The following is a 65018-nucleotide window of genomic DNA, read 5'->3' on the forward strand; positions in this document are numbered from 1 at the left end:
CTACACTTTTCCGATTTCTAAGGCATGGTTTGGAGCAACGTTTTTTTTTTTTGGAAAAATGGTATCAAACAAGAGACCATTTTCTGAAGCACCGCTTTTTCTGTGTGACGTCTACGTGGCACTATTTTTTAGAAAACAACATCAATGCCAAACACCACCATACTGCAAAACCCACTGTTGAAGGCGTTTGATTCAAAACAAATAACAATAAAAGCAAAAAAAAAAGAAAATGAAGAGGCGAGATAGTGGTTAGAATCGTTTTTCTATCACAAAAAAAATAGAAAAAATAATGGCTGGAAATGAAACCTGATTGTACCGTTGCAAGTGATGAAAAGTGAGAATGCAGATGAAACAAGAGGAAGATTGGGGCGTAGATTTTAGATTTGACAGGGGAAATCTGGATATTTAGAAAAGTTTAGATGGACAAAACTGGGACATGAAAAATGAAGAAGAGCTTCTTATTGAAGACACAAGAAGCAATAAGGCAGTTTTTTCAAATGGGCTTTTTGCCTTTTTCGGTGGAAAAAGCCCGTTTACTAAGCAAATTTTGAAGTGCTTTTGGTTTTTAAGGCTGTGTTTGATTGCAATTCATATTTATTTGCACTAGCATAAATGTATGGGAGTGTAAATATAAAAAATGCAAATTTTTGTTTAATTTTATTTTGGATTTTACTTTATTCTGCTTTATGTCTTAATTTACTTCATTTGTACTGCAATCAAACAAAATAAGCTAAAATTTAAAACAAAAATAAGTTAGAATTTACACTCAAATAATTTGCATTGCCATAATTTTGCATCTGTCCAAATTTATTTGCATTGGAATCAAACACAGCCTAAAACTCAATAAGCACTAAAAGCACTTATTTTAAGCCGCACCAAACATACATGTAATCAACTTCAAAATCAACCTAAAAAATGGGGTGTTTTGAATCTTTATATATATATATATATATATATATTTTTTTTTTTTTTTTAATTTCTTGCATACATAAAAAAATTTCCCTTTAATATTGAGTATTTGACTAAAGAAAGAAAACAAAGAAAGACATCAGAAAATTTTCTGCAACGTCACCTATGCTTTCAAAACCTGAGGCCATGTTTCTCTTTTTTTTTTTTTTTTCCTCTTACAATATTCTTTACTACATCTTGAAAAAGAACAAGAAAATAATTCAATTCAACTCAACTCAGCATCCCATCTTTTTGGGGTCGGTCAAGAGGATCCTCTCCCATCTACTAATTTTTTCCTCTTTCTTTCACATTCATCAATCATCATTGAATTCTTTATATATATATATATATATATATATATATATATTTCGTTAATTTTTTCATAATTTTCATGGAAACGGAAAGGAAGGTAATTGGCTTCATAAACTTAAATTAAACTAAACTGATAGCTTAATGTGGCCTTGAATTCCGAACTGATGGATGGATTTCTCAAGCCGCCCAACGAGGAATTTGGGTACAAATGACGTCAACAGCTATTATTTAATTAATGTATACATGAAATTTGTTCTGAAAGCTATCTCTCATTCTCACCTGCATTAAGCTATGTTTGGTTTGACTGAGAAGAAGAGAAACAAAATTGAGGGAAATTAAAGTTGTCAAAAGATTTTGTAAAATTTCATACACTGCCTAAACGTCTAACAATTTCATAAAATCTGGGAAGGGAGAAGAACCAAACCTCACCTTTGCTGGCTGCATTGATTAATTTCATGCTTATATGTAGAATGTAGGATGAGAGGTCCATGAGGATGTGCTTACATTATATAATATATCATCTTTCCTTTTTAATTGGGTTAATTTGTCTTGTATTGATCAACCATCTGAGTTCAAAAGCTCATGATCAGATACTGAAATTTTGACCAGTGTGAGAACACAGTTTTAAGCTTCAAAAAGAGCCAAAGGTTAGGTCCATTTTCAGTCTATCACTCTCAAGACCCAGGTGGTTGCAATTGATACGTTCCTTGTTAGTTTTCACCTCTCTAGATGGGTTTTTATTCAATGCAAATTGTTTACCCCAAAACAAATCAAAGTCATCTGGTTTGAAAAGAAATTGTTTTTTTTTACCCCAAAATTTACTCTGTTGGGTCTTATTAATAGTATGAAAATAATGTATACCTATGACTCTATGAACTTGTTTGTAGCAGTGGCCTCTGCTATGAGGTTTGTAGCAGAATATGGAAGGCCGAAAAGAACTTGTTTCTGTTGTTTCTGATTAATCAACCACCTCCACTGGGGCCTGGATTCAGTTTAAAGAAACCTGCTGGTACCGGGTTCATATTGGACAATCTGAATTCTTATGGATATGGGCTGATAGATTGAAATCCCAACCATTATTCAGATATAGATACAATCTTGAAGTAAGGATTGATCTCTTGTAGCCATCTTTCAAATATGAAAATATTTGTTTGGAATAGAAAAATTGTCCTTCCATCCTTCTTCTGCACCACTCCTTCCAAATATCCCAAGGTATGAAACATGACACACCATACCCATTGGCTTAATTTGCAGGTTAGAGCTCATATTGTATTATTATCTGCCTTAATTTGGTCAAGCATTGCATTTTCTTAAAGTAATTCCTTCTAAATGTCATTCACCATTGTTGTCCAACACATCTCTAATTTGGAGATCTGTATTCACCTCACCGAGGTCTAAATCCAAATCTACCAGAGGCCCACAATCCAACCAGAAGTTAGCCATTCCTTTCCCTATCAACCATTTGGATCCCTTGACCAGATCTTCTACAAGTTGGAAAATTAGCTCTCTAAATTCGGGATGCTGATGGGAGACAAGTAGTAGATATGTAAAAATTAATATTGATTGGATCGGTGCACAAAGCTCTCTATAAGGTTTTCAGACTAAGAGATTGGTGTATTTCATGAAGGCTTCTAACCTCTAATCCGCCCTCCTCATAAGTCAAGGTAACCTTATTCCAAGTAACCCAAACATGTCTTTTTTCCTGTTTACCATTCGACTACAAAAAGTTAGAGAAAATCTTTTCTTGTCTTCTTAAAACACTTTTGGGAATTGCAACCGCCGTTAGAGTATGTATGGGAATACTTGTAAGAACATGTCTAATAAGGATTAATTTCCCTATTGGAGTCAACTTTTAACACAAGATCTTCAAAATGCTTTGCTTTTAGTCTACCATTAGTTATTGGTGATGTTGTGCAATCTGGTCACTCCCTGTTGGCGGATAGCTCAGATGACGGGCTGGTGAGGTCGTATGGTCGAGCTGTAAAGAAATAGTCAATGTACCCAGGTTGCTTTATTCAGGGTGGGCATTCCGATGCTTAAGTTAGTGAAGAGAGTCTGTAAGCTAGAAAGTGAGAATTAGTGTGCTTGAGAGATAAATCGCACGTACCTTTTCTGAGGAATTGAATGCCTTTGTATAGGTGAAACTTGCCGTGGGCTTCATGTAGCGTGTCTGAGATCACCAACCTGTCTGGTTCGGAGGTGGTTTCACGCATAGAGGCAGACTCCATGTAAAACGATAGCGCTTATCCAGTTGCCTCCCAAGCGAGCAGGACAGGAGTCAGTTCTGTCGACATAGCGACGTGAGCCTAGAGGAGTCGGAGATGATATCCCTCTTATGAAGTAAATCATCTGCCACGTCGTGCAGGTCACTAACTAGGCCTCAGTCAGGTCAGTAGAGGCAGGTTGCCTCTTATACCCACCTAACACTTTTCGAGGCATCCGCAAGTCAGCCTGCTAAGGTGGAGTCAAGGAGCTCAAGATGGGTGTGATGTGTCTAAAGTGCTCCCGAAGTCGATGATTACATGGTGCTTAGGTGTCGTATGATGGTTCAATGGTACCACGTGTTGCAATGTCATTGGAGGGCCAAATCACCCTTCGTCAATTGCCCCCCACTCCCGAGTCGAGGCCGGTTCGGCAAAGGGATTAGCTTTCGTGGATCCTTGGCCCAGAATAACTGATTTGGATGGTCTACTATCAACTCAGTTTGAGTAGCGGGCTAGCACGCATGATATATTTGAATTTCAAATCGAGTGTGCAAATTTAAAATTTGAATTTGCACTTGGAAGTTGAAATTGTCCGCTTCTCTGTGGTCCATTGGATGAAGTGCACTCGTCCGTCGATTGTTCATGTCCCTTCGCTATAAATAGGGGCCCCTCAATGGGTCCCATTTGCACTGTGTTGGAGTTTTCTACAGGACTCTAGAGTGAGAGGTCGAAGATCTCGAGAAGAGACAAGTGAGGTCGGTCATTCTTTAGGCAAGGTTGGTCTTCCTTTTCCATCCTTCGGTGAATCCCTTCCTTTGTGTTTAAGTTATGTCTACTAGTGGGTCAGAGATGAGGTGGGGACCTCAGCTCAAGAGCAACAAGGGTCCCAGAGAGGGACCTCGACCTCTCAACAACACCCTAGGACCATGTCGGAGTTTGGGCTCAACAAACTGAATGGGGAAGAAATCATTTCCTTAGCGACGTCCTTCCAAATTCTCAACTCTTATGGTTATATCTAGCCCAGTGAGGATCAGTACCCCTATTGCCATGGGCAAATAGAAGCTTGCGTCTTTGAGGAGACGCTCATCGCCAGACTTCGCTTCCCACTTCACCCTTTTATTGGCGAGGTGCTTTCATATTATGACATCTCTTTAGGACAACTTCACCCAAACTCTATCCGAACCATTGTGGGGATGATCTCCTTCTATCACCACCTCGGTTTTGAACTAAATATAGATATTTTTGTGGGGCTCTATCAAATAAAGAAAATGCCCTGAGAACCGTACTACTTTTACCCGAGCTATCGGCCTGTTACAAGCTCCTAGGCGGCTTCCCTTCGAAGGTGGTGAACTTGAAGTTGAGGTCTTCTTCCTATCCTAGGAGAATGGCTAGGCGATGGATACCACTTATAGAACCAAACCGAGGAAGGTCCTGGAGATTGAGTTCGATGAGGCACCGATGGATGAGGTCAAGTTCCTCGTAGCTCGGTAATACCTGAAGACAAAGTTTTTGCTGAACTGATGCTCGTTCAGGTCGGTCTGAGTCCCATAGGTAGGTTGCCCTTATCGCACTTTGTTTTGTCGATCTAATTCATTTACTTGATTTAATTAAGTCTTCCTTATGCTTCTAGACAGATATGTCGAATATGACTTTCATTTTGACTATAGAGAGGAGGGCTCCCAAGAAGAAGAGAGGAGCTTCTGAGTCTATGCACACATCAGAGATAGAGCAAGATATGGCAGAGAGGAGGCCAACGACAAGGGAGCACAATGTGGTGGACATCAACAATGAGAGCATCGATCTAGTTTTCGTCAACCCCGCTTTTTATTCCATGTCGGACCAGTTCGCTCCGCTAGGGTCATTTTACATACCCCCTAAGTTTGTCCCTAAGGGCTCTGGTTTGTGTGGCCCCATCTACATCCTGAACTAGAATGTCACCACTATAGACCAGGTCTGGGATCTTTGCATCACGCTTGAAGTAAGCGGTGATATCCTATTAGGATACTGCTGACCTTGGTGTGATGATGATCCGACACGCGCTATTGGTAAGTTCTTTCATGCTTTGCAAGCTCACTTGTGTGTTTATTTCTTTCTAATTGTCTTTTCTTGTAATCAAATTGCATGGGCCAGGCTCTATACAATCGCGCCATCACTTTGGAGCAAAACACCGTAAGGATGAGGGCCAATATTGAGTCCCTAAAGTCCCAGTTGGAGAGTTCTCGGCTTGAGGCTTAAGAAGATCATCATTGGTTCCATGACGCATCAACTGGATAAGGCCAAGAGCAGCATCACTATCCTAACAACCGAGGTGGAGGAGCAAGCTTAGTAGCTTGAGGAGAGGTGAAGCAAGTACACTGAGGACATCCAACGGGTGAAGCAAGTCAGAATCAAGGAGTTTCGGTGCTCAATGGAGTATGAACGTGAGAAGGATGAAGCTGCTTTGTCGAGCCTCAAGAAGGAATTCAGGTTGTGTTGCCGTTACCTCTGGTCTCTTCATCCTAACTTCAATTTTGGTCACATATCAATCAGGTCAGTTCAAGATGACGTAGGCGACCAGATCAACGCTGAGCTAGACACCTTGGATGAGATAGGGGAAGATGGCAAAGATGAGGCCGAGGAAAGAGTTGGAGAGCGTGATGCGAGAGATGAGATGTAACTGCCTCTTTTCTTGGACTTCCTTATACATACTATGTATACTGAGCATCTGAGCTCAATCTTTTCATGCCTCTTTTTTTTAGTGTTTTATTTCAATCAATGAAATTATCTTTCTTCAATATGTTGTGCCACCTTTGTACCATTTTATTTTCCAACTTTGAAAATCAACCAAGTCTAAAACATAAGCCGAGGTGATGGGGTATATGTAGGCCGAGGTGATAGAAGTGAAATGACCTCTTAAAATTTTGGCTAAGTCAAAATGTTTGTCAAGTTGTATCCTCTTAGAATTTTTCCCAAGTCAAAATGTTGCCGAGCTGTTGGTCGTTCACTGCCAACGTGTTTTGAGGTCGACTTAAGGGTGCCTTGGAGCTAAAAGCATTTTGGCTTCCCTTCTAGTATTTTAGTTGAAGTGCTCATAGCATAGGTCGACCTTACTAGGTTGCCGAAGTGGGCAGTCTAGTTTTAAGACTTGTTTCGAGGTAGTATTCTATACTTAGAATTTTGAACTTAGGTGTATGCAAGTCAAAACTTAGGTAGTCACATGTAGTACCTCTTCAAATTGTCAGCGTTCCTCACACAGGGTACCTTCCTCCTCTCCAAGGTTTCGAGCTCGTACCTTCCTTCACTGATCACCCTGTATACTCTGTAGGGGCATTCTTAGTTCGGACCCAGCTTTCCCGAGCCAGGATCTAGTACCATAACCTTCTTGAGTGCTAGATCAATAACTCAGAATTGGTATCTCTTAATTCGGGAATTATAATACCAAGCTATACATTGCTGGTATGTTGTTGTCCAGATGTATGCCAAGCAAAGAACCTCCTCTACCAAGTCCAAGTTAGTTTGCAACTCACCGTCATTCACCTCCTCTTCGTATGCCTTTAACCACAAGGTCAATACCTTGGTCTCAGTAGGAATAGCGACCTTGATCCCATATGTTAAGTTGAAGGGGGTCTCACCTGTCGCCATCTTGATCGTTGTTCGGTAAGCCCATAGAACACTAGGCAGCTCGTCCACCCACAAACCTTTAGCTCAAGAGAGCTAAGCTTTAAGTCCTCGTAGGATCGCTCTATTGGTCACCTTTGCTTGGCCATTCACTTGAGGGTGAGGTATTGCGGTGAAGTTTTGTTGAATTCCCATCTCGGCATACCAATTTTAGAACTTGATGTCTTCAAACCACTTCCCGTTGTCTGAAATTAGCATGTGTAGGAGTCCAAAGTGGCAAATGATGTTCATCCAAAAGAAATTCTACATGTTTTGAGTTGTGATGGAGACCAGCACCTCGTTTTCTACCAATTTAGTAAAGTAATCCACCATAATCACTAAGAACCTTCTCTACTAAGCTTTTGGTGGGAAGGGACCAAGTATATCTATCCCCCACTTTGTAAACGGCCACAGGCTGGTCAAGTACCTCAGGTCAGCAGTGGGCTAGTGTGTTACATTGGCATGCCACTGACACTTATCACACTTTTACATGATCTGGACTACGTCTGCCTTCATTGTGGGCCAATAATGCCCTTGTCGTAGGGCTTTTTGAGCTAATGCCCTGCTCCCCAACTGTCTTCCACAAAGACCTTCATGGATCTCCTGTATTACTTGGTCGACTTTGGTAGGCCGTAAGCAGCACAGGTTGGAGAGTGTGAATGACCTATAGTACAGATACTCTTCAATAATTACATAGCGAGTGGGCTGCCACTTTACCCTTTGTTCCACATTGCAGTTTGTGGGTAGGGTCTTGTAGCGTAGATAGTTAACGAGTGGGTTTATCCAGCTTGGCTCTATTGCCATTACGGAAGTGACCTCTTCTTCCACCCTCTCAATACTCGATTGTGGCAGGTCTTTAATCTAGATAGTTCTTCGAGTAGTGTTCATCGCACTGGCCAACTTGGAGAGCGTGTAGGCCTCGACGTTCTCGAACATTGGAATTTGCTAGATGTACTAAGAGTGGAAGTACAAGAGGAGCTCTCTAGCCTTGGCTAGAAAAGCCAACATGGCGGGCTCCCAAGCCTCGTATTGCCCATTCACTTGGTTGATCACCAGTTGCGAGTCACTGCATATGACAAGGAGCTTCATGCCGACCTCCTTGGCTAGTGACAACATGCCTATAAGCTCTTCATACTCTATTGCGTTGTTCAATGCTCGAAATGCAAATCAGAGGGCATACTTCAATTTGACCTCACATGGTCCATAGAGGATCAGTTTGGCTCTACTTCCTCTCTAGCTAGATGAACTACCCACATGGAGTATCTAGGGCTCTTCATCCCAAGTCAAGATAGGTGTCGCACTGGTCGAAGCCTTCGAGGTGGTGATAGGTTCTCCAACTTCAGGGGTTGGCATGCTGAACATGCACTCGGTGACGAAACCATCCTAGACTTGGGATTTTATTGTAGGGGTGCGGCTCAAACTGGATATTGTATTCGCTAAACTCAATCGCTCACTTTGTCAATCTCCTTGACACCATGGGCTTCTACAAAACTTGCCTCAGAGGTTTGTTGGTAAATACAATGACCGTGTAGGCCTAAAAGTAAGGGCATAGCTTGTGAGCTACTAATACCAACGAGAAGGCCAGCATTTTGATATTAGTGTATCTAGTTTCGGCTGTGCACAAGACTTTACTCCCATAATAGACAGGTCATTGCACTCTGTCTACCTCTCGGATTAGCACCAACTTGACCACCTCGCCACTCATCGAGTGCAAGATAACACTCCTCAATCCACTGAAAGTCTTGGCATTTTTGTTTGCTTTAAAGAAAGAAAGGCTTCACCCAGCTGACTTGGACATGAATCCATTCAGGGCACTATCTGACTTGCTAATCTTTCGACTTCCTTGATGGATTTGAGAGGTTGCATATCTAAAATGGCATGGACTTTTTCAGGATTGGCTTCGATGCCATGTCAGTTCACTATGTAGCTAAGAAATTTTCCCAACGTGACGCCGAAAACACATTTATTCGGGTTGAGCTTCATGTTATATTTCCTTAGTACGTTAAAAACGCTATTTAGGTTGATAATTAGAGTTTTGAAAAATTTAGTTTTTACAACCATATCATCTACATAAACTTTAACTTTATTACCAATAAGTTCAAAAAACACTTTGTTTACAAGCCACTGGTAAGTCACCCCAGCGTTTTTCAAGACAAAAGGCATAACCTTATAATAATATAAGCATGTTTTAGTTATAAATGCAGTCTTCTCCTAGTCGGTAGGATCCATTTGAATCTGGTTGTAACCAAAATAGGAACCCATGAAGCTCAATAGATCGAATCCTAAGGTCACATCTACCAGGTGATTTATTTTGGGAAGTAGGAAGTTGTACTTTGAGCAAGCTCTTATGAGGCCAGTGTAGTTAATGCACATGCACCACTTATCATTGGCCTTCTTCATAAAAACTGGGTTCACAGTCTAGCTCAAAAATTTGACATCTTTAATGAAGTCTGTTGTGAGGAGTTTCCCGACTTCCTCTTTTATTATCCTCCACTGCCCATGGGCGAAGTTCCTTTTCCTTTGTCAAACTAGTCTGACTAAAAGGTCAACGTTAAGTTTGTGAGTTATGATAAAGGGGTCTATGTCGGGCATATCGGCAGTCAACCAAGTGAAAACATCTAAATTACTAAGTAAAAAACTTACCAATTCCAATCGTAGAGGTTATTGGAGGCATGCACTGATCTGCACTATCTTCTGGGGGTCAGTGTCTGAGACTGGCAACAAGACGGTGTCTCCTATAGGGCAAGCTCTTTCCTCACTGTTCTCTAGGGATGACTCCAAGTCGATGTCGACATCTTGCTTCCCTTGCCTTTCAATGCCGCTACATAGCACTTGCGCAACTCTAACTGGTCTTTGTGAACCACTCCTACTCCATGGTCGATTGGGAATTTCATAGCTAAGTAATAGGTAGACGCTATGGCTCTAAGGGTGTGCAACATAGGTCAGCCCAGGATCGCATTGTACAGTGAAGCAGTCACCAACACCAAGAAATCATGATTGAAGCAGACTTTCTTTGATGCAGAGCCCGCTATACCTGATAAGTTAATTTTGTCGAGAGGCCACACCACCTCTCCACTAAAACCTACGAAAGGGACGTTTGCTGGGAGTAGGTCCTTTCTTTCCAACTCCATTTGTTCGAAGGTGCCTAGGAACAGAAAGTCTGATGAGCTATTGGAGTCCACTAGAATCCGCTTTACCTCAAAGTCATGTATCACGAGTTTGACCATAAGGATGTCATCGTGTGGATACTAAATTACACATGTGCAATTCTTTGTAAAATAGATGACCTCTTCTACACGTGGCACTTCCATGGGTTCTCTTCTTCATGAAGTAGTTCCCGAATTAAATTCTTGTTGGCTGAGGTGTTGTAGCCTGCAACTATGGGCCCACCCGTGATTAGGGGTGTAAACGGATTGAATTCAAATCAGATAAGGAAATATCTGAATTTGAATATGATTAAATATTTGAATATTTGATTCGATTCGAGTTTGATTAATTAATTATTTTAGGTAATTAATAAGTATATAAAATAAATTTTTTATTTGTATAAAGTATATAAATATTTAAATTATTCATATAATTTAATTATTATATATATAAATTATATAAGACATTTAAATATTTTATATATATTATTTATAAGAATTAAATAATTGGTCGAATTCAGATATTTATCAAATCGAGTTAGGTCATACTCGAATTCGAATCTGATTATCTATTTGGTATGAATAGGATATCTGAATTCAACCGATTAGATATTCGAATTATCCGAATCTGATTTGATTATGTCAAATCTCAATTTCAAAATCGGATTTTTGAATAACATTGACACCCCTATCCGTGATCATATTGATGACATCTTGGACCAGGTGGTCTTCCTGCGGTGGGTCGTGTGGGGGCCGATCTCTCCTTGGCGGTGGATCAGTTATCCTTGCCTACTCAACGAGGTGGTCACAATCATCTTATTTGATGAACTTTTTCAAGTAACCTCTTTTGATCAGCTCCTCGATTCCATCCTTAAGGTTATGGTAGTTCTCGGTGTTGTATCCTAAGTTCCTATGGAAGTGGCAATACTTGTCCCTATTACGGTTGGTTGGGTCTCCCTTCCGGCAAGGTAGCCACTTCATGTATTCGACTGACTTTATTTCCATCAGGATCTCCCCTCTCCTTGCATTAAGGAGTGTGTAGTTCTTGGTCTTGATGGGCAGAGTCTGGAAATGTCAGCCCGATGACCTATTGTTCCTATGTGGAGACCTACTCCTACGGTAGGGCAGTCTGCTACATTTGAGAGGTGACCTGCTCTTCTTTCTTTCTTTGCTCGTACCCTGGTTGTCCTTTGACCTCTTCTACTTCCCGCTCAACTCTATCTGGAATCCAAGTGCTTTCTCAACCTTTATTAACTTGGTTACTTAATCAAGGAACTCCTCCATGGTATTAGGAGGGTTCAACTTGACCTCCCAACACAAGTCAAGGTGTTAGACACCATTGATTGTTGCAGTGAGTTGAACGATGGGGTCGAGGTTGGGATCTGTAGCCGCTCCAGGTTTAATCTCTTGATGTAGTCCCTGAGCTTCTCATCATGCCATTAGACTATGTTTAGAAGGTTGGTCGCTGACTTTGGACACTGCTTGCTTGTCGCAAAACGGGTCATGAACAAGTTTGTGAATTGCTTCCAAGTCTTTATAGAGCCCACGGCCAGCCTTGAGTACCACATCTGAACTATGCCTTAGAAAGTGGTAAGGAAGGCCAAGCATAGGCTCCCACCCGAGGCCCCGTAAAGCTGCATTAAGGCTTAGAAACTGTCGAGGTGGTCAACTAGGTTGGCTATGTCATCATAAGACTCAAGGCTGGGGGCCTTGAAGTCCTTAGGCCGGTTATAACAACTAGATATTCGGTTTCTTTATGTGATCGCTCCAACCATTAGATTCTGATCCTTGTTTGATCATTGTGACCACCTACTCTCTTGAATCCTGTACCACGCTACCATTGTAACAAAGGTATTTCATCATTTGTTGTATAGGAACTTGTGGAGAACTTCATTTGAAGGAGACATATTTCATTCTAGGTTGTAACAACTAGATATTTGCTTTCTTTATGTGATTGTTCCAACCATTAGATTTTGATGCTTGTTTGATCATTGTGGCCACCTATTCTCTTGAATTTTGTACCATGCTACCAATTGTAACAAAGGTATTTCATCATTTGTTGTATAGGAACCTGTGGAGCACTTCATTTAAAGGAGACAATTCATTCCAAGTATAATGATGAGATCTAGTCATTTCTACAGAACATGTTGTCATGTTGAGTTAGAGCTTCACCACCTGACACATTTGTATTGCTTCATTAGCAGCAGGCCCTCGCAGACCTTTAATGGTCTGGGGTCTCTAGGCCTAGAGCTTTGTAGACTTTCGGGTCCAAGGTCTCTTGGGTTTAGGGATTAGCTTGCATAGAGCCTTCACTAAAGAACCACAGCATGTGGAGATTCATCAACAGTAAGCCCTTGTAGACCTTCAATAGTCAAAGGTCCCTAGGTCTAGAGCTTCATAGACTTACGAGTTTGAGGTCTCTTGGATTTAGGAATTAGCTTGCATAGAACTTCTTCACCAGAGTCACAACATGTAGAGCTTCATCAGTAGTAGGCCCTCACAGACCTTCAATGGTTTGGGGTCCCTAGGTCTAGAGCTTCGTAGACTTTCGAGTCCGAGTTCTCTTGGATTTAGGGATTAACTTGCATAAATTTTCTTCACCAGAGAGTAGCACAAGTATCTTGCTTCTTCTCTTTAAGGTTAAATATTTTATAGGATGTTGATAGTCTTATTTTGTTTATGCAAGTAATGGCTTCCTCTGGTTCACCTGGTCACGATGTCCCTTCATCATCTCCTACACTTTCTCTTCCAAGGAGTTTTCCTCAAGAAAGGTTGGTGATGGAGCATGAGGATCCCGCTTTGAAGGGGTAGTTCCTTTGCTTTCCTAGCATGCTGGTAAAGAACCATGGGTGAAGGAGTTCTCATCACATTGAGCTCGTGCTTGCTGTTGATGAACCCATGGCAGGTCCTTCTGGTCAACGTGGAGTTGAGCCAAAACTGCTTCTGAGGATGACAAAGATCAGCCGGTACCCTGAGATCCATGAGATGCCCCAAGGAGATCATATTACTACACCTAGGCAGCCATGCTTGAAACATCCCTTCCACCATACTATTACAAATAGTCGTCCATTTCCCTATATTGCAGAGAAGATACAACAAGGGTTTGCGAAATGATGTTTTAGCTTGAGTCCAAGAGGGGAGATTTAGTATCTTAGTGGATTTCGGGATTGGGGTTATGATTTGTGAAGTATACAACCGTCTTCAAGACACAGGGAACATGAAAGAACTGAGTCAAGTAGTCCATGCAACTACTCGTGTGTATAGTCGACCTAACAACATTTATAGAGTTCTTTGTGAGGTTTAGTGCCCTAAACCTTTGTGACTAGTCGAGGTGAGATCGAAATATCTCTTTGAGACATCCGACAGATCTCATGCCTTTCCATTGGTGGAGAATATTATGAAGAAGTGATCCCAGGTTAGAGGAGCTAATATCTTCTAGTCTAGATGGTTTGCCTCGTTCATGCCAATATCTATTCAAAGCATATGCTCAACTTGCCTTTGAAAAAGTATTTGACTGAGTTAACCATGCAGATTGGCTCGAGTTGTGGTACACAACAAATTAAAGGATTATGAATCCTCACTTTCTCCAGGATTACAAAGAAGCCAAGTTTGGACATGATTTTAACAAGAAGACCAAGGAACATTATGCAATTAAGAAAATTAATAGGCCTTTGCAAATGAGAGAAAAGCAAGTTAGCTCTAAGATGTGCAAAGAAAATCCATTTGTTAGGCTGGGTTTTCCTAGGGATCAAGTGGTTGAGAATGAAGCCTAGGTAGCAACCTACTTAGCCTTGTGGTTATCTCACTTTGTCTTGCCCTCAAATGACCTAAGCATTCTTCATCCTAGAGCGTTCAAGGCAGCACCACAAATGGATCATGGCATTACATATAGCTTGGTTCCTCCTGTACTAATAAGCATTTATCATGGTCTTTCGAATGCCTACATGCAAGTAAAGGGGACATCTAAATTCCTTAGGGCATCGACGTTTGCATTTCTTGGACATTACTTGTATGCTTGAGTTGGACTATACTTTGCTAGAGGTGTCTTCGTTGATGTTCTGTCGACTTATGGGCAACCTCTCATTGAGATGTTTCAAGGGCTCTTGAATGCCTACTTCTACAATGAGGTAGAAGCCAAGTTAGCTCGAGACCTCCTTCGTGGAGCCATGTCAAAGAAGGATCTTAATTGGAGAACTAGAAAATCGCAATATAATGTTTAGAATCCTGAAAATCATTTAGATGATGATTCTCGCTCCACAAAGTCTAGAGAATTTATGTTCAACATTTGCCCTAGCTATGTGATGTTGTGTCAATGGTCTCAATGTTTCTTGGAAATGTATAGCCCACACAGGTTTGCTCATTGATAAGGTTTCCATCAAAGACTTCCGGGGTCTCCAAAGCACACATTTTATAAGGTTGGTCCCTCTCAGCTTTATAGCTTGTGGTTATCCCTTACTCAAGTGAATACTAGTGCTACATTTTATATTCTAGGACTTGTTGGATATATTGATCACCAGTGTGACCCTAGTTATTTGAGATGGTGGATGCAAGGTGTAGGGAAAGAATTAGAGGACATTATTGTGAAAACTTTATAGTTGAGTGAATTATGCGGGACAACAAAACAAGGTAGAGTTGTACAGGTGCCTAAAAAGATTCAAGGGGAAAGGAAATATAGTGAATCCAAGCAAATAACCTCCAAGTCCACCTTTAAAGAGAGGGTATGATGATGACCCTATAGTCGCTTCCCTTTCTAACAATGAGCATCCTTGTCGGAGGTTAGTGAAGATACATGGACCTATGGCACCAATCTCACGGTCTTGAGATGTAGTTCAATTGGATGATGATTCCAGAGAGGTACCAACTACAAGAACATCCCAACAAAATATAGTTATGGATGTTGATGCCTGTCAAAATCTAAGAAGTAGAGAAGATCTTCCTCTACTAGGGACCTATGACAAGGAGACTGATGAAGCTATTGAATGATCCTATCAACAATCTAAGTCATTAGAGCATGCTCTTCCTAATGTTCTTGAGAGAGCCCAAGAGAAGGGTAAAGAGCCTATTGATGTAGTAACTAACCAGTCATAAGGGATCAATCTGCCCTCTATAATTTTGGCTCCTCACTTAAATCTATCACCCCATACCATTGCTATTGTCTTAGTTTTCTCACTAATGTAACCTCTCTTTCTTGCAACCTTTTTGCCTATACCAAAGAATCATCACTTGGAGCCATTTCTAGAGATACCTCATAACGGCACTACCGGCATAGATGTCATAGAGAATATAGTTGATGCACTGGGAGATAACATTGACGACTTCTCTCTTCTTGATGATAAGGCACCTGCGCATGTATCTTCTGATATGTAAGGTAGAGATCACATTGAGGAAGTATGGTCCATTCCATCCCACCATTCTCATAGTGTCACCTCTTCTAACTCTCATAGTTCACCCTGTCCTTGTTCAAGAGGTTCTTTCATAGATCAAGTAATGCTAGAGTTTTTTAGTTGTTCCAAGAGGTCCACTAGTCCTATTGGAGATTGTGCAACACGTGCACGCTTCCTTAACATGGAAGGAATAAGAAACTTCCTAAAGGATGAGTTGGAGCCTTTTAGCAAGAAAGGTTTCAATTATATGAAAGGTTGGCAGACAACCAAGTTTCCTTCGATTTTAGAAGTCCTTGAGGACGTCTTGCACCTTGATGCTTCTCCCTTGATCCAAGAAGTGGATCCATTGTTATCATGCGTAAAGGGGTACCTTACTCAGAGATAAAATTAAGAATACTCCAATAAAAAGTAAAAAGAGAAGGAATTGTCATTTTTATCCATGAGGGTGGTTGCACATGAGTTGAATACATCTTCCATCAGTAATCAAAGAGATCAAGTCAAAGCAGACATTGCCATTTTCGAAGATGCATGATGTCAACTTGAGGAAAAGTTATAAGCACTTGAGAATGAGAGGTGAAAATTGGAGGAGAAACATTCTTCCTTAATGTCTCGAGATAAATTTCCTGGGCAAAAAAACCAACAAGAGGCTGAATTGGCACTTGCAGGTGAAAAAGCTCGATATGATGAGCTGAACCTACTGAGGGTTGCAAGCAAAGAATAAGTGCAAGGCATAGACAAGATAAGAGTTGAACTTCTAGACGCATTCAAGGCTCTCACCAAAGCATATTGGGTTCACCAAGTTCCCAAGCAATAGAATATTTAAGAGAAACCATTTTTTATTTTTTTTGCATTGTAAATGATGCACTTGATAAATAAAGTTAGAGTTCCCTTTTTTTATCTTTGAAAAGTGAAAAATAGACATTTATGTTTGACATTTATTTTAAGTCATTCACAGTTTAGGCTCATGCGTGCCAGGAGCATTACAATGCAAAAAGACTTTCTGTTTGTTTTTTTGTTCACAATTTAGGCTCATGCAAGCCAAGAGAATTACAATGCAAAAGATTTTTTTTGTTTGTTTTTTCATTCAAGTTTAGGCTCATGTGGGCAAAGAGCATTGCAATGCAAAATACCTTTTTCTTTTGTTTTGTCATTCATAGTTTAGGCTTATGCAAGTAAGGAGCATTATAATGCAAAAGACTAGGGGTAGTACCTCTTAAAGTATTTTCCATTAATGGACCCAAGACGGGAAACCTCTAGTGTGACAAGGAGATAGGCACCATTAGTGTAAACTTTTTCTACCACGTGAGGCCCATCCCATTTAGGGTCAAATTTCCTCCTTGAATGGTATGAGAGAATAATAGGTCGTCAAATAGTAAGGACTAGATCTCCTTTCTGAAAGGAGTAAAGACGAACCTTCTTGTTGAATGCACGAGCCAAACGACCTTGGTAGCACTCTTTTCTTTGTTGAGCTTTTAACCTCTTCTCATACACTTCGAGCTCATCTAGTCATAGCTTTGTGTTCTCATCTTTTATAATCCTCTCTTGGATAGTCATTCTTAGGGAGTTCATTTGTCTCTCTATAGGAAGTACGATTTCTACATTATATACTAAAGCAAAAGGAGTTACATTTGTAGCGGTGAGGTAATGTGTGTCCAAAGAAAGTTAACATCTTCTTTCTTTACTTCTCAAAGAGGAACTACTTCAACCCATTTTGGAAAAGTAATCTATTGCTGCTAGGATAAAGAGGTATTGATGAGAAGACTTAGGTAAAGTAATATGTTGACTTTTCATTATCTGTGATTATGTAATGTGGAACATCATAGTGGTAGACAATGTGAGTCCGGAGGAAGTTGGCAACATATTTTTTCTTTACTTCTCAAAGAGGAACTGCTTCAACCCATTTGGAAAAGTAATATGTTGCTTCTAAGATGAATAGGTGTTGGCAAGAAGACTTAGGTAAAGAACTAACCACATCAAATCCCCATGCATCAAGTGGCCAAAATGCAACTATATGATGTAAAGGTTCTGGTGGTTAGCGAATAAAATCCCCATGAAATTGACATGCTTGAAATCTTTTGGCATATTGTATCGAGTCCTGCACCATTGTTGGCCAATAGAATCCTATTTGCTTAAGTCGATCGTGGAGTATAGGTCCTTACTAGTGAGCACCACAAACTCTAGAGTGTGCTTGGTCAAGTGTGCCTTGAATTTCAACTCTGTGGATACATCTCATGTAGACATCATTAAAGGAGTATCTGTAGAGGTTTCCAATATAGTATAAGAAGGGGTGTTTGATGCCATATATCAGTTTTACACTTGGGATCTTTAAGCAACTTCCCATGCTGTAAATAGTCAATGAAATGTTGTCTCCAATTCTCAACTTTAATAGTAAATACAAAAATTATGTCAGTTTTCTGCTCTGCTTCTTCTTGAGGTGACTTAGGGGTAAAACCCATTTTGCACAAATGAGTATTCTTGTTGCTTCATCACCCGTAAGTGCTAAGACTACCACTAGACTGGCAAGGGCATCAGCTTGTTTGTTTTCACTTCTAAGTATATGCTTGATGGTAGCATGCTCGAATTCCTTCAATAATTGTATTGCATAATGGTGGTAGGGAACTAGGTCATCCTTGTACACTTCATACTCTGTCTTCAACTAGTTAATCATCAATTTTGAATCCCCATACCCTGTGATGTAATGAATTTCTAGATCAAGGGTCATTTCTAAGCCGATGATTAAAGCTTGGTATTCTGTCATGTTGTTGAAGCAAGGATCAGTTAAGACAAATGAGTAGGGGAGGACTTCTCTTTGTGGCGAGACAAATACAACGCCGGCACCTACACCATTCTTACGTGTTGCTCGATGAAAGAACATCATCCATGCTGGTAAGATGTCTATGTAGAAAACCTCTTCATCAGGAAGGTCTTTAGAGAGTTCCTAATTTGCCAGAAATTGGTGATCTGCAAGGTGTGAGTGAGGTGGTTAGGCTACGTACAGGAGTCTTGAAGGACAAAGGAAAGTCAAGAGCAGGATATAGGCTAAAGGCTAGGGTAAGTCGAGTGATAGAATGATGATCTCGTTATGAGTTGGACCCCTATTTATAGGGAGAGATCTCGATGTCTCGAAAGGAACCAAAAGCGTTTGATTCCCACCAGGAAAGGGAATTTTGGATTTGATGACAGTTGTTAGGGAACACTGCTAGGGTTTCGCCATGTGTCTTATGAGATATCTCAATGATGAAATTTCCTTCTGTCTAAGGATTCTCATAATACACGTGTGCTACTTCCTTTCATGATCCATTTAAACTAATGTGGAATGGTGATGTCACTATTTAGCTTACGCATCCTTGTTAGGCCCACACGAAGTCCCCTCATGCACATTATTAATGATGCACATTCACCTTTTATTTGCTTTCGTTCTGTGATGAGTTTGCGTTCATCACAGTTCTGCGATAGCTTTAAACTCATTGCAAGTTCACACAGGTTTAAAGCTCATCACAACCTATTTCGGGTCATGAGTTCATCACAAATATGTGTTTGGTTATGAACTCATCGAGAGCATTTGTGCTGTATAGGTTTAGCACCTTTTGTGCTCTGATGGTCTAAGTGACCACCATGTACCTACACAAGGAAGTCTGATAGTGCCTGTCCTTTTACAGCTTTTTGTAGAATGTAGATGATGTCAAATTTTTATAGGAGGAAAGCCCACTTAGTTAGTCTCCCTAGTAGTACAGGTCATATCATGATGTACTTGAGGGGGTCTACCCTTCAAATGAGGTGGATAGTATGTGCTAACATATAGTGGTAACTTCTTTGTGGCAAAGATGAGAGAAAGACAAGTCTTCTCTATGGGTGGATAGTTCAACTCAGCTCCTATTAATGTTCAATTGAGATGGTAAAGTGCATTCTCTTTCCCTTCCTCATTGACTTGTGCCAACAAAGCATCCAATGACTATTTTTATGTTGTAGTGTACATAGGATGAACGACTTCCCAAGAATTGGTGTGACAAGTACTTGGTGTTTGAAGAGGTATTACTTTATGCTCTCTAAGGCATTTTTGTAGGCTTCACCTAACTCAAATGGGACGTCCTTCTTCATTAGCTTGTTAAATGGTTGACAGTGTCCTATAAGGTTGGAGATGACCCACCAAATATAAGCCAATCGTCCTTAAAGGCTCTTCAATTCTTATAAATTATGTGATTCTACCATGTTTTGAATGAAGTCAATATTTGACTGATCAATTTCAATTCTTCGATGGAGAACAATGAACCCAAGGAACTTTCTTGAAGTGATTCCAAATGCATAGTTGAGAGGGTTCATCTTTAGTTGATATCTTCTTAGCCTGTTGAAAATGCTACACAAGTCATCGTGGTGGTTTTCTATTTTCCTAGACTTGACAACCAAGTCATCGACATAACACTTGACCTTCTTGTGAAGAATGTCATAAAAAATCCACTACATCACATGTTGATACGTAGCACCAGCATTCTTAAGCCAAAAAGGCATCACTTTATAACAGTAGATCCCCTTTGGTGTTCGGAAGGCCGTGAGTTCTTCATCCTTAGGTGCTATGTGGATTTGATTGTATCCAGATGAACCGTCCATGAAGGATAACACCTCATGTTCTGTAGTTGCATCTACCATGAGCTTAGTGATGGGCAAGGAAAGTCATCCTTTGGGTGGTGGACAACAACCTTCGGGTCTAACCCATGCTTTTCCTTGTATGTCCAAGCAATGATGTCCTTGTACTCTTGGAGTAGTTTGAAATATTTGGCCTCTTCGTCTAGACTTAGGAGTGCACTGACGTAGACTAGTCTAGGCTCTTCATCAGTACCAAGGTTCAATTCCTTCAAGTCATCAATTGTTGCTTGGCCTCCCTCTTCAAATGTAGGTGGAGTAGGCTATAAAGTTCTTCATTTGAAGAAGAATTTGACAAATCTTCATCTTCCTCCTCAGGGTGATGTGATTAACTGAGATAATGTTTTCATCCTCAGTTATCCCTTCACTTTGCACTTTCATGCCTTGTTTTGGGAGAAAGTTGAACTTTGATTGAGAAGATGATGGAGACGTAATGACAATAGTCTGTTGTCTAATTTTTAAGGTCTTGTTAGAGAAACTTCCAAGTTTGCCACCCTCTTTATCCGAGACGGAACAATACTCCGAGGATCTGATTTTTTCTTTGTAGCAACGGTGCACTGTAGACTTTGGCTTTGCTGCGGGCCTTTTTTTCTTCATATTGGCACCCTTAGGCCCTATGCGAGAGAGTGCTAAAGTCCTTTGTGGTTGAGCAGATGACGTTGGAGTTGCATCTTATCCTCCGAGCCTATGGAACACTAGTTTCCTTTCTCTTGGTTCTCCTAGTCAGTCAAAGAATGAACTTCATTGTTTATGCTTCTTTTCCTTCTTGTAAACCACTTCTATAGTAATGTAATTGAACAACACCTTCCTCCGTGAAATTTGAGTTGTGGATTCCGATGGTATCCTAAGACAATATTTTTCTAAGAGATGTGGGAGCCTCTACTTTGTAAAGTTCTTGGCATCTTTGTCAGGTCATAGGCTTGTCCACTTGTAAGGATTGGCTCAAGGTCCCATAGCCAACGATTTTCACATTCTCCATAACCTGCCTTCTTGAGGAGCTTTTTAGCGTTGGAGTCAAACAATCATTCTTTTTTTGCCTTGGTTTATTGGTTGATGAATCTCTAACAAATCGCTTTAGCGGTGGTTTAGAGACCAATGACTTAGATGCTATAGAGATTGGAAGAACAAGATCCTTTTCAAGAATTTAAATATCACTCATTGATATTGGTGTAGCGCTTGATGTAGCCATTACCTCAAAAGTTAGTTGCCCTTCCCTTCTCTTTAACTTTGGTGTGTAATGAAGCATATGTACCAATTGGTTATTAGGAGAGGATGCCAAAAGTGGAGTTGATAGCAAATTAGCATATGCATGTTGGTTTTGTAGAGGGTTCCTATCACAACTTGAAGATGGATTTTCTTCTTTGTGCACTATCTTCCTTTTTCTTCCAAACTTTCATTATGGAAGACTTCAGCAAAGAGACCGGAAGAGCTTCTGATATGACCAATTTAGTTTTACATGCATAAAAGGTGCAACAAAGATGTCTTAAGAAGGTTACAACCATCGAATTTAATCCAAAGAATAAGTGTGTGATATTGAGATATGTATAACTGAAATAGATCTTGCACTAGTATCAATATTATGAAACAAACAAGATTTCTATAAGAATACATACTATTATATTGTAAGCCACATTACAAGTGCTATGCATAATAGAGCTTTAACCACTAGCATTCAATGTTTTGTCCTTTCCTATGTGAGGTACAACTTTTAACATGATGTCACATTCCTTAATCTCCCTTGGTCGGATGAGTTTTTTATATTGTGTTACCATTTGTTGTTTATATTTTATTTGTCTTAGCAAACTTTGCTCTAATCTTTCATTGGTTCTTGGGTTGGCGCTGAATTTTTTTGTAATTGAGCCTTCAACCCTAATAGGTTCGGCCATGAAAAAACTGAGTTTCAGCCCATTCAACTGTGGTATCAAAGAATTAGTTTTAGATTTTACATTTGACTTAAGTACATTTGAACCAAGAGTTAAATTGACCAAAACTAGTCTAGCCAATTTGACTTGGAAACTATCTGCATTAAAAATTCGATTCTCGGATTGGGCCAATGATTTGAATTAGGGTTGTTCATAACAAGACCCAAATTGACCAAACCGACCAACCCGGTCTGATCCAACTCAAGTCGGCTGGTTTTTCTTTAGCACCAATCGGTTTCGGGTTACAAAAAAAAATATAAACCGATGGTTCGGTTTGATTTGTTTCATATATATATAATAATATTTCAGCTTTATTTCGGAAATATACATATTATATATAAAATTTTTGCTTTAATTCATCAAATCATTTTTAATTTCCAAGAATCCAGCCTTCACTTATTAGACTTGAATCCTTTACCATTCACATGGAGAGAATCATTCACAAAACTGAACAGGTCAGTTTTACTTAGTACAGGGTTGGTTTCGATTTCATTTCTAGGTAAACCGACCAGGTCAAGTCGTTTGGAAAAATGCCAGTAAACTGATCCAACCCGACCCGTGAATAGCCCTAATCTGAATATTTAATATTTTTATTTTTTCTATTATTTAGAATAATTTTGTTGTAAAATCTTGAATTTTTGGGCTAGCTGAGTGTGGTGGAGATTAAATTCTTTTATGTTATAAAGAATGATTCACACCATCCGATTTCAATTTTAATATACAATTTGTAATTAATTTTCTTTTTATTTTTCTTAGACCAATTGTATTGGGATTTTTTTTATGTAAGTACTGGGAAGTTACAGTTTTTCTTAGCTAATTTACGTTGGAGGATTAGTTGGAGATCGACATTAGAGGAGTTCAAGACGGATGTGTATGGAAGGGTCTAATGCAATTTTCCAATTTGTCTGGATCGGATTTGGACCACCACACTCCCTAGCCACATTTATTTTATTTTGAATATGTTATTTTGTTTGTTTCTACTATTTTGATTAAGAATCATAGCTGGAAGTATTCAAATCATAAAACCTTAATTTGGTGCATTTCTTGGACACTAAACCCAAAGTTGGTACATGAACCAATTTGGCCCATTCTTGTAAAACCTAAAATAAGTTAAATTAAAGCAAGACTAATCCATTTGGTTTAGAATAGTATATGGACTGAATTGCTTTTTGCAATTGGTCCCATATGCAAAGTCAAATTTAGTTGATAAATAGATTCATTAATGGGATGATAGTGTATTAATCTAAATGGCCTAGGTTTTACAAGTTTTAAATTAGATTTATTTGATTACATATAATGTTTTGTGCTATGTGAATGTGATTTGCATATGGGCCATAAGTTCTTGGCCTATGTTAAGACTTTAGTGGCTCTCTACTCCATGGTTAAAAGTATTGATACACCTCTATGTATCGATAGAGGTGTATCAATACAAAAAGGTGTATTGGTACTAAAAACCATGCACTTTTATATTTTTTTATTTTTTTTTCAAAAAATGGTTTTTTTGGTACTTTTTATATTCTCTTTATTAAAAAGAATGAAACCCAAAAGATACACTAGATACGTTGATATGGGGTGTATTGTTTCAAAACTGTGATCCTTGTTCTACGCCCATCATAGCTGAATTCACATCATTGCCATGATCTTTTATAGATCATTGAATGATCTCCTTACCTATGGGCCCCTCACTTGCTTCCTCTTCAAAAAAGGGAACCCCACTGAAACCCTAGACCATGGAGACCCATACAAATCTAACTTTATTAGAGTTCGTAAGAGCCACTCTAGTAAGACCTAAAATTGAACTATGGAGTATTAATATAGTTATCTCATGAATAATGTAAGTGAATAATGATAGGGATTAACGTAAGATGACATCTCTAAGGCCTTCCATCATTGGCATGTGTTAGCACTCCATAACTTAGAAACACAACCAAATTAACTTGAGACTTTCCAAAATGTGAAATACCCTTCTTTGATACAATCCACAAGACAAATAAGAACGTTGAGATCAATATCAATGTTCGATCAGACATTATCCCTAGACTTGGAAAACTACAACTTAATTACACATTAGTTTTCATAACTAAACTGCAAAGATCCACCATTCATCATGCCAACTTCCTTTCTAATGGCCCCGATCTATGCGATATTCAAATTCCAACTCCTCCAAAATTAAATCCAACATATCCATTACCTCAAGACCACTAGGGAACAATCAACTAATGAATCCCAACACAAATCTACAACAAACCTTAAAAACATCAAGATCTCATTTAGATGGATCTAAACGATTACCAAGATTGACCATGTCTTTCTTATATCAGAACCATCCACTTGACTCCTCACCCTAATACATGCCTACCTACCAAATTATAACTCAAAAGCCCCTCATTTAGCCCCCCATCAAGCCTAAATCCCATTTCAGCAAACCTCATTAATTAGAGCTTACCATCCGTCATCCCAACTTCATGACCAATCAGACCATACCATTGTGTTTGGAGACCCAAAATACCCCAGCACATCAAATTTCATGACCAAACACCTGCATTTAACTATTGAGAAAATAAGATTCCATTTTGGGCCCTCTCGTTGATTGAAAAACTATAAGCTAAGACCAAGATTTTAACTAAATCAATCAATCAACACCTCTGATCAAAGATCTATTACTCCATTAGATTCAAGACATTCAAAAGTGCCAACCCACCAAATTTCATCCCAAAATTTCATCGTTTGACCATTCATCAAACAAATATTCTATTTTAGTGGATCTCATTGATCGAAACTTATCAGCCATAAATCTCAATCATCCAGACCCTATTTGACCAATCAAACATCACCACTATGTTTAGAGACCCAAAAAACCCTAGTACGTCAAATTTCGCATCCTAATTCATCTGTTTGATTGCTAAACTAGAAAGATACAATTTCGACATGTCAAATTGAATCGTCATATTAGCAGTTTCAACCAAGGATTAAAGTATGGGTATCGAGTATCGTATTGGATTTAACTCGGATATGGATACGCTTTGGAAACGCATGGATACGGACAAAATAACATAAAAACACTTGGATATGCTAGGAAAATGAAGTTAATTCCATAAATATATTACTAACAATAGTTTTAATGTCAAAATAGATACAAATAATGTATGAATATATAAGAATTGTATATTTTGACAGTATATATGAAGAAATATATTACAATTAAAATAGTAGAATGTGTAGATATCAAACAATTTTATTGATATGCATTAATCAAGATTCCAAAAAAACATATTATATAGATTTTTACAAATTAATACATGCACAAAGCTATTATTATCTTATTTTATATTAAAGTCCAAGGCACAAAACATACACAACTATTATATTTCAATTATTATATCATTTTTCTATTTTACTACTTATAACTTTTAACATTAACAAAAATGTTAACTAAAAATTAATTCTCAAAATTTTGGTAAACAATATTTTCATTTTTGTAAACAATAAATATGTTATTATAAAAAGCAAATCAAAATTAACTGATAATTTATAAAAATATATAATCCTAACTTAAAATATATCAAATCTATTTAAATTTCAAAGATATATTATATGAAAATTAACAAATTTTAATTACTACAATAATTATTTCATCATTAATATTTTTATTTTTATAAATTTCTAAAACAAAAAATAATTTTTTAATATAAATGTAGATTAATGGATTTTATAGGTTCAATTTATATTACATTTTTAAATATTTTATAAATAATATTTTTGTTTTTTTAAATAATAAATACATGGTTATTTAATGTAAATTAAAATATTAATTAATAATTTATAAAAAAATTGAGATATATATCATGTGTAAATTAGTAAATTTTAAGTATTAAAATAATTATTCTATTATTAATATTTTAAAATTTATTTAAATTAAAAATCAACTTTTTGATATAAATGTAGATTTGGTAGATAAGTGTATGTTGGTTGTTGAGATTTTATGTAAATATTAATTAATAAAAGTTAATTTATTCCAGTTCTTGACATAAAATAAATGTTGTCTTAGTGGCTACAGAGGGTAAGGACCACAAGAGGGTAGGGACTGATGCCAACCACTTAACTGACCCATTAGAACACCTGGACTAATGAAATTTAATCTAATAGATCCAAAAAACCAAAAAACCCAAAGGTACCCACTTAAAGCTAAGAAAAGACAATTGCATTTAGAAGTTCATCAAATTTACATTTTTTGCCACTAACAACCCGAAATACAAGATTGCCAGGACAGGCACGCCCCAAGCTCCCATTGGATGCACAAAACCCATGAAAACCATCCCCAACTAACAAAAAATGAAATATAAATATTAATAATAAATAGTTCAGCTTTTAGGTTCAATGTGTTATTTTTTAATGTCATAAATAAATAATAAAAATTAATAAAATATAAAAAAACAAAATTGAAAAGAATACATAAATTTTGCAAAACAAAAACATTCAAGCACATGTATAATATCATATATTTATCATATTAAACAAAATGTTAGTGAACATATCAGAATTATTTTTGTACACAAAAATACAAAAAATTATAGAAAAAATTAAACACATCTATAATTCTATATTTACACTACTATTAAAATTATGAATAAGAATATGGAACTTTCTTTAGACTAAAATCAAGGTTTTAAAAACTGACCTAGAAACGAAACTGCTTTGGCTTCTAGTTTTTGGGTTAGCGGTTCAACTATCTAGTTTAAGTGGGTTAAATCGGTATGTTGTAAAATATAATGTAACTTATCATTTTGACCATTAGATTAGGATTAGGTTCAAGTCCACCGTATGTATACATTAGAGGAGAGTATGAGACTTTGAGAAGGAGGTGGTTGGTTAGAGAAAAGAAGTGAGAAAGAAGAAGAAGAAGAAGGAGAAGAAGAAGAAGAAGAAGAAGAAGAAGAGAAGGAAGCACTTGTCGGAGGTGGTTGTCACCATGTTCATTGTTCGTTGTTGCAAAGCCATTTGCCTTAAGAAGAAGAAGAAGAAGAAGAATAAGTCATTGCCGATGACTATCTCTATGTTCATCATCACTGCCGCTATAGCACTGTTTGCCCTCTTCTTACATCTCTTTCATCTCTCTAAATCTCTCTCAAATCCTAGATTGTTTGCTTTGCTAGTGCATTTTAGATTTCTAATATAAGAGTGGTGTTTAATCTCTCATTTCTTGTATTGATTTTTCGATTTTTTTCATTAGAGTTGCATTTTTTTTTTGTTGTTACAAGTTAAAAAGAATCATTGAAACAAGAAAACTCAAAATCAAAATGGAAAAGCTAAAAACCCTAACTAATTTTGGCCATTGTGAATAATTGAGCAAGATTATGAGATATGAAGTTTCTTTTTTCATTTTTATTTTTAAATTTTATTTTAAAAATAAATAAAAAATGGAATTAGTTTGAAAGCAACTCGAGAACTGTTAACCAGGTTGAACATTTTAAAAGTTAAAACGTCCATGTTAGTGGTTCTCCAACCATTTCAATGGTTTTTTTTTTCTTGTAAAGTAGCAGTGCAAGGCTAAAATGGAACTAGTGACCTGACTAGTTCCCGGGCCAAATGGTTTGACCATCCGATCTAGTCCGGTTTTTAAAACAATGGATAAAATACACATTTTTGAATTTATTCCCTATTTAATTGTAAGATTTAAATTGTAAATTGAAATACTACTTTTTATTTTCATTCAATTCTCTCTATTTAATCTTACATTTTTTTTTATAAATGAATAAAGGAAAAAAGATACACCAAAAGATAAAACACTATAAAAAGAAGAGCTTAGCCAAGCAGGTAGGCCTGTCAATGATACTTGAAATTTCACAATTCAATATAATTATCACACATTTGGTTGAGATGTTTATGTAATCAGATTTAGATTTGTGATCTACATCTAATTAATAATAAAAAAACAGAAAAATATAAAAAGTAAAAATAAAAAATACATAAAGTTTATTGAAAAATTTGGATATATTATTACTATAATTATCATCATCTAAAATTGCTACATGCAAAGAACACACACTTATTACTACTAAAAATAATCAAATTTAGGGGGGGGGGGTGTCAAAGGAGATGGCAAGGTTTTTAAAACCGACTCGGACAACAAACTGATCAGGGGTCCGATTCCCAGGTCGAACGGTCCGACCAAACCGTTGAATGACTCGAATGGTTCAACCACCCAGATCAGCGATTTGCTAACTAAACCAATGGTTTTGAGGTAAATAACGGTTATGGGGTAAAACAGAACTGGTTATGACCGGTTCTCGATTTTTCCAGTCCGACCGTCCAGTCTGGTCCGGCTTTGAAAACCATGGGAGATGGAGATAGGAAGGGAAAAAAATTTTTAATTGTTTTTTTTTCTTGTGGGAAGTGATTAATGTTTTGTATTTTTTCATTTTTTTTATTTAATACTTTTTTTATTAAAAATCGATTACTTAATTTGTTCTGGATACATTTTCGAATACTTGATAGTCTTTTCCAATACGAATAATTTTTGTATAGGATTCAAAATTTTTAATTGAATTCAGATACCCCAACCCAATTTCAATTTGATCCATTTGCATTCATAATTCAAATAAACTACGAGTAGATTCGAGTCGAGTTGAGTCAAATATTTGGCTATTCAAGCTCAAGTCTCTACGTCCAAAAAACTTGAAAATTCAAACTTGGCTTGACTCAAACTCGATTATGAATTAAATGTTTTATAAAAATAAAAAAAATAATATAATTAAATTTTATTTAACATGTAAAAATTTAATAATTAAAAATAATAATAATTACTATTATTATTATATATATAAATTAAAATTTTATATATAAATATATTAATATATACATATATTGCTCGAAGCACAATTCAGACCGAACAGAACCGAGCCGAGACTTCCGGAAGTATTCAATAAATCCCAACTCTTTCTTGTTTCGCAAGTCAAAACTCTCTCTCTCCATTTATAAATAAGGATAATCATCTCCTCGTTTGTTTCCTCCAAAGCCAAGACCTCGTTTTCTCTCGCTGTATCCACATCTCTTAAGGTAAAGTAAATGGAAGCGATTATCTAAAACCCTAATTCTTCCAATTTGATGAATCCCTGTTTCCATATTTTATGATCTACTATTACTTTTCTTCCCTTCGAAACGCTTGATTTCTTTCTTCTTCTTCTTCTTTTAATTTCAGTGCCTCATTCTTCATCCATGGATCCACAACCTGAACCAGTTAGCTACATCTGTGGGGGTAAGATTATTCTCTCTCTCTCTCTCTCTCTCTCTCCAGGTCCTGAGATTCTCGCCTATTGATTGCTTGTGTGAAGTTTTGACGGCTTATTGATATTTTCGGTGTCTAGATTGCGGGATGGAGAACACCCTGAAGCCGGGTGATGTGATTCAATGCCGAGAATGCGGTTATCGCATCTTGTACAAGAAGCGAACCCGGAGAAGTAAGCCACCTTGCTGATAGTTTATTTTAGTTACTTATCTCGTTTTAAGCTAAAACAAACGAACTTCATAGAGTTGAATGGAGTTAACTGAGTTGCTGTTTATTAGTCATTTAACTGAGTTTTTAAAAGAATTTATCTTATTGCGATGTCACTAATCCTATTTCAATTACCGCTTGTTGTGCTCTGCTAAATGTGTTTGGATGGATAATGGAATTGTAGATGGGTAGATGTTGGAGCGTACTATTTGTATTATTTTGAATTGGAGATGGGGCTTGCAAACAGCCTCTCTATATACATCTGTCCCTCCCCAGACCCCGCATTGGTGGGAGACTCTTGCATCGGGTTGCCTTTTTTTGAATTGGAGCTGGGGCGTGTTCTATATTCAGGGCTTTGCTAGCTTTTCATGGGGTCAAAAGATTTAGCAAGAATCAAAGAAGAAGAAAAAAAAACAACAAAACTGAAACACCAAACTTATTGGTTGTACATAGTCAGAGTCATGCTTCCATACGCACTAAATTTGTTCTTGGAGCTGAAAACTGAACAAGGTTCTCTGTAGGATCTAATCATTAGTGGCAATTATATTTTTTTGCCACTAGCAAGTGTTCCATTGTTATTTTTGCAATCTGATAACTTGCTATAGGCAAATAGAGAATTCTATTGCACTGTAGGATTTTATTTATGCTGTGTAAATTGGGGGGAAAGAAAACAATCCAGGTGTTTAATGTGTTTGACATACATGTGGTGTGCATGTTTATATAAGAAGCAAGTGTTTCAGTATTTTCTTTTGCAATCTTATGACTTTCTTTAGGAAAATACAGAACTGTAATGTACTAGGCTTTTATTAGTGCCATGTAATTGGGGGAAGAAGACAATTCAGAAGCATTTGGTGTATTTGACATACTGTGTGTGGGTGTCTGTCTACGTGTGTTCATAAACACATAAATTTGATAGACAAAGTATACCTTGTGTACTTAATGCATAACTGATATTGCCCATGAGATGGACAACTTAAAGTTTCCTGTATCAGACTTTTATATCGTATATGAAATAAACGTGAGCCCCCATCTATCTCCTGCCCATAATTTTTGTTGGACATTGAGGAACTAACCCTTCCCTGTGATAGATGACTGAAATCAGTGCTCCAACCCGCAAGAGAAAAGGAAGAAGATGGATTGAGACACATGTCCACAGAAGCTAAATACAACTAGGGACTGTTTTATCCGAATTGGGCAGTTCTCAAGGGGTTCTTCACCCTTCCCAAAAGCGTCTGTTTCTATATCTATCTTTATTTGACAACTCAGGCTGTCTATATGTAGGTCTGATCCCAACGTTTCAGTCCAGGTTTTCAGGAAAAGGGGAAACAGATTTGCACATTGGGTCTTTGGCACCATAACAGACTGAGTGAAGTCCCTTTGGATGAGACAAGTGTCTCATATGATCAAGTTTTTATTCTCTTGATCACCTAACTTACACTAGGCCAAACAGTTTTTCCATTCTTTTGATAAATGCCAAACAACTCTTACCATTGACACAGTAAGAGTTGGAGGGAGTCCCATACAATCCAATGTAATCCAATAATGATGGCATCTCTGTGCATAAAAATTCAATTAGAGGACAGATAAAATGTCAGATGTCAGCAGTTGAGATGGATATTAGCTCAGCTCATTCATCAAATTTGGCACCACTGTAGAGGTGACATATTTGATGGAAGAGTGGCCATATGCCCTTTCTTAATCCTCAACATGTTGGAAAAATCCAATGGCCATGTGGTAAGTGAAATGTTGATAGAAGATTGGTTAACTCTAGGTTATTATTATTATTATTTATTTTCTTTGGTTGTTTACTCTCTTTTAATATAAATAAATAAATCAGTTTTTATTGATTTGAAAAAGAAAAAAAAAATCTTTCCTTTTTCAATTTTCTAGACAGGTTTCAGGCTTTATACGAGGGCTGAGCTCAGGCTCAAGGCCTAGACCCGATGGTCAGGCTGGACTCAGGTTCAGGCCTGAATGTGTTTGGTTAATATAAAGCATGACCTGGCCGGTAACAGGTCTATTTGTTGACATCTTTAGTTCTTACGGAAATACATTCTATTTAAAAAGGTTTAAAAAGTAAATAAAAGAGGATTAATCTTGGAGGTTGGAGCTAGCATGGGAGTGCCTATACAGGAATTCAGAGTACTCTAGGGCCTTATATTAGTAGTGGGATTCTCTGCAAGCAAAAACTCTAGACACTGAAAGCATGGGAATCCAGCTGCACATTGGCAATATCTGCCCATGAATTTAACATGCATGTCTGGGACATTCCCAATGAGCGGTTTGCGGTTTGTTGTTCTGTGAGCAGAGTTTTCGCTTGCAGGAGATCCAGGCTGCTTGTTTACTTTTGTATATCATCTCATGTACTCCTTTTGATTATTAATACAATCAAGAACTCAATTCTCTCTCCAAAAAAAAAACGGATTCAAATTTAACATTCAAGACATCCGAACCGATTCTGCTTTACTTAATTTGTTTTTTTTTTTCAGATGATGCTTCTATTTGTTTTACTTACGCTGATTGATCTCGTTGTTGCAGTTGTTCAATATGAAGCACGCTAAGGAAAGGATTGGGGAACTTATTGACTTTATTGAACACACTGTTTTCTTGTCTATATTTGTGAAGGAAAGTAAAACCTGGTGATGGTCATGTGTGGAACTTGAACTTGATGTTCTGTGTCAGAGGGTGTGGTGAGCTCTTTTCGCATTAATGTTTTTCAGTAGGTCATGATGCTTTATGTCAAGTCTTCAGTCCTGATGAAAATCTTGTATTAAGGCGTGGGTCTTTTACAAACGCTTATAAAAACATTGTTAGGCACTTCAACAAAAAAAGAAGAAATATAAAAGCATTGTTAGGAACTTAGGATGTGACTTTTTCGGTTTAAAGCTGTGATTCTTATGAAGCCCATGTGAAAAAGAGCTCAAAATTTTGGTTTTTGGTGTGCCATGGAATCTGTTGCAAGACTCCAATTCCATCCAGCTACCCTACTGTTTCATATTAATAAAATCTATGGATTTGCATTAGCGTTAAAGGGTCTAACTATTTACAGTAGGATGGTTTTAACTCTAGCAGGCAGTGTAATGTCGCCATCTTTTCTCGTGGGGTGAAACTTCTAGAGCAAAATTGGTGTTTATCGGTAGAGTTTTGAGTCTTTTGACCCATCAAAGCACAAGATGAATACCCCTGAGGCCCTGATTGGTTATCTTTTTATGATATACTGGTTGATTGGGTATACTGGCTACATTTTTTTTTTTATTAATTGATAACATATCTAAGCCTGTATTCATCACTCCTAAAATTTAAAAATGAACACAAGACCTGGTTATTCATTTGGTTGAATCATCAAACCTTTTGGCGAGAAGTTTGATCCTGTCAATGGGGCATATTTTACACGTTACATTTCTTTTTTTTTGTTTGTTTTCTTAGCCATTTCCATCATTAATAAAATATATGCTATTTTGATTTATTTGTTATGCAAGTTTTATTTCTATGAATGTATTAATTGTATATAATTATGTATATTGATATCATAAATAATTATATAAAATTTAACTTTATCGGTTAATAAATCAAATATTTAAAAGCTAATTAAAAATTTTGAAACTATTTAAAATTTTCTTAATTTCAAACACTATAATCCAGATTTGAATCAAGTCCATTTTCAACCCAAGTTGGATATATTAGATTTGGATTTAAAATTTCAAAAATCCGATTGGATTATGGCCTTACAGTCATGGCCATTTTTTAATTCTGTTAAAACTTTGCATGTTTGTCTATTTTTGCTTTTATTATCTGATTTATGATGTCACCAGCTTAGACGGTTGAACTATTAACCCATCAAGAGCCATTATGTGTAGTATAGATTAATGTCATATTGATCATTTCTTTGAATTAATTGTTTTTAACACATACAAATGCATTTTGAACCCAACATGGGTAGAGGCAGTAGAGGGTCGAGTTAGGGTTGCAGCAAACCTGTTTCAAACATGATTCGTTGAGTCGTTGATATATATTATATCCCCGATATGCCCTTACAGGGATGTTTCAGGGTTTAACTTGGTTCAAGGGTAGAAAGGCCTTAGACCGACCCCTCTAAAAAATGGGAGAGCGAGGGCCGATCGTATCATGGGCAAATATTGTTGCTGGGATTAATAAGAGTGTTAATAGTTATCTGAATTCTTTATTATTATTATTATTTTGTTGTTGTTGCGAAAAACAAAGAAAAAAAAAGGAAATACAAATAACAAATTAACCACAACACAACCCCGCATTCATTTGTTGGTAACGGCGGATCCCGTGGGTAAACATGTTTTCTATGGCTATCACTTACCTCTTATTTGGATAAATAAATTTTTTCCTAATGAAGATTAATAATTGTAAATTTTTCTGATAAAAAAAAAAATGCCCTGGAAAATGAACTTACCTGGTAAACGTTAAACTCATTTACTTATTACCTAGGAAAATAAGAGCATGGCCAAAGGGATGGCCGGGTGTAGTTACTAACTGCTGCCTGAAAGACAACCCTGATCCCCCAATTTTGGGATAATCTCACACATCCTATTAGCCACGTGTCAAATTAGTGCATGAAGCTTTGGAGAAATATGCTTCCAAAGTTCTGCATGATGTTCCAGCTTCCAAATGTGCCCAAGATTTAAAGGTGCCCCATTCAAAGAACAAGTTTCAAATATGATCTGTTCTGATCACCAATGTGGCCATGCATTTGGCAACAACAGACACTCAGAATAGAATTAACTCACCCGCAGGGAATTTGGATCTGCTCCTCAGAGCGCGCCTCAAACCGACGTTGTGGGCCTGGGCAGGGTTTGAGGTCAGTGTGAGGCGCGCTCTATGAGAAACAGATCCGGACTCACCGCAAGCCGCAGGTAATTCAATCATTTAGGAATTCTCTTTTTTCTTTTTTTATTTTGTATTTTTGCTTTCTGCAACAAAAAAGTGGCATTTTGTTAACATATTTAGATCTTCTGGGTAGGGGTGGCAAATGGGTGGGTTGGGTTGGATTGGGTGAGGGTTGAGTAACAATCCACTTATATTGACCCTCTAACCCATTTTTATTGCTGACCCAGATTATGAATATATATATATAATGACAAAAAGTTCAAAAAACTGAAAATAATAAATATATTTTATGTAAAATATGAAAAATTATAGGAAAAATAATAAAAAATTAAAAATTAAATAAAAGTATCATCTCACATAAAAACAGAAAATTGTAAAAACCATACAAAATTGCAGAAAAATGTAAAAAATTAAAAAATGCAGAAATTTAGAAAAAAAATAAAAATTGAAAAATAGAAATTGCATAAAAATAGAAAAAATAGAAATTGCATAAAAATAGAAAAAATTGTAAAAATTACAGAAATAACACAAAAATTGGAAATAAATAACAAAAAAATAGAGGAAATTTATAAATTGCAAAAAAAGGCAACAGAAATTATGAAACATTGCAAATCATAGAAAACACTAAAATTCAAAGAAAATACAAAAATTACAGGAAATACAAAAAATCGAAGAAAATAAAAATTTCAGGAAGAACAAAAATTATAGTCAAACAAAAAAAATGCAGATAAATAACAAAAGTACAAGAAAACCAAACATAAAAAAAACGTAGGAAAATTACAAAACTTGATAGATTTTTTTTTTATTTTTTAATATAAGAAAACAAAAGATAGAAATGTAGGATTTTTTTTTTTTTTTGAAATTGATAGAAATTGAAAAAAAAAATGTAAGTTGAGAGAGCGTATCTAAATCCTGAGTTCTTGAGTATCAGATCTAGTTTTGAACCCAGAGGGGGACATCGATGAACACAGGTGTCAATAGCTCTAAAGCTTGACACTAAGGTCCATCGGTATGATTTCAAAGGACTTCAGAGCGTTCAGCCTTCTCTTATATAAACTAGGGAACCCCACCACGGCATTCAATCCCTGCTTTCTTCCTTCTCCTCTTTACCTCCATTGCAGCTCCCCTTCATCTAAAATCTCTCTCTCTCTCTTTCTCTCTCTCTATTCCTCCTTCAAATCTGAAAATCAATTTCGAGCTGGAAATGTCCCATTGTAGCTAACATCTTTTTTCTCTCCTGTGAGTTCATCCATTGAGTGTAGAGCGTCCCATGTTCCATTGCCACTTCATCTAAGACATAAAGGTTAGAGACAACTTTTCCACCATTCAATTTAAATATTTCAAAATATTTTTCAGTTCTGACCATTATACGAATCCAACTCATACCAATTAGGGGTGAGAAAAAACCGACCGAAACCAAATCGAAAAATCAGTTAACCAAATTGATTGGTTCGGTTTTAATTAACCGATTTAAAAAATTGACGGTTAATTGAACCAGCCGGTATACATATATTTCTATATATTTTATATATTTATATATATTATAAATTAATAAATATGCATTATATATAAATATATAGTTATAATATATGATATATAATTTTTTATAATATAGGTAATTAATTATTATATTTATTTATTATTGATTAGTAATAATTATTTGTTATTAATCAATCTCTTAAATCATTTGAAATAATCATAATCACAATCATCAGTCATTCTCTTATTCAAGATTAAACTTTAGAATCAAGAAAAGTTGACAAATTCCAACAAATATTAGACTTCAAACCTCAATACCAACAAATAGGCAGTCTCCATTTAAACCATCTTATGTGAACCACATATAACCTCATGTCCAAGCGTCTATCTCTTACAAGCTCTCCTTAGCATGCAATAAAATTCCAAAAGAATTATGAACAATAGTTTTACAAATTAAGAGGATTAATTGGTGCATCCCCAACCAACAACATAAGGACGACTGATGATAATCCCCATCAAAATCACACACAAGATACCTGTTAATGAATCATTTGGGTTGTTTTGTCTGTGGCCAGATTTGACTTGAGAGGCAGGGCTGATTACTCTAAGGATCTACAAGGAAACATTCATCTCATTGAATGGAATTTTCATCTTTTGCTTGATTATATTCTGGACTTCTGTATCCTCTTTTGTTTATCCGTGAACGCTTGAGTGGCGATCTATCCTGGCCTGGCATGTAATTTATATTTTACATTCAGGCCCAGGCCCGGGCCCAACATAGCCCATGATCACCCCTATTGCTTGTGGCAGTGGTGTATGAGTGTTGTATCTTGTGTTTCATGTACATATAGACTGAAATCAGATGGCCCACAAGTAGGCAGAGGAGGCCAACCTATCTGAAAAGCCTAAAATCTATGTTTGGTGAAAAATTTGAGAAGTCTCAATATATTTTCCATCAAAACCGCTCTTTAAGAGCAACTCAATCAAAGTTGAAGCCCTCCCAAATGGGCTCTAAATATTTTATGTTTGGCTTGGGCTTGGTAAATGGCACTCCAGTTTGGCTACTAGATATACTGTCCTTATTAGGGGTGTTCAAATTTGGTTATTAAACTGAAAGCTGTATCAAATTGAACCAAATCGAATAAGTTATTTCGATTTGGTCAACTCAGTTTTTGGTTTGGTTCAGCTTCAGCTTGGTTTTAAGATTTAAAATTTTTTGTTTTTCGGTTCAATTTGAGAAAAAATTCAATTGAACCGAACTAAAAACCAAATTACATATATTCATATTAATATTAACATTACTATTTAAATTAATAATAAGATAAAATATGTATTTTAATTATAAATATTGATATATTTTAATAATAATTATTAATATAAATATAAATTAAATTTATACTTTAGCTAACCAAGTTAACTGAATTAAAATTGAATCGAACTGATTTAAATTTGGTTTGGTTTCAAGTCTAATTTGGTTCGATTCGGTTCATGAAAATGACCTAACTGAAATATCGGTTAAGTTCTAATTCTAAACCAAACCAACCGAATGACCACCCCTAGTCCTTAGATTATGTTGACATGGGGGGTGTTCGTTAATTTCAATGGTTTTGGATTGATTAATATGTTCTCAAATATTTTATTATTTATTTTATTTTATCAATAAAACAATAAGTCATTCATTTGGGCCATTTCAGTGGTTATGAAACAGTCCCTTACTAATAATTTGCCTAGCCTAGAGGTTTTGGGCCTTATTTAAGGGCTTATAGTTTTATTTGGGACCGTGCAATGTACTGGCTTTATTAAGAGAAATTAAAATATAAGTAGTCTTATTACATTCTTAATTGAGTCAAAATCTAATTCAATCCCATTGAAAGTGGCTAAATCTTGTCAATTATTTTTTAATGAAATCTAAAGAATTTTAAATGAATAAAAATTGATTGTAAAATTAATGTTTTTATTAATTTATAATAATTATTAAAAAATCTATGATATTTTTGTGATGTTGGAGTTTTCCACCACCTATGTTTTTTCTTTCCTTCGCTATTTAAGCATTTCTCTTCAAGTAGTCCAACTTTAATTTGCTACGGAGTTTCTTGCATGGTTTAACACTAACGCCTTCTTAGTTTCAAATGCAATCATTATACTTCGGATTTAGGGTTTGTTGGTTTGCAATAAGTCTCACACCCAAATACTTCTGTTTGAATTTAAAGAATGATGTTGTGAAATCTAAATATTGAGTTCTAAAAATTGAGAATTGACCATTTTAACACTAGGTATGAGATAGTTTTTTAACTACTTGACAAACTAATTAACAATTAGCTAAATGAATACAAAATAATGAATAAATAGTAGAATTAATAAAAATGATAAATTATTAAATATTTTAAGGAATTAAATATTTATTAGTTAATTCATATATATTTCAAAGAAATAATTACATAATTATTCATTAAGTAGTTAGTTTAATTAATAATAATTAATAATTATTTTGAATATAAATAAGTATAATAATAACATTGTTTATAAATAATTAATATTATTAATTATCATATATGAATTAATTCAATAATCAAAATAATTAATTTAATTAATAAAAAATAATCATTACAAATAGTAAAATAATTATATAGGTGATTAAATAATACACAAATAATTAATAAAATAATAATACTATAAGTGTGGTGGTGAGGCTACGTGTGAGGGTCTCCTTGAAGGACAACGGAAGACCGGATGCAAGAGGTAGGCTAAAGGCTAAGGCAAATGTGAGTAATAAGATGATTCTTTCATTATGAGATGGACCCCTATTTATAGGGAGGGATCCTGATGTCCCGAAAGGAAAGAGCCAAAAGTGTTCAATTCCCACAAGGAAATGGAATATTGGTGATGAGAATAAAATTTTTCCTATCTTTATCCCTTAATATTTAGTATTTTGCACTTAATTGTCACCTAATTGGACTCATTACTCTTGTATTTCGATTCAGGGCAAGCAGATAGGCGATTGGAAGAAAACAAGGCTAATCGGATGTTTTTGCACAGTTTCGGCACCGATTAATGATATGGGCATAACTCTCAATTCCGGATTCCGATTTGGACATTTCAAGAAGCACCGGAAAAATAAGGAAAATGCCTACAACTTTTATGTTTTGGGTTTTGGCAGAATCGATCCGCATCGAAGACGAATTTGGGCCCAAAGTCGAAACAATTTCATAGCAAGGTCCATTTCACAAGCTGAAGCCCATTTCGTAGAAGAGTCTTGAAGCAAGCCCGAATTGTTAAAGAAGCCCAACTCGAATTCAAGATCCAAGAGTCCCATTAGAATAGAAGTTGAATGTAATCTCAATAAAAAAGTTTTATCAAATTTAAATTCTCAAATTGTAATCCTAAAAAGATAAGAGATAAGAGTTAGGTAGGATAAGTTCAAATTAGACTAGGACTTTCTAGTTTGAGGATAATCTCCTTAAGGGAGTTGGAGAGCAGCCCTCTCCCCAAATCTATATAAAGGGGGGGGGGGGGGGCGGACCAGCACCCAAGGCATCAATTCCTCCAAGAGAGCTTCAGTCTTCAGAGAGGGAAATCAGCAACCAAGGAGGAAGAAGCAAGAGTTCGCCCCCCTTTCTCATCTAGAAGTTGTGTTTTCATCATGAAGTGTCTGTAAGTTTTTATTTCTGGTTGAAGGGTTAGGGAAGCCTTGATTCTGTAACATTGTGAGATCTAATTGATTTTTATTTCAGTTCATTGTTTATGGGTATTCATATGTTTTCTGCTAATTAACTGTGAGGATTATTTTTGTTGATTAAGCAAGAAGGGCCCTTTGCTCATTCAATGGAAATAATTTATGGTCGATTGAACCTCCAGTTTCGTATATGATTGGTAGGTTCGATCATGGTGGCAACTAACATAAATTGATTGCAAAAAAGTTTTCGATCTATGTTAGGAAAATATATGATCTGGTTTAAACGATCTGAGCTTGTGAGATCGCTGACTAGAATTGGGTCTCTCCCCTCTTAATGCTATTAATAGGTTAAATCCTAAGAGCTTGTTTAGGACTGCCTATTAATAAGGGAAGCAATCAAAGAGCTTGTTTTGGTTGTCGAATAATAAGAGTAGAGGCTGACTGTTAGAGCTTGTTAATAGCTATAGCAAATTTATTCATAAACATATGAATATATCTTTGCATCAAGGATCAATGCTACGAATCAAAGTTGAACTTATCCCTTCAATCGGAAGTTTTCTACCATCGATTTAATCTTTTGTTTTCTATTATTTTCTGCTATTTACTCATTTTCCTCAGCTTACAATCCCCCTTAATCCATTACTTGGAAATAAATCCACCCAATCCCTATGGAGAACGACCTTACTCATCACTATCTACAAATTATTAACCCAGAGCAAGACTATTTATCTTTGGTTGGGTTCGGCACCCACCAATTTGATTAACTGCCAGTCATCAGGGAACACTTCTAGGGTTTTGCCATGTTTCTTATGAGATATTTTCAAGGCAAAATTTTCTTTCGTCCGAGGATTCACATAATCCGCGTGTGTTACTTTCTTTCATGACCCATTTAGCTGACGTGGCATGAGTGACGTTACCATTTAGTAGGCATGACTTTGCAAGGCCTACGGGGCATCTTGTCACACGCGTAATTCAAAGGCACATGTGTAACTAATATTTACTCTCGATCTACAATGATTCCTGTGTTTTTCGTGATTCTACATTGACTTTGAATTCATCGCAGCTCTGTGCGTGTCTAAAACTCATCGCAAATCTGTATGTGTTTAAAGTTCATTGTAGATTTGTGCGTGTCTAAAGTTCATTGCGACTCATTTCCAATATGAATTTATCACAGTCATGCAATGAGTTATGAACTCATTGTAAGCATATGTGTAGTATTAATTCAATATTCTTTGCACTCTGATGACCTGAGCGATCACTATGTACCTACAAATACCAATTTCTAAATAATAATTCATTAGTAATTATATAATAAGAGAATTAACTAATTATTGTTGTTGTTGTTGTTGTATATGTATAGGGCCATCATAGCATATGCAAAAGGAGTAACCTTTTAGGGGTATTTTTGGAAAATAAACATGAGCATTATTTCTATTGTACATGATGTGATGTACATTAAGGCTGAAAATAAAATGGGAACCGAACCTCTTAATGTCTCTTAAAGGGTTAGGGATGGCAACTTCCCCTGTAAAACTAGGGCCCCGCCCTCCTACCCCTAATTGGTCAGGTTTTGCCCGATCTTAAATGGCTTTTGCTTATAATTCTCTGAACCCGGTAGGTTTAACATTAATTTCTAAAATATCTTTAGAATTTCTCCAATTTCCTAAAACCTTTAGGATCCAATAATTTAATGTTTAAATACTCCTAAATTTTCATAATCTAATGTTGAAAATACCCCTAAATTTCTATAATATAATTTACAAAATACCCCAAATATGATGTATTTTTAGGTATTGACTCGGGGTGGAAAAAATTTGAGGATTCCCCGTCTCCAATAGGACAGAGGTGTCCCGCCTCACCACCGGGGATAGGGTAAGGGATTTTGGCTATGAAGCAGGGATGGGGAGGGGGTGCCCTGCCCTGTTTCCATTCCTATTAAAGGTATTAAGAGATAAATACATTAGATTTTGACACAATTTCTCCTAGCCTCCTTTTGCCATTGATATTATTATTCAACATCCATGAATAGTTTGACTAGATCCATCTCAAAGCTTACAATCCAATCCAACATACTATGTCTAATGAGTATAAGTTTTTAATTAACCGCTTGCCAATGGAGGCTTAAAACATGTAATCTAGAAGATCAATTAGCATTATTATTCGGGAACTTAATGCTCTTAGCTTGTATGCATAATCTTAGGGTTATTGTGGGTCACATAATCTACACTATGGTGGGTTTCATTAACTTTCAAAATTCAATTGAGGGCATAAGGATCACAGATGAGATTAAGAGCAACTCTAGTGTTGTCATTTCATGATTTATATGCATATTCCAAGTGCCAAAGCATTGAAAGAGTTTTATTTATTTTTGAAGGTGCAATGTGACACTTTGAAACAACATAGATGTCCTATACCCGAAGACATACAGTTACATGTTGGGATCTCTAAATTACCTTTACCTCCCCACCAAGCTATTGCTGGATTTTCTTGGGTAAGAAAATCCATAAACTCTTAAGTAGTTTCATGTGAACATAAGTGTCCCATCTTTCAATTTCTCCTTGTATTGCTTTAAAAGGTCAATCACACCTACTATAGAAGAGCAATGTTGTTCCTTTCAAATGTCTAAAATATGTCATGTTCATTAAGCATGGTTCTTAATTGATTAATAGAAGCATTACAAAGTGGAATGCATAAATTGAAGCTAGTATAAGCATGAGCTTTTGATGCTGGGATTGAGCTTAATTGATGTCCAATCTATGATGTATGTCATCCTATGCATCATTCTCTTCACGTATGCTTTTCCAATATTAATATAAATGATAGTTATTGTGATTGTACATGCTTATACAAGATATTATGTGCTTATTATATTAGGGTTAAACATCTTATTAGTAGTGTGCAAATCAACAATGTAAATAGCAAAGGAGAGCAATGTCCAATGAGACAAATAATCAAACATCACAAGAGCAAAGACACAAGAATTTTTTATATATAAAGCATCTCCAATGTAAAGAAAAACCACTAGTTACTAACTCAGGAGTCTTATACTACCAACAAGAATAATGGGATTACAACTTCTTTAGTTCTAGATAGAGGTTAACAATTTTAAGAAATAAGAACCTCTTAAATACATAGACAATAATCAAACAAAATGCATTTCAATCAACTAGATATGAGAAAGATCTCAACAAACATTGATGCTAAACCCCTCTCCTAAAACACTATTTAAGAGACAAGAAACCCACGAAATGCTTGATGGAATCAATGATTGAAGTATCAATTTTGGGTATCATATCAAATAATTCAGAAATAGATACGGATACGGATACACTTTGGAAACACATGGATACGTTAAGAAAATACATACAAATTGATAACACTAAATTAAATACTATATAAATTAATAGAAAATGTATATTTTAATTGAATACATGGAGAAATATATTACAATTAATATACCGGGATGCATAGATATCATATAATTTTATTTATAGTGCATCAATCAAGAGTCCAAAATACTAAACACATGCACATATTGTATTTTAATTATTATATCAATTTTTTATTTTACTATTTATTTTTTTAACATTAACAAAAATCAACTAAATATTGAATTCTCAAATGAAAATTAAAATATCAATTAATAATTTATAAAAATATAATCTTAATTTAAAATAAATTTATAAGATATATATCATACACAAGTTTATAATTTTTAATTCCTAATTATTAATATTTTTTGTATAAATTATATGAAAATATCAATTTTTTTGAAATAAATGTAGATTAGTGTATTTGATAGATACAATTTAATATTATATTCTTCAATATTTTATAAAAAATATTTTTTTTGTAAATAATAAATATGTTATTATTACCTATTAATGTAAATTAAAATATTAATTAATAATTTGTAAAAATATTTAAAAACTTTAAGATGCATATCATTTGCAAATTTATAAATTTTAAGTATTAAAATAATTATTCTATTATTAATATTTTATTAGTATATATTTCTTGATGTTAAAAATCATTTTTTTATGTAAATATGGATTTGGTAGATTTTTTGTTCTAGTTTATAAAATACTATTTTTGAATATTATTGTTTTGAATAGTTAGAGTTAAATATAAACATGTGTTTTTTGTTTAAATTACATGTAAAGGAAAAATGTTAATAAATTTTAATTTTTTTAATTACTATCACAAGATGGAATGTAACTTGATGGTTTAGAGGAGTGGCATAAGTTAATGCATTTTGGGTGAGTTAAGTTTGAATTACCTTGTTGCATTTTTCTAAAGAAGAGAATGATGTGATGAATTTATGAAATATGATTTTAATCATAGCATATTTCATACTATTGTTTGATACTGATACAATATGTCTCGTACCAAACATGTCGTATCATATTTAAATCCTTAGATGGAATAAGTACAAAATAGAAGTCAAAATAGTTGATTAAAGGTCCTCTTATTCATATAACAAGAATGTTGAATTTCTTCTTCTCTTGTAAAAGAAGATTAATCTTTTTCCACTCTCTTCTTCTCTTTTTCCCCTAAAAGAAGACACCATAACTATATATATATATATAGACAACATCTCCTATGAGAAAATGGTATCTACACACATATGGCATGCATGTGATCAATGGTATCTACACACATATGCATAGAAAATTTCTATACAAATATTCCTTTTCTTCTCCCTCCCTTTCTCTCTCTCTCTCTCTCTCTTTTTCTCTCTTCATTCTTCACTTCTACCTGTTTATCTTTTTCCTCACTTTGGCTCTGCATTTTTCTTTCCTCTTTCTTGATGTTTCTCTTTTTTTCCTCTCTTTGTCCCTCTTCCCATCTATGCGATTTATGCTTTAATCCATCTTTCCCTCTCTCTCTCTCTCTTTGCTTTCTAAAGCAACCTGAGCAAAAATAAATATTGAATTTGACCCGTACAAAGGAAAAAGAACAACAGTTTACCACCATACCTCTCTGTTTGACCTCAACTGTGGGTTCTGCAGTGGCACGCTTCATTAACTCTAAAGCCCCTTTAAAGTTCTTGTGTCTTAGTTCCATTTCGGCCCATTCACACCAAATACTGGCTAAAATAACATGTATACATTATATACAAAATATGTAATTTTAAATTATGCGGCTACTTAAGCCTAAGCCCGGTCCTAAAATTTGTGGGCCTGGTGTGGGTCTAGGCCTGAACACAAAACCCAGGCACAAGCCTGGAATTTCTGAGCGGGGTCGGGCTAACCCTAATGTTATAACTCTACCCTAGGTTGACCCTAACATCTTCATCTCTCGTCACCAGATCACCCCAGGCTGTGGAGCCTATATGATAGGACTTGTAAGTAGGCTGCGTAGCCTACAATTTTCATAGCTGTTTTATAGAACTTGTAAGAAATCGCTGCTTTACCAGGTCAATTTGACATCAGTCATGTCAAAACAAAGGTACAAGAAGAAGCTCTCAAAGGGTTTCAACTTCGCTATTTCGCCATTGAAGATTGTCATAGAAAAATCAATTTACTCAATATAATCATATTTACATGCTTATTTGGTGAGTCCCTACGAAGTAGGGGCCAATGCACTAGTTATCTAGAATACCAAAAGATTCTTCACTCTATGACAAATAAGTCTTGTAGAGAAAACTAAAGAATAGTGAAGAGTGAGTTTGATCATCCACTAAATGGAACCAAAACAAGACAATATCTTTTTCACAAAAGAGAAGAACAAAAATCACTTATTTTGTCTTTCATTTTAACTAGATGTTCTCATTAAAGCATTCAAGTCACGCCCATTAGTGGTTCATCCTTTGTGGTATTATTCCTTACTACTCTAGGAACTATCAAAGTAATTTTAAAATAGATGAGATAAATAGAAAGCTTCTAAAAAGGCAATGCTAATAAATGGAATTAATAATAAAGAATTCCAAGGAGTGACATAGCCTAAGACTACTTAATTAGGCCATCATCCCATTTCGCTCACCATGTTAACTTGAACCAATCAAATAGGAAAACAAAATGATCATTAGATTTTGCAACTTGGTTAGTCTATAATAATTATCCTCTTCACTTGATATATGATGCCACAACATTCATTTTAAGCAAGGAGCATCTTTGTAACATATGGCTTTTGTAGGCCATCTATTTAGCATCTAATATATTTTTCACACATTGGCCACTCATTAGAGGCGGGTTTTCATCAAGATTAAAATATGTTATATGTTTTGATATTTAAAAAATTTATAGATGTAGTTTAAACTCTTAACATTTATAAAAACAACTCTTAAAGAACAATGTTTAGAATATGAAAATTTCTTAGAAAAAACACATTGTGTTCCATGAACTATCATTTTTACTTGTATTTGAAATAGAAAATGAAAACCTCGAGACATTGCATAAATTTGGAGTTCATAAATATTATAGATAAATTAACAATAAACTTATAGATTGGAAAAGAAAGACTTTATCACTTGTAGGTAAAACAACTCTACTGAATACAACTATCAGTTTTCTGCCTCAGTTTGTCATGAGATCTCTCAAAATTCCAAATAATGTAATTGATGATGTTGATAAAGTGACAAAAAACATTATTTGGTCAATGGGTAATGACAAAAGGCCTATTCATTGAGTCACGAGGCTTGCCTGTGTTCAAAACATCTTCATTGAGTCACGAGGCATGCCTAGCAAAGTGAAGCTGACAAGTTTTAAATGAAAGACAAACTTGTGGGTTTAAGTGGTAACTCATAAAATACCTTATTAAAATAAAACTTATAGAGTGCAAATCCAAATAATGGAATTTCCTGGGCTTAGAAGGGAAATTTAAATTTTAGAAATTTTCTCAAATGGGGTGTGGGGTGGATAGTTGGCCATGGTAAAAATATCAACTTCTAAATGGATAATTAAATAAACTTGAACTCAATTGAGAAAAGAATGGATACAGAGTTGCCATTAAAAATATTTCTTAAATCACCTAAGTGATTCAAGATGTCACACGGTTTCTTAAATCGCATGGGTGATTTAAGATTACGTTTCTTGAATCGCCTGAGTAATTCTAAATCACTCTGATGACATGGCACATTGAAATTTCAAAAAGCTGACTACTTTTTTAGATGTCACACAGTTGTCATCATAAATATGTTATAATATTAATGCAAATCACTTTAAATGCCTAGTCAGTCTGTATCCTTTTTTTGTGTTAAAAAAGATAAGTGAAACAAATCAATTGTGAATCAGGGCCCACATGTGAAACGAAACGATTATAAAACGCTTTGTTACCAAACACGTATTAGGGGTATTCTTATTTATGAAAGTTTCTGTGATGAAATGGATGATGCAAATCACAATTGATTTGTGGTGCACCCTTAATAGCCAACATAAAGATAAAGATCTCATTTTTTGCCACGTGTTTTTTTCCCTTATCTTTATGTTGTCTGTCAGTCCCAATAATCAGTAAAGATAAATATCTCTTAAATTTTCTCATTGAACACGTGGCAAAATTCCAATTGTAATAGGAAATGTCTCATTTTAGATAATATAAAGATCCCAAATGTCTCATTTTAATATGGGATATTCACACCCTTAATAACCAACATAAAGATAAAGATCCCCTTTTTTAATAGGAAATGTCTCATTTTAGATCATTTTTCTTATAGCCTCGAGGTCCTATTTATAAAAGATGAACAATTCTCCCTTACGTCAGATGACTATATAATTTTAACCCTAAGATTTCTTAGAGTATCTCTCTTGCTCCATTCTCTACTCTTCTCCCATCATCCTTTACCACAATTATTTTCTCTATTCTTTTATCTTTACAGTCATCATCTCTTGACCTTTAGATATTTGACTAACTACTAATTAGAGTGAAGGTGATTACATATTGTTATATATATATAATATAAATTTTATCATCCTTAATGCATAATAAATTATATACAATATGTCTATACCTTTATCTAAACAAAGTGAATCTTATATTAATACCCATTATGACACTAGTTACATATATTCATATTATATTACAATTGTGTTTTAGAAATATATTCTTATGAATGATAATTAAAAAGTTTTTAAGAATGATTGTATTTACTTTATTAAAAATAAGATAACAAAATTTCAAGATCATAAGGAATTTCACAAAAATTCTTATTAAGAACTTTAATTCAACTTTTACTTTCTTTTTTTTTATCAAAATTTTAATGAATTTCAACACATGTGGATGCTTATTTTTAGAACTTTAAATGTTTAAACTTCCAATCGTTTTATTTAGTCTTTGTTTCCACTTTTTAATGTAATTATTATGATGTAAGAAATTACATTATAAAGTAAAAACATAGATTAATCACATTAAAGATATTTTTTAATGGTATAACCTTAAAAATATTAAAAATTTAAAAGATGTCAAATGTGATGTCTTACTTTATAATTAAATTATATTTTTACTATACAGTGTAATTTTTAAATTATAAACAAGAATTAAAATATCGATGTTAGTTTTCATATCAAATAGCTCAGATATTGATATAATTTATATATAAATGACTAATATGAGAATGTATGAATACATTAAAGAAAAGCATATAAATCACATAAATATATTAACAACACTAAATTTAAAATTAAATTATTTATGAATAAAGTATATAAAATATGAAAAAACACAATAAACAATGTTTAAATAACAGATATATTTATCATTTATAACATATAATTATTTTATTATACATATGTTTGTAGAATAAAACATATAGATAATTTAAGGTAGATAAAGTAAATTATTTTTATATTTTTATATTTTTATTAATTTTTTCGCTTTCAATTGCTCTATTTTGGTCTTTTTAATTATAATTTTGTATTTTATTCAAATTTTGGAAAATTTTATTTGTTTAGTACTTTTGTGTAAATGATAACTTTATCTTTTAAAATAACAAACATGCTTTCATTTGATTAAATTTCTAAAACAATAAATATTAAATTAGTTTTTAGTTTTACAATTACCACTATATTTTTGTTTTTATAATTATATATTTTAATTTCTATTAATTTTTTAGAAAAAATTATTTATTTAATATTTTTATATAAATAATAACTATATATTCAAAAAATAAATATGTTTTCCTTTTTAGCATATATATATATATAAAAAAAATTGGATGATATATATCACCATGTCTCTCTTTTGAGAGAAGCTATTTATCTATTTTCTCCATTTTTTGAATTTTTCATTTTCTATTTAAAAAAAAATTTAACCATTTCCTTTTTTATTAGATTCATAAAGCTGCAGACTATTAGAGGGAGAAACCTTTGGAATTTCCAAGGCCTCTTATTTTAGTACATGCTATTATTACATTTAAAAAAGACATTGAGAGAGAGAGGGATAGAGAGAGAGAGAGAGAGATTGAGGGAATAGTAATACAACATAATAAAGAAAAATATTAATAAGTCAAAAATTATAAATAGGTTGAGGTTAAACAATCAAAAATAAAACAAAAAATAAATAAATTATTATTTTAAAAATCCACTAAAGTTTCACTTAAAACTAATAAATATTAACAAATTAAAAAATACTAATAAAAATAAACTTAATAATAAGAAATTTAAATAAAATTCCACTAATAAAATTAAAAGCATTTAAATTTCACTAAAAAATCAAACTTAATAAACACTAATAAAAATAAGAAATTTAAATACAAAAATATGAATTGATAGTTTTAATATTGTTATGATTTTAATATGGGTTTGATATATTGCAAATAAAACATGTGTTCTAGTGTTGTATTTTGTTTTGTTTATTCTTTTTATTTTATTAGATAACTTTGTATTAATATTTTTTAATAAATTAATATTTTTTATGAGTTAATGCTTTTATTCTACATAGTGCCCATACTACACATTAGACTTATATAAAACAGAAGACCCATTAAAAATGATATAAAAATAAAAAAATTAGAACACGTTTGATCACTTATAGTTAAAAGACAAGCTAAATAGATCTAGAAACTCATAATGTGTGATACAAGACAAATAATAATAATAATAATAATAATAATAATAATAATAATAATAATTTATGTATAATTTGAAACTTAATAACTATAATTAATAAAAATTACTAAAGTTAATATAAATATTAAAATTTAGCAAGTTCTTATCTAGCAACTATTAAAAGTTAAGAAATTAATAAAAATTTGTATTAACTTGTACTTAAGGATGACTATTTGTAAAAAATAGTATAATTAATATTAATAGGATAATTAAAATTAATAATAAAAAGTAAAGACTTATAAAAATAGAAAACAATAATTATATTTGTATTTATAAAATTCAGAATATGTATTTATGTATTTTCTCCTTTTTTGTATTTTTCTTATTTTCTTTGTTTTAAAATATAAAATAATAATTATTGTCATTAGAAAAGCTGAATATCATTATTATTTAAAGTTGTATACTATTACCAAGATATTATATTATTAGAGATAGAGACAACATTTGTATTATTAAAGAAAGAGGGGGTGATGTAAGGATGTTTGGGTTTTTGGCCCCCCTTAAGAACTAAAGAACTCATGATACAAAACCTCCAAAATACTAATATTAATAAAGTAATAAAATATTGTTAAATTAATAATAAGATAATAATAAAATATGACTAGAAAAATAATAGAAAACAAAGATATTAATTATTAAATATAATTATATTGTATAAATAAAATACTAATGCAATATATTTTGTGGTAAGAAAAATAATTTTAGTAATAATAATATTACTAGTAAGTAATAAATAAATAATAAAATATTAATATTAATATTAATAATAAAAATAAAATATTAATATAAAATATTCATTATAAATACTAAGATATTAATTATTAAAGTCTAATAAAATAATAACAAAAAAGTACTAATACAAATAATAAAATATTAATAAAATTGTTAGTTGATTCCAATTCCAACTCCAAATGAACCATACAACAACAATCAAAATCTAGTAATTATCTATACATATATGTTATGTATAAATATGTAAAGTTTATAATTGATAAGTTTAATATTTTATATTTATATACATTTGTTCTACATATATACTTTAAAAACAATTGTTTTTTTAATTTTTTTGTCATTTTAAACACAATAAGATGGTTGTAGATTAAATGCGAAAATGATCTTAAACCCAACATAATAATCAGATGTGAAGTGGATCTAGATTTCATAATCGAATGCGGAGCCGAATGCAATTAGTTTTGAGCTAAACCCAAACCATTTACCATTCTACTATCTACATTGGGTAGGGTTGGTGTAGATCTAATCTAGACCTAGCCAGAAGAAAATAGTTGTACTTCTATTTTTAATTAAATTTTATAATTAGGTCATTATTAGTTTTAATATTTTAATTAAATTTTATAGTTCTTATATGGAATGCAAGTGGTTTATTTTATTATTTTTAATAATTTTTTTACTCTTTATTATTATTTTATGTACTACTATTTTTATTAATTTCTTAATTTTTAATAGTTGCTAGATAAAAATTTGCTAAAATTTTATTTTATTTATTAAGTTTCGAACTATAGTTTTCTGACAACTAACCAATTAATAGGACTTGAATGTGAATAGGGATGGCAATGTTTCCCATCCCATCAGGTACTAAGCTTCCCCGACCCGGTGGGGCTGAGGATGGATATTGCATTTGGTAGGGATGAAGATTGATAATGATACCCAACCGAGGATGGGGACGGAGATGGGGATGGGGATTGGTTTCAGTCTTAAACCTTGAGCTCGAACTTAGATTAATTTAATTATGACTAAAAAGGTTAATCTATAGATTCATTTAATTATAACATTTAATGATTAATAAAGTAAAATAAATAAAATAAAACACTAACGGATAAATATGAAAAAATAATTATTTATTGAGTAATTAGAAATAATTTATTATATTTGTTATTAATTTAATTAATCTAAATTATTAAATTATTTTTATAACAAATTACTAAACTAAAGTTTACTAAAATTATTAATATAGCTATTAGTTTCTGTGTTTCACTTTTCCTTGATAAATCATGTGCATCGCATGGGTCCCTACTAGTCTATAAAATAAAACCTATAAATTATTTAAGGTAAATAATTGCTTTTATTGTTATAATTTTCAATTTAGTTTTTATTAAATTTTTAGGGAATTTTTTTATTTAGAATTTTTATATAATAATTTATTTCTTCGAATCATAAATATATTTCATTTTTTAGTTTGACATATAAATCATGTAAAAAAACTATCAATAAATCTATCTACAAACATAATTACAATTTACAAATCTATTATCTATCTACAAAACCAAAAAAAAAATAATTTATAGAAAACTAAATAAGAAAAAAATGAAAAATATACCTTACATTGGTATGGTCTTCTTCTTCTTCTTCTTCTTCTTCTTCTTCTTCTTCTATTCCCATTTTTTCCTCCTTTTTTTTGTCTTAAAGGTTAAATGGTCAACAATGGATTGATTCGCACTTTGAAAAGAGGTATGGGCACCTGAAAAGGCAAAAAAAATAGCCAACAAAGTAGAACCATTGACTAATTTTTTTTATCATCGAACTAGGAGTCAATATAGCAGTGTATAATATCAATGCCCACAATTGGCATGATATTTCACCGGTTGTAGCATATCCCATGCCCTTTCATTTCAATATTGATCTCTTTATCCTTGATCGTAACATTTGTCAACTTTTCTTCTCTGTCTAATTATATTGACATTTTACAACAGAGCAACCATAAATAGACTCACATCTAGGTTCATACTTAGCTAATGTTAGAGGTGTAAATCGGGTCGTGTTGCCCACAAACCAACACGATTTTTAGTCGGCCTAGCACAATAAACTACGGTCCATGCTGGGCTTATGGTTTTAGGTCTGTGTGTGTGTGTATAGAATTTTATTTTGAATTATTATATTATTTCATTTTATTATTGCATATATAAACAATTGTATACATCAAAGTTCATATAAAATAAAATTTTAAGATCTTTTTTAACTTTTTGTCTATTTTTTAATTTATGCTAAAAATTTTCATTATTCTTTTTCAAAATTTTTAAAAAACATGGCTTGGCTGGATCAGTGGCCCAACCTAGCCCAAGGCTTAGCCTGCGGCACGACACGAGTCTACATGAGTTTGGGCTATAGGCCATGCCGGGCCAACCCCCCAAAGTATCCCAAGGGAGGGAAGCACGACCCGACTTGGTCACGGGTCGTGCTGTACCAGCCTAGCACAACCCGGTTTACACCTCTAGCTGATGTTTTTTCCAACTAGTATCCATTAATCCAATCCATTTAGTGATGAGCCCAATAACGAGTCCAACCCATTGAGTGATGAGCCCAGTCATTCGTTTGGTGGGTAATGTCTCCAGTCTAGACAGCATGTTATGGGTCCTATGCCTCCACAAACCTACCAGGATTTCCTGACCATTACTCTCTATCTGTCATGAATTGCAGCCACACATCACTATATTGAATTGTGAGATGTGTTGTTGCAATTTACAATGGATAGAGTATGGATAGAAAAAGTGAGTAAGAAATCTAGGCTCCCCACAACTAGATTCATATATAAGACCAATGTCAAGGTTAGGGTGTTTGGATCTTTCATATCAGGCCTATATAAATTGTACACTATACACTATACATGGAGTATATTCTTATATAAGCCAATCCCGAAATGATTATTGAGACAACCCAGCCCATTACACCCATCAATGCCTCCACATAAAACAATATGAACTCATGTTACGTTTTATCAATATATATAACACAATCGTATTTGGTTTGGATGGAGTCAAATCTGAATCCAATTTGATTATATAATACATCATTCAAATCCGAGATAATCGGATTGGATGTTGGATCAGACCTTGAATTTTTGGATATCATTGACAGACCTAATTTTTTGTTCAATTCGAGTTTGACAATATATTTTTTATATAATAGGATATAACCACTAATCACATAAATAAACATATAATATATTTAAAGGGAATCAATTGGTGACCAACAAAGCCAAGGGTCAAGGTGGGCCACCTTCATTGCAGTTGGGAGGTGTGTTTTCCTAAGTGGGAGACTGGGAGACTGTACGTCATAATTCTTAGATGTAGGTATGTGTCATGCAGCCCCCTTTAAATAAACATACATACATACATATATACATGACATTCAATATTGAAGTGTTAATTAAAACACTGATTACATTGAGGTTGGGTAAAACTTCTCTTTTTCGTTTAGGCCTGTCTTGTTTGTAGTGAAACTTCATTTGTTATTGTGGGTATGTGAGTGCAAATAATTTTGAATATAAAATTTGATTTATTTTTGTTCCAACTTTCACCTTACATTGTTTGTTTTCATTACAAATGAATTAGAGCAAAACTAGGGTACTCTACAATATGAATGTTTTTATTTTCATTTGGTTTTGAAACCATCACATCCTTAAAAACAAAAACATGTTCTTGGGTTCTGCTTTTTGTTTTGAATGATAAAAACAAGTCGATTTTGTTTAAAAAAACAATACATGCTTTTTGAAAACAAAACAAATCTTGAAGGTAAAAATTATATGATCTTCGGAACATGATATTCTATAACCAGCTGAAAACATGCTTATTAAACCAGAAATTCAAAAGCATGTTTTTCGTAATGTTTTAAAAACTGATCCAGAGGCTGACCCATCATTGCCTTCGGGTCATGGGTTATTGGTTCAATTGTCTGGGTTGAATGGGTCAGATCGTGACACATCATCATTACATGTACGTTTATTATAAATATGTACATAATATTTGATAAAATAATATGATTAAATTCTACACATAACATATGTGTATATAAGTATTATTTTATGTTTAAATTGTATTTTTATTTTAATTTTTAGTATTTTATTTATAAAAAAAAATAAAGAATTGGGATTTTTTTTGCAAAAATAACAAGAGACGCCTTGGGATACATAGATCTCAAAAAGATACCCAAAATAAAAAGAATCACCTCACTTGAACAACCGAACACATAGGTATGGCCTTTGAAAGTTTAAACATGCATTGAGTGTGCAATCCATGACCTAGTGACCAGGTGAAATGATTTTTTACCAAAGGGCCAATTTTAGGAGAACCAGACCCAAAAATGGCCCATGATAGTTTAAATGGTTCATCCCGCTGCATCAATGGCAAGTTGAAAACATTGACTTTCTGCTTCAGTCTTGAAAACAAAAATCATATACACAACCAAAAACATTTTTTCTATGTTTTTTCCCATGAAACAATCTGTTTACAAACTAGATGTTTTTATTTGTTTCTGAGACTGGAAACAAAAAAAAAAAAAAAAAAAACAATTCATATAATGGAAGTGAGCCAGAATTTGCATTCTTTTTATTTCCAAATAAAACTGCACTGCAAACAAATAAAGTGGTTTTATTACTTCATTCCAGTGGTATTTTCTGGCTTAGTTCATTTAGACCTCTTTTAACCTGCCAAGATGAATTCAACTCTATGTATGAGTTGTTTGTTTAAATCTTTCTTACACACACACAGAACATATGGTTCAATCTTGAAGTTATTTAGGGGATGATTTTGGACCAAACATTTAGGCTCCTCTCATATTAATAATCGATGGGTTTATTCTTTAAAGACAGAGGCTCCAGACCAGTGAATAAATAAGGTGTTTGGTCTTCAATCTCTTGACCCTGTTTGGTGGAGGTGCAACTTGCTGAGCCGGTTTAGCTTGGCCCAACTTGAAAAGGTCAAGACCGGTTTGAAGATTGTGTTAGAGTTGTGGCCTCAGCCAGCCCAATCTATAAAGTCTGAATACAGAAGCTCTGGACCAGTGAATGAGGGCCCATTTGTGACGACTGAAGTTCTAATTGAACTCAGCCACCCTACTCTAATATTTATGCTAAAAGGCTACAAGCTTTGCACTTCAGCTTCATCTGCAAAATAGTGACTGAATGCGGGACAAATATGGGCGACAACAAATAAAGTTTAGGGCTGTATCTTGGATTGAGTTCGGCTTCCATCATGGCAACGCCCATTCGAGCAGCTTTTGCAGTCTTTTGGGAATATCTTCCTAGTTATGTGTTTTATTTCATGGAGAGATATTTCTTATGCAAGGTTACAAGAGATAGTTAGGATGGTGTGAGCACAGGTTTGCCCTGACCAAAGCCGATACCTAACCAAATATAGCCAATAGAGTGGTTGCCCGTGTCTTATAAAAGGCAAAAATAATATTTTTATTTTTATTTTCTTTTGATTAAATTTATTTAAATGAACATTAAGGTCAATACTATTATTTTTTATTGTCATCTAATGGAAGATTGATTAAATCCATTGCAAATTATAAGTGGCATTTTAGTAAAATTTTAACTATAAGATAGGTTTTAGCAAATCCATGAAACTATAAGGGGTATTTTAGTAAATGACAATTTTCTATTATTTAGCTTTTGCTTAATAAATACCATGCATTGCATGGGTCCCCGCTAATAATATAATTAATATTGGACATTGTAGTGAGAGAGAGAGAGAGAGAGAGAGAGAGAGAGAGAGAGAGATTACATTAAACATGTCATGGTTAAAATTAGATGGATGATATGTCACGGTTGATTCATCCAATCTGTACAGTTGAACGTTTGACCAATGACCTAGAGGAAAAAACTATTTAACCTCTAAGTCAGTTTTTAAAACACTGATTTTGTTGGGTGAAGTAAATAATATTTATTCTAAAATATAAATTACTAGGTTAATTAACTTAAAATTAACTATCTTTTAAATGAAAGTAGACTATATTGCCTAATAATATATCAATGAATGCCTCCATTTCAATATAATTAATCTTTATTAATAATTACAATTTAATGTAAACATATCTAATGTATATAAAATTATAGTTAAATTGAAATGGATATAGATAAAAATAATGAATATTAGGCACTTTAATGGAGTAATGGAGAGGTGAAAAAATTAGTGGCATGAGTTAATGGGATAGAGGAGAGAAATTTAATGATGAGTAAATGAGGAGAGTTAAATAAGTGTTAAAAGGTTATTGGGCACTTATTTTATTATGTTTAATTTTAAAATTAGAAAACTTTAAAAATAAACAAAGGAAAAAAATAAGCGACCAATAAACTGAAATCACAAACGTGGGAGCAAATAAGGTGTTCTTTATCAAAATTCATGAGTAGGTTTTGATTGGTCAAAACTCTTTCTATATCATATCTTTTCTGCAATATAAATTTTCTCTTGAGAAAAAAAAAAGAAAAAGAGAAAGTAGAAAGTGCCAGCTTAGCAAATTCCGTTTTAATATATAAATATAGATTATGGGTGCAATTCAGATTGGCCCGACTTGGCATTTTAGACTGCTTATGACTCAAGCCTTTGAGTCTAGCCCATTCAAATTTTGATAAAAACCCAACCCAAACTGTTGCACCCTGTATTTGGATTTTCTCCTCACAAAATCGGTCTTTACCTTACAACATTATGGGAAGATGTTTTCCATGCACCACTGTTAATGTTGTGAGATGGGTGCGAGGATCAATTCTGTGAGGAGAAAATTCAGATTCGTCTCACCCCTACTCTCAATCATATAGTCTGTCCACGGCAGCCCCACATTTTCACCTTCTATTGATTTTTTTTTTTCCCTTTGATGTTGGATCCAAAACTTGAAAATTTTCATTTACAAACTGCCCAGCCAGGGCTTATTAATTTGGACACTAGGTTGGGTCATTCAAACCGCAATTCATTGGATGAATTGAAGGTGGTGGGCAAAGGTGTGGACTCCACCAAATTCTGTCATGTGGGTGGATCATGTGGTTCGGTCTATCAGACAGGGGACCGATCCACTGGATCAGCCACATGTGATATGTCTAATCTCGCCAACCAGATCTGGTTATACCCAACCTTGCATATAGACAGATAAACTTTTTTGGTATAAAATTTGTTTATAAAGTTGGCTTTATCTTAATTATTTGACTAAGGGCCTGTTTGTTTCATGAGAAGAGGGGTTCGCAATTGAAATCAGAATGGATCATTATAATTCCAATTATTTGGTTGATTGAAATTCAATCTGATCCCATTTTTGATGCAATGATATTTCTTCATTTGAGGAAATGGTCATTCCCTCTCTCTTTCTTGGGAATGAGAATACATTCCAGCTAATTCCTATTTTAATTATGATTGCTGAACCAAATAGGCAGGGGAATAGACCATTCCCATTTTGATTCCAACATATTTCAATTCATAATCCGACTACAAACCAAACGGACCCTAAAATTTTTCAGCCAAACTTTTCCATAAGACTCAGTTTGGAAGGAGTATAAATACAAATTTGTAAACTTGAGAATCTTGAATTTTATATTATTTCGTATGTATTTGTATTTGTATTCTTTTCAAGTATAAATATAAATATATAAAAAATAATACAAAATAGAAGGATTTGCACTTTACATATTCATATTTATACTTCTTCCAAACTGACCCTAAAGGATAATGAAAGGGACAATAGAATTATTAATTATTAATTATTAATATAAGTTTGGGTTTATTTAAGAAAAAAAACCTCATATTTTTCGTCACCAGTTCTATGCTTTCAATCCAATATAATTTTGCACCACATGCATTGCTTCTTAAACCAAGCCATTGTGGGGTCCACGTTTACAATCTAGTGACAGTTAAAGCCTAAAGGCAGAAAAGTAAGACATTCTTATTTTTGGTGGAATGACATTCTCCTATTTGAGGGAATGGCCATTCCCTCTCCTAATTTGACAATGAGATCCCATTCTAGCTGATTTTAATTCTGAATCTATTCTTGTCTGAGTTTGACCATGAAGTAAGTCAACTCTAATAGTTTTATAGTTATATATTCTAAGTATGAATTAATAAGAAACCTCTGCTTTATTGGAAAGTTTGCCCTTCATCTAGATCTCTTGATTAGCCATTAGCGTTAGTGGAATCTATTTCACTCAAATGACTATAGCCTATAGGCTATGTTTGAGAACGCTTAAAGATAAATGCTTATTCGAAATTAGTGTTTATATGGGCCGGGATCACACAATTAAACACTTATTGGTGTTTGGAAAACAAGCCCAAAATAAGTGCTTATTTAAAAAATAAGGACTTATTTGTTAAGCCCAAATTTCTAGCTTTTTTAAAAGTACTTCCGTAAAGGTGCTTTTATAAAAGTATTTCTATAAAAGTGCTTTTATAAAAGTACTTTTGTAAGTGTTTTTATAAAAGTACTTTTATACAAGTGCTTTTATTAAAGTGTTTTCGTAAAAGTGCTTTTATTAAAGTGATTTTGTAAAAATGCTTTTACTAAAATGCTTTAGTAAAAGTGCTTTCGTAAAAATACTTCCACTAAAGTGCTTTTGTAAAAGCACTCTCATAAAAGTGCCTTCATAAAAGTACTTTTCATAAAAATGCTTTCATAAAAGTACTTTAATAAAGCTCTCGTAAAAGTGCTTTCATAAAAATATTTTTCATAAAAGTGATTTCGTAAAAGTGCTTTCATAAAAGTATTTTCGTAAAAATGCTTTTGTGATTTTATAAAATTTGAAAAAAAAATAAAGGACAATATAGTCACAAATGCTTATTCATGTGCTTATTGGAGAAAAAGACTACCAAATGCCCAATATGAAATAAATGCTTATTTTTTAAAATAAACATTTGAAAAAGTTGGGTGTCAAATGCAAAAAAGTGTTTATTCAAATAAACACTTGTTTTTATGCACTTATTTTTAACATAAGGACTCCCAATCATGGCCTATGTTATCTAATTAATGATCAGTTACAATTTAATCATAAAATCTTACGAGATTCTATTATCTTTTAATAGGTTTTAGTAAGTAAATAAGAGTTATCCTCATTGCCAGGAGGAAATGTATTTTGTCTTACAAAATATCCAGAAATTTTGCGATGGCATTGATAATCATTTATAGTAATATAAACTATATATTATGGAGGAAGATCGACACGCCATGGAAACTCAAGACTATAATGGAGGAATGCTGGAAGACTCGAGAGTTGCTGAGTAGTAGGGTGGAGTATCTTCATACTTATCATGGGAAGCAAACCAAGCAGCAGATTGGGCAGCTCATGAGGCTCTATCTGTCCCAAACTCCTCTCTTTCTTTTTGTAATTTTAATCTCTCCTTTGCTTTAGTGTGTATTTGTTGAAATGGTATGTTTTCATCAAAAAAAAAAAAAAAAAAAAACAAACTATACATAGATGAAGACATAATCACTTCAGATTGGATCAGGTTGCCCAAGGCCTCAACCTTAACTAGGCCAAGTAATTTCTATCCCTCATTAAACCTTGTAGGAGACAAGAAAGGCCCCATTATTGAAAGTTTGAAACTTAGGCGGCATTTGATAAATCTGAAATCTAAAAAGTTAAAAAAATATTAAAAGTGTCTGAAATCTAAAAAAAGACATAGTTGTTTTTGACTTTTTAGAGCCTCTGAATAAAGAAAGTTGTTGTGTTAGATCAAACCTTCAACATCTAAAATTAATTAATTTTACTATTTTACCCTTAAACTAGACTATTCGGTTGTAGCAGCGAGAGAAGAAGAAGAAGAAGAAAGGAGAGAGAGAGAGAGAGAAAGAGAGAGAGAAGGTCAAAACTTGTTGCCGCTAGTTCACCAGAGGAGTTGTAGTGGTGAGAGAAGAAGAAGAAGAAAGGAGAGAGAGAGAGAGGCCGGAACTCGTCACTGCTAGTTCTCTCACTACAAGAAAAGTGATTTTTAGCAACATTTGAAAGTGCCGCTAAAGATAGGTAAAAACGCCACTAAAGGCTATTGCAGCGTTTACAAATTACACCACCGATATCTGAGTCGGTAAAAGTTTTAGTGGCACTTAAATAAGTGCCAATAAAACTTACTTTTAGTGGCGTTTATCCAAAATTTAATGTCACTCATATAAACGCTGATAAAAACCATTTTTAGTGGCGTTTATCCAAAATTTAATGGCACTCATATAAATGCCGATAAAAACCATGTTTAGTGGCACTTTATTCATCCTTTGGTGGCAGTTTCAAATGCCATTTTTAAATTTAATAATGGCATTTATTGGCACATTTAGTGGCAATTCGTAGTGCCACTAAATAGCAACCACTCTAGTGGAAATTATAAGTGCCACTATAAGGGTACCATAAAAGCGACATTTTTAAATATTTATCTGTATAGTGGCATTTATAATTGCCACTAAAAAGTCTTAATCGTTTTATTCATTTAGGTTTTAGTGGCATTTACAAGTGCCATTAAATGTCTAAACGTATTCACATGCATGCTAAAAAATAATAAAAATGAAGAAACAAAAATGATGTTGTTTATTATATAATGGTAATTGGACCTCTATCAATAAATATTAATTTCATCATGCCCTTTAAATCAAATGCATATTATATATTTAATTAAAAAAATCAAATAATTATAAAATTTAACCAAATAAACCATTTTCATATAAAACAAATTTATCATAAAATGTTTATATATACAACTGTCACTTTCAAATCATAGATCCATAATGGATAAGTCCAAAAACCAACAAAAAATCATTTTGCTCTATGATGTCCAAAATCTTCATCAAAATACAAAGTATACATCTTCAATACCCTTCATGTTAACAATTTCCTGAAAAAACAAATACATCTTGTTAATAAAAACTAGATATAATATTATATCTTTAGAGCTAATAATAGATGGCTTAGAGATAGATAGATTAATAGAGAGAGATCATACAAAACAAATATTAAAAACTAAAAACCAAACACAGCCTAAGACATCATCAATCATAGTAAAAACTAAAAGGGTTCGACTATGATATGGAAAAGATATGATATTTGAAAATTTTCTGACCAGTCAATTGGAATTATAAATGTGGTAGCCAATCATGTGTTATTTACCAAAATTCATGGGTGGGTTTTGATTGGCCGAAACTCTTCCCATACCATATTTCCACATCATAGATTTTCCCAAACTAAAAACCATTCAATTTGATGGCTATCTATTCAAACTTTGAAACTAAAAACCTAGGCCACACATAAAGAAGGCTAAATCTATTCAAACTTTCAAAGTTCTATGGACAATCGGCAATAGAACCTTCATAAGTTATTGGGTATATTTGGAACCATGGTTGTTTCTCAGACAATGTTTATACCTCAGTTTTGTCTTGGAAATCATATAAGTAGGTGTTGTTGTGCACAAAACCTCCCAATTGAAAATATCTAACACGTTAAATAAATTAACAATCTAATGGATTAAAAGAGATTAATATTTTTGTAGAATGTAGTCATAGTTTTCTATAGCTTGTCCTCTGCATGGACCAGATATGGCAAATGGTGGAGCATTGTGTACGGAAAGCATAGTAGGTAAAGAATAGAATAGGGTAATTTTCAACAATAATGGCTACATAGAAATCATACATGGATAGAGAGGTAAATACCCAAGTGAGCTTTACCTTTGATAGACAATTCTGGTACCACCTACTTGACAAGTCAAAGGGACAAAGCAGCTTGTGAAAAAGGGTTATGGCTTTTCAAATTGAAGTTTTAATGGCTTTGTTGATTGAGACTCATAGTAGATCTAAGATGAAGCAAATTTTAAGGGTGGTTATTTTGGAACAAGGTTCCTAATGGACTCATGTAAACAGCCATCCTATTTCTGCCTTGTCAAGTGATCATCCCTCCCATCTAGACTGCAAAAATTTGTCTCCTTATAGAAGGTGAAGATAAAACATGTTTGGCCCCAACCTTGTCAACAAGCAACCTCTTTAGTAAAATAATTGTTTTCAATTTCAACATTTGAAGATGAAAGAGGACAAAGTGGCTAGCTGATTCATTGTCACTCTAATCCATTTTTTCATTTAGAATAATATAAGGGCTCATGAGGCATAAGCCTCTCCACCTTATATCTGGAATTCTTGGTGTCTTGACCTAAAAAATGGTTGGCTGCCATATTTGAATGCAGAAAATGAAAATGATAGAGTTGAGATACAACCAAAATTAATACTATGCAGAAAGGCACTTAATAGGCTCCCATAAAGGTTTAACATGTACACATATATGCTTCACAGTTTATTCAAAAAAGTTCATGTATTAATAAACATCCAATGAGGTATTAATGACTTGAACAACTATGTCCAATATCCTAATGGTAACTTTGAGGATTCACAGGGCATACATGATTTACATAGAGTCATTTACCTTCTTGTAGAGTTCCTAAAAATAAGATGTTGGCAGTTTCATGTTTTCAACGAAATAGTATTAAAACAGAGGAAATAATTTGAGAGTTCTTTAAGGGACAAAACCATTATGTATGCATTATATAGCCATCAACATATATGAAGAACAATAAGAAATCACAATACATGCAACAATGAGTAGTTGTGTCATGTATGCATGCATGACTCTTCAAAACTGCTGCAAAATAATGGAACCTACAAGTTGCACACTGTTTAAACACAAGACATCAAAAATCGTTGAATCATGCTATTTGAGTTGCAACTTGTAAAGATCTAATTTTAGCTTAAACAATCTTCAAATGGATTGTCAAAAGAAAATAATGAACTCTATGGTGGATGGCAAAACTTCCATAGACTAATTAACAAGTTTGAATTCACATTAGTTGGTGTTGGTCACAGACTAATTAACCACTCATAAAGGAGAAACACAAAAATCATAAATATATACTTTTGCTTATGCAACACAAGCTCCAATCAAGAATTATGAATAAGGAGAGTGACAATTTTGGATAAAGAATTAAAGATGTTGATAAATGAAGAAATGAAAGTTTAATATTGAAAAAACTGTTGTTAAACAGATCCTAAAAATAAAAACAAGCTACTAATGTACAATATACATAGATTAAGATACGATGTGCTTAGAAAAATACAGTCGGGATCTCCTTCAAACACTGGCATGTAAAATGGGCTATGTAACCAATCACAAGTGAACATACCAATGTTTCATACACATGAGACCTACATGTGGTATGGGCCCATGTGGGTCTCATGTTTACTAAACACTAGCTTGTTCACTAGTGATTGGTTACATAGCCCGTTTTAGGCATTTGTGTTTGCATCAGGTCTAGAGTTGGAAAATGCTTAAAAGTGGGTGTGAGACAGTTGGAGATCCTAAATGTTTCCAGTATATAGTACTGTATAATTACATGTCTAGTACCAGTGACATAATCTAACCCAGTATGCAATATGTGGTGAATAGACAAACTAGATCTTCAATAGTTTCAAAATATGAGATTATATAGGTTTCATGTTAATGGCAATTGCTTGGTGCAATGGTAAAATCTCAGATTGACAAGTGTGAGAGAATATGGATTTTAGTCTAAGAGTAGCCACTTTGGGCAATGGAAAACGAAGACATAAAGAGAAAAAAAAAATCCAAGGTTTAGTTCCATGTTCATTCTACCTGTCTCCAGACCCAAGAGATCTAGGACAATCATTGGGTAATGGCCCTTTTAGATTATATAGGTCTCAAGGTTGAAATGGGATCTTTCTCAATTATTTGGGAGCTTATTGTTAATCATTTTTTATTAGTAATCAGATCAGACTTTATTAATAAACCAACAAGGTGTAATTCAAATTACACAGCAATCTGAAACAATTTTCATCACTTAGTTAGTCAACAAGCTCCCCATTACACACAACTGCATTCCCTAAATAGCAGGACTACAATGCATCTTTTCCCCATTATGCCATCTCTGGCCAATTCACCTTCCACTAAGTTAACATATCCTTGAACCTACCTAAAAAAGAAATTTGATATGGACATAAAGGACCTCAGCTCTTCTCTAATGTAATATTATAATATCTAAGGAACTAAGGTCCCCTCTTTGTTCATCCATCCATCATATTACCAATTTAGAATCTCCCTCCAAATCATTGGAGAATGTACACCAAAGATCTACCAAATTGTAAACCTAGTAGTAAAGAAAGAATCTCTGCGTGACTGAAGTTCAGTACCCATGGGCCCTAAGTAGACCAATGGTTCCTTTACGATTTTTAAAAGCATTCTCCCACCTTGGACATGTCTTAATTGCCTAAAGAGAACTATTTAAAGTTTAGTTTCAGTAGTCCTGTATGAGGTCAAAGTCAATATAGGTTCTTTCTCAATCTCAAAGTATTTGCATCCACAAAATCCATGAAATTAATTTAATCTTACTAATAACATTCCTTCACAAAAACAAGTTTGCAAACAACCAACCAATTTTGTAGTAAGAGAAAAGTAAAGCTTAAATATAATTTGTCTTGGTAAAGGTTGAATGAAATTTGTCTTGGTTGCAAACCAAACTTCGCTAATAATCCTTGCAAAACAA

The 65018-nt window shown here is 34.1% G+C and overlaps 1 protein-coding gene across 1 annotated transcript; it reads left to right on the top strand.

Annotated features, from left to right (window-relative positions):
- The first annotated feature begins 29192 nt into the window (after window positions 1-29192).
- Window positions 29193-32567, top strand: LOC148843729 (DNA-directed RNA polymerases II, IV and V subunit 12). Its single transcript, XM_088960111.1, has 4 exons — window positions 29193-29246; window positions 29389-29445; window positions 29555-29647; window positions 32221-32567. Exons 2-4 carry the CDS (start codon window positions 29406-29408, stop codon window positions 32241-32243), a joined length of 156 nt encoding a protein of 51 aa, XP_088816237.1. The 5' UTR covers window positions 29193-29246; window positions 29389-29405; the 3' UTR covers window positions 32244-32567.
- The last annotated feature ends 32451 nt before the right edge of the window (window positions 32568-65018 follow it).

The sequence above is a fragment of the Nelumbo lutea genome, chromosome 8, assembly GCF_056320005.1.
Source record: "Nelumbo lutea isolate HS-2025 chromosome 8, American lotus-T2T, whole genome shotgun sequence".
NCBI classification, from domain to species: domain Eukaryota; kingdom Viridiplantae; phylum Streptophyta; class Magnoliopsida; order Proteales; family Nelumbonaceae; genus Nelumbo; species Nelumbo lutea.

Coding starts and splice junctions, on each gene's coding strand:
- LOC148843729 (XM_088960111.1), top strand. CDS start 29,406: ATGGATCCACAACCTGAACCAGTTAGCTACATCTGTGGGG. Junction 29,446..29,554: donor AGTTAGCTACATCTGTGGGG/GTAAGATTATTC, acceptor TTCGGTGTCTAG/ATTGCGGGATGGAGAACACC. Junction 29,648..32,220: donor CAAGAAGCGAACCCGGAGAA/GTAAGCCACCTT, acceptor TCGTTGTTGCAG/TTGTTCAATATGAAGCACGC.